The 62867-nt window shown below is 35.4% G+C and overlaps 4 protein-coding genes and 1 long non-coding RNA gene across 8 annotated transcripts in view; 4 read left to right on the top strand and 1 right to left on the bottom strand.

Moving 5' to 3' along the window:
• Positions 1-4151: 4151 nt before the first annotated feature.
• Positions 4152-9433, top strand: LOC125658612 (pyruvate dehydrogenase E1 component subunit alpha, somatic form, mitochondrial-like). Its single transcript, XM_048889920.2, has 5 exons — positions 4152-4196; positions 6795-6968; positions 7144-7270; positions 8598-8689; positions 9125-9433. The coding sequence occupies exons 1-5, from the start codon at positions 4152-4154 to the stop codon at positions 9431-9433; spliced, it is 747 nt and encodes a 248-aa protein (XP_048745877.2).
• Positions 9434-9616: 183 nt separating this feature from the next.
• On the top strand, positions 9617-12468 carry LOC130050590 (pyruvate dehydrogenase E1 component subunit alpha type I, mitochondrial-like). The gene is made up of 4 exons (XM_056150824.1): positions 9617-9689; positions 10239-10401; positions 11383-11491; positions 11604-12468. Exons 1-4 carry the CDS (start codon positions 9617-9619, stop codon positions 11721-11723), a joined length of 465 nt encoding a protein of 154 aa, XP_056006799.1. The 3' UTR covers positions 11724-12468.
• A 2878-nt stretch (positions 12469-15346) lies between these two features.
• LOC125660493 (uncharacterized) lies at positions 15347-23302 on the top strand. Of its 2 annotated transcripts, none has more exons than XR_007364372.2 (3): positions 15347-15407; positions 19163-19645; positions 23166-23302. It is a non-coding gene; the product is annotated as an uncharacterized LOC125660493 (long non-coding RNA). The 2 variants fall into 2 exon arrangements; XR_007364371.2 differs by having other exon boundaries at positions 15352-15407; positions 19125-19645.
• Positions 23303-28045: 4743 nt separating this feature from the next.
• On the top strand, positions 28046-48802 carry LOC125660492 (pyruvate dehydrogenase E1 component subunit alpha, somatic form, mitochondrial-like). Of its 3 annotated transcripts, none has more exons than XM_048892331.2 (10): positions 28046-28136; positions 33638-33727; positions 35001-35060; positions 35614-35787; positions 38769-38895; positions 44121-44212; positions 44899-45147; positions 45918-46054; positions 47604-47712; positions 47823-48802. In XM_048892331.2, exons 2-10 carry the CDS (start codon positions 33683-33685, stop codon positions 47940-47942), a joined length of 1113 nt encoding a protein of 370 aa, XP_048748288.2. In that variant the 5' UTR covers positions 28046-28136; positions 33638-33682; the 3' UTR covers positions 47943-48802. The 3 variants fall into 3 exon arrangements, with proteins under 3 accessions (XP_048748288.2, XP_048748285.2, XP_048748287.2); XM_048892328.2 differs by having other exon boundaries at positions 28115-28136; positions 33626-33727; XM_048892330.2 differs by lacking the exon at positions 28046-28136 and adding an exon at positions 32917-33128.
• Positions 48803-53564: 4762 nt separating this feature from the next.
• LOC130050293 (uncharacterized) overlaps positions 53565-62867 on the bottom strand; it is an 18167-nt gene continuing 8864 nt past the window's right edge. Inside the window, exons 2-4 of the mRNA XM_056149929.1 lie at positions 60246-62217; positions 60058-60073; positions 53565-54908 (exon numbers count right to left, since the gene is read on the bottom strand). Of these exons, the coding sequence (XP_056005904.1) occupies positions 60614-62206 (1593 nt within the window). The 5' untranslated portion in view covers positions 62207-62217 and the 3' untranslated portion in view covers positions 53565-54908; positions 60058-60073; positions 60246-60613. The remainder of the gene's footprint in view (positions 54909-60057; positions 60074-60245; positions 62218-62867) is intronic.

Genomic DNA, 62867 nt, shown 5'->3' with positions numbered 1-62867 from the left:
ATACCAGCTTTATCATCACTGTATGTACCAGCTTTATCATCACTCTATACGTACCAGCTTTATCATCACTCTATACATACCAGCTTTATCATCACTCTATATGTACCAGCTTTATCATCACTCTATACGTACCAGCTTTATCATCACTCTATATGTACCAGCTTTATCATCACTCTATACGTACCAGCTTTATCATCACTCTATATGTACCAGCTTTATCATTACTGTACATAACAGCTTTATCATCACTCTATACATACCAGCTTTATCATTACTGTACATAACAGCTTTATCATCACTCTATACATACCAACTTGATCAACACTTTATATGTACCAGCTTTATCATCACTCTATATGTACCAGCTTAATCATCACTCTATACGTACCAGCTTTATCATCACTCTATACGTACCAGCTTTATCATCACTCTATACATACCAGCTTTATCATCACTCTATACATACCAGCTTTATCATCACTCTATATTTATAACAGCTTTATCATCACTCTATATGTACCAGCTTTATCATCACTTTATATGTACCATCTTTATCAGCACTCTATATGTATAACAGCTTTATCATCACTCTATACATACCAGCTTTATCATCACTCTATACATACCAGCTTTATCATCACTCTATACATACCAGCTTTATCATCACTCTATATTTATAACAGCTTTATCATCACTCTATACGTACCAGCTTTATCATCACTCTATATGTACCAGCTTTATCATCACTCTATATGTACCAGCTTTATCATCACTCTATATGTACCAGCTTTATCATCACTCTATACATACCAGCTTTATCATCACTCTATACATACCAGCTTTATCATCACTTTATACGTACCAGCTTTATCATCACTCTATATGTACCAGCTTTATCAGCACTCTATATGTATAACAGCTTTATCATCACTCTATATGTATAACAGCTTTATCATCACTTTATATGTACCAGCTTTATCAGCACTCTATATGTATAACAGCTTTATCAGCACTCTATATGTATAACAGCTTTATCATCACTCTATATGTACCAGCTTTATCAGCACTCTATATGTATAACAGCTTTATCATCACTCTATATGTACCAGCTTTATCAGCACTCTATATGTATAACAGCTTTATCAGCACTCTATATGTATAACAGCTTTATCATCACTGTATGTACCAGCTTTATCATCACTTTATACATACCAGTTTTATCATCACTCTATATGTACCAGCTTTATCATCACTCTATACATACCAGCTTTATCATCACTTTATATGTACCAGCTTTATCATCACTCTATATGTACCAGCTTTATCATCACTCTATATGTACCAGTTTTATCATCACTCTATACATACCAGCTTTATCATCACTTTATACATACCAGTTTTATCATCACTCTATATGTATAACAGCTTTATCATCACTTTATACATACCAGCTTTATCATCACTCTATATGTACCAGCTTTATCATCACTCTATATGTATAACAGCTTTATCATCACTCTATATGTACCAGTTTTATCATCACTCTATACGTACCAGCTTTATCATCACTTTATACATACCAGTTTTATCATCACTCTATACGTACCAGCTTTATCATCACTTTATACATACCAGTTTTATCATCACTCTATACGTACCAGCTTTATCATCACTTTATACATACCAGCTTTATCATCACTCTATACGTACCACCTTTATCATCACTCTATACGTACCAGTTTTATCATCACTCTATACGTATCAGCTTTATCATCACTCTATACGAACCACCTTTATCAGGGCTTTATACGTACAAGGTTAGAGTTAGAACTTTATATGTACCAAAACACGATTGTTGTCCTCGTCACCTACAATTTCATCACCCCGTGATAATGTTTTTTCGCGTCATAAACTGCAGTTGGTAAATCTACAAGGGCCAGTAAAATTGCACTTGTTTGTTTCTTGATTCTTGCGGGTCTGTTTAACACAAACACATTGTTAAACAGGGCATATCATTTATTCATATAAAATACACGTATCTGCAGTTTCACCAACAAATTATTTTTTTATTTTCCAGACTGGATTATGGTATGACATAGCAATAAGTGGACTTACTTTTTACAAACACCTGAAGGTAAGTTGATGCACATGTCATTAGAAAGGGTACTGGAATCTCGGAAGCACCGGTGACACACTGAAAAACGCAAAACGTAATAACGACCAAAATGTAATGAGTTCAATTATCACATTTTGCGGGTTTTTTTTTTTTTTTTTTTTTTTTTTTTTTTGCGTCGAGTTCAACGTGGAATGAAATAACGCAAAATGTTAAAAATATACTAAGAGCTATTGAGTGCCAAATTAACAGAAACTCAATTAATGGAAGATGTCGTTAATATGTGGATGTATTTAACGTTTAATGAATCGAAGATATATGTACTTTAGATTTATTAATAAGAGCAACATTGAGCTACTTCTGTATTTTAATGAATTAACTACATTATTATTTTATTACTCGATTATAATACTTTGCGTTATTACTTTTGCGTCGAGATCATTGCTTGCAAAATGTAATAACCCAAAATTTAATAAACATGAAATTTATAGTTACGAAACTGTATCAATGGCTTTCTTGATATCTTATTTGGATTCAAAAGTCTGCATAGTATTCATTATCTTAAAAAAAAATTGCATGTACGTTTATTACATTTTGTGTCGTTATCACATTTTGTGTCGTTATTACATTTTGTGTCGTTATCACATTTGCGTTGCCACATTTGCGTTGCTACATTGCGATATATTTGATCTGTCTTTTTTCACATTTTCTTCTAAAATTCACTCGTTTGAATTTATATTTATAACCACACACCAGGGATCCGCCCCTCTATCTTACTCTACCCGTTCTTATCAATCAATTGGTATTAGCAACAGTACTTTCAATCGTAAAAGTTTTCACAAAATGACCATTGCGCCAATACTCCACACGTCCTAGTAAATTGAATGACCATTACGGATTTCCATCTCTGCTTTTTATTTCAGTTTAGGAATGAAACTATGATTTTTAATGAATGAAAACTATGTATTTGAATGTTTTAAGACACACAAAAGTAAGTTTTGTTGAAATTTAGCGTATTTATATCTGTGTAATTCATCATAAAGTCGTTTCTCTTCTAAGTCTCGTTATTTTCATCATCAACATCACCATCGTTCACTTGTTTCATGTGGATTTTTAGTCCCCTACCGACGAAGTCGAAGCAGACTTTATAGGTTTGCGCTCCGTCCGTCCTTCCGTCTGTCTGTCTGTCCGTCAGTCCTGCAAATCAATTTTCCGGACTTTTTTTGATGTGCTTGCAGATATTCATTTGATATTTGGTAGATTGCTTTGCCATAACAAGTTACAGATCAAGGTCAAATTTCGCCTCCGTCTGTTGATTTTTTATGAAGTTATGGTCCTTGTACTTAGAAAAATAGTATGAATTATTAGTTTACATCCAAGTTTCTTATTTCCGTAGATTTAAAGAGTACTACACTCATTAAAGCTTCTAGCATAGTAATACAACAATGTAGCTAAATTATTCATGATCACCTACATTTCATAGTTTATAATTATTTATGATCACCTAGATTTCATAGTTCATTTACTTGGTTAAAGACTAAATCTAATGATAAATTTGTCTTTTTTCCTGGTCTTGTCTCTACTTGAACAGTAGTTGATTTTTTAACTATTCCTATCCTGGTTCCCCAATTTTCCCTTTTACCATAACCTACATAATGAACTTTGAATATTGTTGCGGTCCAGGAATTTTTGCAACCGGTAGGGGACTATTTTTGCCATGCAATACTCTCAGAATGCTTCTTTTTCTTAATTTTGGATTGTTGTAGCATGGATCTTCAAAATTTCTCTCTCTCTCTCTCTCTCTCTCTCTCTCTGTGATATCTATTTTTAACATAAGTCACTTCTGTTATCAAAGAAGCAAGTTTTGTACATCTATTGTTACTCATCAAAGTATATATATATCCCCTACAGTTTGAGACTTTGAGAGATACGACTTCTTCTAAAAATATAAGAATGAATCTTATTTTTGATATTTTTTCATAATTACATGTAGCATTTTCAATGCTCACCACCCCAGACAGAACACCCAGTCGCTGAAATGAGTGCGATACACAGGAACAAATGTTGGAAGTTATTTAAGAGGGTGAGTTGTCGCTTCGGTGTTTCTCTATAAGAATTCTAAAGTATATTATGGAAAGGACGGATTTTAAAATTTGATTCTGTTTACTATTAATTTAATTCTAGCTGCTTCAGATGCCTTTGTCAATGCATTTAAAAATATTTATGTATGATCAATTCTGAACCTTTTTCCACTTAAAAGTTTCTTTAATTTCATCAATGTGTGTGAATTTGATTTAAATAAAAAAAAAAGAATAACTGTATTCTGAATTCAAATGAAATAAAGAATGATAGGAGGTCATGTTGAAATTATTATGAAGTGTGAATGTAGTATCTTCTGTGTTTAACGGTGAAAATGCCAAGACTTTGTAAATATATTCACGTTGTACATGTGGATTAAAGAAAAGGAAATGGATAAAAAAAAATTAAAAATCTTTATTTTCTTTTTTATTTTACATTAACTAGAGAGCCTTCTTTTTTATTGTTGTAATGTACAGATGCCTATATAAATGTCTACCTAATATCAGGGTGGAGGGGGACTAAAAGTCTAAATAACAAACTAAAAGAAAATTAAATTTAACATCATGGGAAACGAAATTACTGAACAAAGAACAAAATTGTCAAATAATGTAAGACTCATTATTACAACTGTATTTTAAAAGAACTTGGCATTAAATTCCACTTTTGGTAATCGTACTTATACTCCAACTCCCCTTTCAAAAGATTGAATACTTCAAAACCATGCTTCAGTTTTGGACACATTTAATATCCCAGTCAATGGGTCAGACGAGTATGAGTTACTGTACCTATACTGGATTCCTTAACTTCATGAAAACCCTTACAAAGATATATTGCTGGGTCCAGTAAGTGTTATACCAAGCCTCTACCTTTGCTCCTCACGAAAATATGAACAGCTGTGAAGGAGAAACTTCAAACGTACTGCGCGACTACATATGACAGAGGTGGTGTGAATCAAATGTGGATTATAAAGAATTCCAAAGAGCTTTGAGTAAACTTAAAATCGCAAAACTTTTCTCAAATCAACAAAATAAACGTATGGCTTTTCAACACTTTACATGATCATTCCTCACGATGAATTAAGGACTAGACTTTTTGACATTATAGACAGTTGCTTCTTCAACAAAAATGGAAAACGGAAATATCTAGTGATCAATCATCCAAGAATTTATTTTGTTAGCACCAATCTGATACCACGCAGAAGTACTGTGCTCTGAAGTTGAAATAAAAAATATGCTGTAGTTCCCCATTGACAATATATTCGTGGTCTTTTGTGATCAGGTCTTCCAACAGTATTTTGGAAAAACCATGGGCACACATTGTGCTCCTTTTGTTAGCTGATCTGTTTTTATATTCATATGAAGCAGAATTTATTCAAAAACGTCTACGTGAGAAGAAAAAATATCTTGCTGTGGCCTTCAATGCGACATTTAGATATATCGATGACGTTTTAACTATTAACAATGCCAATTTTCATTCATATATCGATTCAATATCTCCCTGGGAACTCGAAATAAAACAATTCACTACAGTCGTCCACCTCTGCTTCATACTTTGATATTTTATTGAAAATAGATATTAACTGCAAACTAACAACTATTCTTAATGATAAACGGGATGATTTCAGCTTCTCCATCGCCAACTTTCCATATTCATGTAACAATATTCCATAATCTCCTGCATATGGTGGTTATATCTCTCAACAGATTCGATACACAAGAGCTTGTTCTGCGTGTGATCAGTTTTCAAATCGAGGCAGACTACTGACAAATAAATTGATGGTGCAGGGGTTTCAACAGTCTCATTTAAATTCAGCATTTCGCTAATTCTATGGTCGTTATAACAATCTAGTTTGCCAATTCAACCTATCTTTGGGTTAAATGCGTCTGATTTATTTCATACCAATTGTTAGGGCCGATTTGGTACACTAATTTTGACTACAGATAAGTCCGTTTACCTGATCAAGATATAGGGCTCACGGCGGGTGTGACCGGTCAACAGGGGATGCTTACTCCTCCAAGGCACCTGATCCCACCTCTGGTATGTCTGGGGCCCGTGTTTGTCCGACTCTCTATTTTGTATTGCTTTTAGGAGTTATGCGATTCAATCTGTCATACCCACACACCATGCTTTCTCATTCTATCCGATAAAAATTTGTTTTCACAAACAATTCGGATAACAATTAACGTTTTTGTAGACATTACCACAACGTCCGTCTTATAGAAATTATGTGAAAGAGGCTGCTTTTGATATAGAGGTAAGTCACCTATTCAATACTTTAAAAAATAATTGCTGGTATTGTAGAAATATTTCTTAAGTATAAATCTGTCATATTGCAATTTTTCTCTCAACACCCACCCAAATAATTAAAAAATTATAAAATGACAAACAATAATAATATGAAAACTTGTATTATGATATTTTGCCTGATTGCTTTTTAAATTTTAAAGTGATTGTTGTAACGTGTTCTATTTTTTAGAGGGGGTCATATTTTCTTTGATTGTTCAGTTCATATTTCGCTTTATGTTCCGTTTTAAAAATGTATTCTTTAAAAGAATTTTAGATGGGTAGTGAACTTTTCTTCAATATTTTCCAATTTTATTAGCGTTGTCTTCTCCATAAGCTGGAGTGTGGCCCGCCCACTAACACTCTCCTGACGAGGACAGATGCCCTCAACTATTACAAGGTCATGTTTGGAATGAGAGAAATAGGATACGAAGCACAGTCGTTATATGAAGACCGACACATACGGGGAATGCTGCATTTGTGTGAAGGAATGGTAAAACGGTGTCAATATACACGTATAATCTTACTATCAAATCAATTTCTATTGGCGGATCCATAAAATATTCAAGTGGGGGGGGGGGGGTAGTTGCTACTTAAGTTTAAATACAATTTCTGCCCAAACAGAGGGGATGTAGAATGAAGTACACACACACTATATCCTTAAACAGGAAGCTGTACGTGTAGGTGTAGAGGCAGCGATAACTCCGCAGGACATATTGGTTGGTACATACCGTATACACGGCTGGGCGTACGCCCGGGGGATATCCGTGGAGAAGATTCTCGGTGAATTTGCAGGTATGAACCAACATCATAAAGACAATTCTCTAGTTGACAGTGCCCTTTTTAAAATCATTTTTCTGGCTAGCTAGTCTTTAAACCGGGTGCTCCATCAGACATCATCCCTCCGTTTCATTTGAAATGTCAACCACCTTCATCCCTTCGTTCATACCTGGTGCTTCATTTGAAATACCATACAAGTTCATCTCTCCATTTATATTAGGTATTTCATTTGAAATGTGAAACACCTTCCGTTGTCGGTTCATATAATACGGACGATAGCACAGACAACACAGGCCTGGGTAGCGTTTTCGTCGTATCCATTTTTGCCCTTTTGAGCATCGAATCAATGTCATTATGATCCACTGTTAAGTAACTATGTCCAAGACATAAGCGTAATTAAGATCAATTTACAATTACCTAACATTATCCCCATAAACAGAATCTTATGAAATGCTATACAGACCTATAACACTCCGTGTTTTCAGTTCTTAAAATAGATTTGATGAAATGAAGTCTTGACTTATTTCCTTCTCTCCCTGTGGAGAATAGGGATGTGAATAATTCCCCTCTATTCTGACCTTTGTTTTGACTCCCTACTTGCCTCGGTCTAAGTCTTGAATCCAATTTCATTTCTTTTTTCTTTGCTGTTCTCTATGTTTCTGTAGGTGTGCCTCTCTTGCGCTTTATTTCAGGAGTCCATGCACATGCTACTATAGCGTACTTGGTCTTGTCCATTCACAAAGCATGCGCTATCCATTTCCACCTCCTTCTCCTTACAATGCTCCTAATGGGTTCCATTCCTGCTCTTTCCTTCACTATTTCGTTTTGTACCTTTTGAGACCAGTATGTCCGCAGGATTCGGATCTTCTTAGGTTTTTGTAGGAAGGTATCCAGGATTTGATCGTCATCCTTTGTCAGTTTCCATGTTTTGCTGCTGTAGAGTAGAACTTAGACCACACTCGAATTGAACAAAAATTGATAAAATGGAGCAAAATATAGTCATCATTACCTTTATCACCATACAGAAAGCCTAACCTATAAATTAATTATGTAACATATTAATGTCTACGCAGGGAAAGCTCCTTTGAACATTTTGAATACGATACTGTATCCAGAAAAAAATTCGTAACGTGCTGTTTTCGTCCAAAGACAATGAACAATGTTTTCATCCATATTTATATTCGCCCAAAACTTCCTACTCTGATGAACGAATGTATATTCACCCAGTTATGCATTCACCCTTTTTGGGTTAGTTGCGAAATGGTCGTAAATAAAACGGGGGTGAAATTTGCCCTGTATACAGTATGCACCGTCACTAACGTCTTCTTTGAATGTTTGTTAGGGAGATCTTCTGGTTGCTGTAAGGGAAAAGGTGGAGCAATGCATATGTACTCCGAGAACATGTACGGTGGAAATGGACTGATTGGAGCTTCGGTAAATATTCCTCACTCATTAATTCTTACATGAAAAGTGAAGATAACGAACAGTGTTCAAACTCTTTACTCCTATAAGAAACACAAAATAAAGAATTTGGCAAACACGGACCCCTGGGCATACCAGAGGTAGGATCAGGTACCTTAGGAAGAGTAAGCATCTCCTGTCGACCGGTCACACCTGCCGTGACCCTATATCTTGATCAGGTATATACAAAGCACTAAAATGACTAATATTAACAAAGAATAACAAAACAACAGAAAAATACACCTAGCACTTAAACTACACTAAGTTTACAAAATCTCCTTTTTTCGGAGTAAAATTTAAAAATTACGGATATGTAGAAAGTGTTTAGAGTGTTTAGAGTTATATATAACGTAGGAGAATGTGTCAAGTCTCAGTGTTTTAGTCTTACTCAAGTATATTCTTGCACAGGTTCCCCTTGGAACTGGAGTGGGGTTCGCCATGAAATATAACGAGAAGTCCAATGTATCTCTGTCTGTGTTTGGGGAGGGTGCAGCCAACCAAGGCCAGCATTTCGAGGCTTTCAATATGGCGAAGCTTTGGAACCTTCCTTGCATCTATTTATGTGAAAATAATTTTTACAGTGTCTCGACCACACCGGAAATGGCCGCAGCCTGCACAGACTACTATACCAGAGGAGACTACCTCCCAGGATTACAAGTAAATTGTAACACCCCACCCAGTCTGAATATTGTAACATACCGAATAATCTGGTGGTAACAAACCACCAAGGATATATTATGTAGATTCCATATAAGCAAGATCTATTATATTTCATATATGTAAATTTTATACAGTTTGTCAGTCGCCTTAACTCAGTGGTAGAGTGTTTACTTCGTAACCTGGAGGTCGTGAGTTTTAGCCCCGCTCGTGCCATGATTGCGTCAGACCTACGGCGTAAACATGGGTAGTGATTGCTCCTCCGCTAAACTCTCAGCATTTAGAAGTGAGAATCACGGGTCATTCGGATATGACCGTAAAAACGGAGGTCCCGTGTGGTGGCAGGTGGTGGCAAATGCGATGTCATAAGATTTTGCAAAATTGGAACACCAAAATTTTGAAATCTTTTCCGATAGTTATTGTACAGAATCTTGTTAGACATAAAATATTTCAAAAGTATAAGTTATATATGAATAATCAATGATATGTTTCAAGATATTGCATCCATGGACGATGACTGTTTTCATTGATTTCCATGATGCGATATATTTCCTTAATTTTTCATAGACATTTTATATATTGTTGTAAAGAAACAGCTTCATGAAATTGTCATGAATACTATTATATCGTTAAAGCCCGTTTTTGTGAAATTTTGATCATACTGTTAAAGGAAAAATTGCAAAAGAATTTCTGACGTTGATATATGATTCTGGTTATGTATGTCTCGCATCTTAAAAGGTACGATGACGTATATATTTTATTGGATAATTCATTAGTTTTATTGTACTTAATACACTTTATACACTTTTATCAAATAATGGCATTAAGAGAATGGAATTAAGTTGTGATTCTATTATATATGAAGACCTACTCATCGATTTCATTGTTAAGGTGGATGGGATGGATGTTCTAGCAGTGCGAGAAGCCCTAAGGTTTGCCAGAGACCACGCTCTGAATAGCGGCCCAATCCTCATTGAGGCTATTTCATATCGATATAGTGGCCATCGCGTTGGCGAAGAAGCTATGAGGTAGGGTAGCTTCATTTGTATATTTGATTTCCATTTTGTATCTACGAAATAAAGTACAGAAACAGACTTGATGAAATTATAATGAGTTTAAGTAGTAAAAGAACTATTATTTCTTAAAGTATATATGCCAATATATGAAGTTTTGTTTCCGCCCCGTGTTTTCTTTTTTTCGGCCCGTGCTTTTTTCACCCCGTGTTTTTTCGAACTTCTGTAATTACAAACGAGTTCGCCCCGTTCTTAGTTCGCCCAGACACAGTTGTTGTCACACAGGAGTAAGGAAGAAAACGGTTCTGTCCAGTCACTGACAACATGAGCGAAAGGAGCGAAAATAAAACTTGGGCGAATATTTCTCTGTGTGCTGTGTTCATTCCGTGGAGAGAATGCACACTGAAGACCGAGTGATAAAAATTACAAGACAGGACATATTCCCCATAACAATTCACCAAAATCTTTTATCAGATTTAAAGCTTTGATATATTTGTTTTTGTTATCAGTCGAACACGTAGATATTTGTAGCTGGATAGTTATACATGAAAAAATGAAGATAACGGAGAGTGAAAATCTCATAATTTCTATAAAGATTACAAAATTAAGAGTAAGGCAAACACGGACTCCTGGACGACATACCAGAGGTGAGAGCAGGTGTCTAGGAGGAGTAAATATCTCCTGTTCGCCGGTTACACCCGTCGTGAGACCTATATCTCGATAAGGTAAAGGGAATAACCTTTAGTCAAACTTAGTATGCAAAGAACGGTCATTGGTATGAAATACGTCAGCCACCATTCATGTCGTGATATTGTCATGAATAAAACGTAATGTTATCGGTATATGGGCCCGGTTGGTTAGGTTTAACGCATGATTAGCTAGCACAGAGGTTAAAGTCTTTTGTCCAGAAGCAAATTAATATAATGTTTAGCTAACACTGTAGTTATGATATGTAGAACAAACAATTTAAACTAGTTAGAAATGTTTGTATTTTAGTGACAGTGCGAAAGAAGACTTGGGTGTAATCAGACTAACAAAAGACCCTATAGATACCTTTAAGAAGAAGATTCTTGACAAACGTTTAACTGACATAGATGAATTGAAGGTAAAGTTACTCACGTTAACTAGTTTAATGTACATTATCGAGTTATACCGATTGATGAACCAGAGTTTGGGAAAAAATTTTAATTAAAAAAATACTTCTTTCTACAAAACAGCGTATAGACGAAGCAGTTAGAGTACAGGTGAAAACCGTGGCGGAGAAAGTGAAAATGGACCAAGAACTTCCTCTACATTCGATTGACGAGGACGTCTACCAAACCATTCAAGTGATCTGACCAAATGTCATTCACAAATCTATACAGCGAGACCTGTTTAAGCCGACATGCTCTAGGAGAAAAATGTATCTGATTAAACAGAATGTCGGATTGTAAAATGTAACCAGAACATGAAACAAAGACTTGTGAAGAGACAACACAGCTCGCCGGGAAGCATGATTCTACTTAACATATCTTGGTTCAAAATGATAAAGGTTTTAAAAAGTAAGATTTTAAGGTCAATGTCATTATATAAAACGTTTTAGTACCCTATTTGTAAGGCCTGGTCTTATCCCCTTACCTCAAAATATATAATCAATGTTAACGTACTTCCACCCTCATTTTACGTCATAAGACTTCGCAAAGTCAATGATTTATTAAGATTTATGCATGACAGGAACATAAATTTTGTTGGAATGTTTTTCAATAGTTATTGTAAAAATTCTTGTTAACCATAATATATTTCAAAAATCGAAGTTATATATGAATAATCAATTATATGTTTCAAAATATTGAATACAAGGACAATAACTCTGTTTTCATTAAACCCTTTATTAAGTCCATTGTGCGATAGATTTCCTTTATTTTTCACTAGCGTTTTTGTATATTTTGTTCAAAGAAAAAGTTTCATGAAAATGGTTATGGGTTCATGTACTATTATATCATTTTAACCAGTTAGTGTTAAATTTTGGGAATGCTTTTTAGGAAAAATTGCAATTTTCAGACGTTGATAACGTGCCAATTGATAAAAACATCAATACTGCAACATTATTTTATTCTTTTTTTTATTTGTTATCAAGATGTATTATTTGAAAAATCAACAATAAAATATAAAATTGAACCTATATTTCTAGAAGGGTGGAATTACCTTCAAGTCTAAGATAAGTAGGTCAGAGTCCAAGGTCATTAGGTCCATAGCCTCTTCATGAGACATCTATATGTAAAATATCAAATCCCTATTGATATTGGTCGAAAAGAAATAGCCAAGATTACAGTTTTTGAAAACTAGGTCAAATCCAAATCAAAGGTCACTAGGTCAAAGGTCTTCGTACCAAATAAAAATCCCGGTCATGTGTCATCTATATATGAAATATAAAAAACCTACTGGTAGAGCCAGTTTTGGCTTTTTTCCTTTACGGAAGTATATATATTGTAAAACGTTGTAATAGTATACACATTTTGATTTGTATTAAAAAGAATTTCATATATATTCAATAATCTTCGTATTTATATGCAAGAATCTTGATTTATATTCAATGAAAGGGTGAAGATAAGGAACAATGATCAATCTCATATCATCTATACAGAGAATACAAAATTAAGAGTAGATAAAACATGGTCCCTGGATATGACAAAGGTGGGACCAGGTGCCTAGGAGGAATAGCCATCCCCGGTCGACCGGTCAAACCGGCCATGAGTCTTATATCTTGGTCAGGTAAACGAAGTAATCTTAGTTAAAATCAGTGTGCAGAGAACGGCCTAATAATCGGTATGAAACATGTCAGACAGCATTTGCTTCAGATTTAGACACATTTAATACCCCATTGAATGGGATGGATGGATATGAGTTGCTGTACCTTTACTGGATTCCTAAACTTCACAATAACCCCTTCAAAGAAAGATATATTGCTGAATATAGTAAATGTTCTACCAAGCCCCTATCATTGCTCCTCACGAAGATATTAAAAGCTGTGAAGGAGAAACCTGAAATGTACAGTGCCACAACACATGCCAGATGTAATGTAAATCCAACGCGAAGTACGGTTTAACAATCGGTATGAAACACGTCAGACAGCATTTGACCTAATGATGAGAAGCGACAATTACGAGCAGTGATCAATCTCATAACTCCTCATAAGCAATACAAAATAGAGAGTTGGGCAAAAACGGACCCCTGGATATACCAGAGTTGGTATCAGGTGTCTAAGAGGAGTAAGCACCCCCTGTCGACCGGTCACACCCACCGTGAGCCCTATATCTTGATCAGGTAAACGGAGTTATCCGTAGTCAAAATCAGTGTGCCAAGAACGGCAGAACAATCGTCATGAAATACGTCAGACAGTCTTTGACCCAATGATAGGATGTATTGGCAAACTAGATCGTTATAACGACCAGCGAATTTGCGAAATGCTGATTTTAAACGAGACTGTTGAAACCCATGCACCATCGATTTGTTTGTCAGTAGCCTCACTCGATTTAAAAACAGACCATACGCAGAACAAGCTCTTGCATATCGAATCAGTTGAGAGATATAAACACCATGTGCAGGTGATAATGGAATATTGCTACATAAATATAGGAAATTGACGATGAAGAAACTGAAATCATCCCGTTTGTCATAAAGTTGAGTTGTTACTTTGGCGTTAATATCTACTTTTTAATAGAATATCAAAGTATATAGCAGAAGTGGACAACTCTGTGGTGTCTTTTATTTCGAGCTCACAGAGATATATCGAATTGACATATGAATGAAAATTATTATTGTTAAAAGAAACGTCATCGATATATCTAAATTTCGGATTGAATGCGACAGCAAGAGTTTGTCTTCTCACGTAGCAGTTTTTGAATAAACTCTGCTTCACAAGAATATAAAAACACGTCAGCTAACAAAGGAGCACAATTTGTGCAGATAGGAAATCCACCAGACTCTAAGTGTTTGTCCGTAAACTACGACTAGTGACAATACTAATAAATGAATCAATATATTGATATAAAGTGATCAATGTAGCACAGGGTTTAAAGCTTTGTAAGAACAATTGGAGCTCATGAAGGAATCCTCTGGTATATCCAGGGTTCCGTGTTTGTCCAACTCTCTATATTGTAATGCTTATAGGAGTCATGAGATTTATCACTGTTTGTGGTCTTCACCTTTCATTCAAATGTCCCTTAATGAAACATGACGGTCTTTACTTTGAGTAGTATTTTCTATTTCCATACCAGAGCTGCTTATTTGAAAATTGTACGAATGACAAATCTTTCATATCGAAGGATAATTGGAGGTTCACCAACCATTCTGTTAGAGCCTGTGCCCCGTGTAGACTCCAAAGAGAAATCTTTTTTATACTCAGTACCAGAATATGGAAGAACATATTATTATATCGAATTACAAGTATCCTCGGGAAGAAAGTGTCTAACAGCAAAAATACATACTCGATCGTTAATAGAAATAGTGTAATATCTAAATGTCGAGTTGAAGGCCACAGGAAGAACTTTGTTTCTTTCCATGCAGAAGCTTTAGGATCTCTGTCTCATAGAAATATATACACCGGTGGGTTAATGAAAGAGCAAAATTTGTACCCCCAGTAGACTTGATCAGGTAGAGATAGACAAGCACTATAGTGTTTTTTATTATCTACCACGACAGTTAACGGATTAAGTTTCTTTTAAGATGCTGCTATCAAAAACGTGCGTGAATCGGCACATCATTTTTCCTTCATCATATCGATAATGGATAATATGATAAAGGAAAATGCTATAGTGTGTAAAGCTAATTTGTAATTCTAAGTATTAAATTACAGAATGTACACATTTAGATGAGTTGGACCAATTAACATTTATCATACAAGTTCATTGGCTTTCTTATTTCATTGGTCTTTAAATGGTATATTTTCATGAAGCATAAATTGACATCATTTTACTTCTGTCGCTCAGAAGAGTAAGGTGTATAAAAGCATTGTACCCAGTTTCCACCATCTGAATTCTACGGTACGTAACTTTTATAGATTTTTGTTTATGGGTTTTCTTCATGCTTATAGGATCCTTTTTGACGGAACATGACTAAACCGAAATTAAATATTTCTTTCAAAATAAAACGGTGTATCGTGTTCAATGTTTTCTTTTTTCTGTTTTCGTCCACATTTGTAGCCATTCGTCATTTTGATTGGCAATAGTGGACATTTTGGCTACGTGTTTGTATGTTAAAACATCAAGCGTATGGTACCAAGTAATTTTGCACATGGTAAGGTCTTTTGATGGAGATGGGGAACGTGTAAAAAAAAATATTGTTTGAAAAGCAAATCTTGCATTAAGTCTGAATTTGGTATCGTGATTTGGTTGTGAACAGATGTTTTACATAAAAGTAATTGAAATACATAATCGTTTAGATCTTTTGTCAAAAATCAGCTATCTAAGATAAACTAGTACGAAAAGGTGAACATAACGATCACTGATCAACCGCATATGTTATGAGATATATATCATCTCTAATGCACCAATGATTTTAAATGATATCAAGATTAATGTCGTGCATAATATCAGCAGTTTTATTTTCCTTTTAGTAGCAAATATAAAGAGGGTTACAGGTCACAGCTCAGACTTTCAATCGCAGCAGGAAAGCGTAAACTCCGAGAGGAAATGCATATATTTGTTCTGTAGAGGCACTATTTGTCATTATACATAAACAACATCATCCTCCTGACCATCAATAATCTTGATGATACGTAACTTAAAATATGTAAATTGAAATAATGAAATAAAATAATCAAAACGAAATAAGGATAATTCCTCTACAATACCGCGATAGATTTCCCCCGTCGGTAAACAGTGGATCTGCGGTGCCAGTTGTCTCTCTTCGCTACTGTTGGGACTATCAAATAAATCTGGCAAATCGCTCTTTTTTGTCACTATTTTGTCTTAACACTCAAGATTATAATTTTAAAAATCAACATTTTTCGTTGTATCAACGATAAAACGCATTAAATTTTTAATTCGCATTGAAACTGCGTTAAAGTGCGTGATTGTAGGGCAAAGGTATATGAGTAAAAGTGCGTGATTGTGGGGAAGGGGGTTAATGGGTGTTCGATCTTAGGATGAATGTTAGATTCTCTTTTGTTTTAAAATACTCCTTAGTTGCTTTCATACTTGAATATTTACATTCTCTGAATCTTTTTCTCTTATATTTCTTTTGAAATTGACATTATTTTCATCATAGACAATGAATACATACTTGTTGCAAATTAGTTCGGTCCATTTTTAATACCACCTGTTCACGTAGCAGTTGTTACCCAATATTGAGCATCATCAAGGTCAAAGCTTACATTGACTATTCCATTTAAAGGGACTTATTCGCGATTTTACTCAAAATTTTGTTTTTCACCTTTAATGATCAAAATCCACTGTCTAATGTATTTGAAATATTTCACATGAAAATTAAGGTTATACATTATCACAGAAGCTCATATTAGAGACAGTTGTTATTTGTTTTGTAAACAAAGATCACGGTATGCTATTGTTTACGAAATTTTCAAAAGAAATGGATATCGATCTAAGTTTATTATATCTTTTACATTTCAAGCATTTTTGGGGTAAAATGTATCATCTAAAAGTTACAATTTGTGACTATGCAAAATTAAGATGCATTATATTACAAAATCAATATTTCACTTGCTTGTTTGTTTACATAAAAAGACTCGAGTCTTTATTTACATAACATAGATTTAAAGCTAAAATATTGCTTTCATTCTTGCATTCAGAAGGTCAAAAATTTGGCTGTCAACATTAAATGAGTTATATTTTTAATGTTTAACATCAAAAATGAAAAATATTTTTTTATCAAAAATCGTGAACCAGTCCCTTTAAAGTAACGAAATGGTTACCGGTATGACATTTCAGTACTTAAATCTAATCTGCATATTCTTTAAAATACATAAAAATGTAAATATAAACAATAAAATATCTGTCTTTGTTATTTTATCGGGTGATGAAGGTAGCAATCATTGCTGGAAAAAAAATTGAATCTTTGCGATAGATAGTTATGTAAATGCTATTACACCCACACTTTCTAAACAAAGGGTATATTGTTGTTACCTGGGTCTCTCTGTTACGCTTACGTCTTCCTCCAATTCCTTTTTTATTTTAAACATTAGCCAATCAATCTTTATGGAAAAGGAGAGGTTGTGTCCTGTAGATGTGCTATGAGGTTTTGAAATTTTCGATTTTATCCTGGGGGCCAAATGGGGGTAATGAAAAATAAAAGGAAGCTCTTTCTATTAAAAAAAACCCCTGTTTCCAAAAACTCTTCATACATTCTAGGCAATAGCCAAATCATCTTGTATAAAATGATTTAATGTCCATTAAGTTTTTGATTTTTTCAGTTTTACTTTGAGGAACAAATGGGGTGAAAAAGACGAACAAAAACTTGATGCTCAGTACATTGTGTCATATGCAAAAAGAATATACATGCTTTAAGGGTTGGAATTTCAACCGTTTTAAGATATTTGATCAATCAAAAGACGATGGCGGTTGGGATGACCCAAGGACATTTGTCCATCCAAATATTCAATGCATTTTGAAATAATAATAATAATAATAATAATAATAAGACCTTTATTTAACCAGGATTACATATTTAGCGATAACGCTAGTTTTCAATATGGTCCTGCATATAACATACATACAGACAGATATTAGTAAAATAAACACAGATTAAAAGAACTAGAATACATATAAACTTAAGAAATAATTATGAATGTAAGATAAATAGAATACAAAATGAAGCTTAAAAAGTATGGTGATAATCTCTAAGATAATTTCTCTTAAAACACGCAACACTCGTTGAGTTTCTTATGTTTTGATTCAAGGCATTCCACACTGTGCTCCCTGAAATGCTGAAAGATCTTCTATAACATTCTGTTTTTGCCCTGGGTATATACAAAATATTTGAATAAGAATTTCTAGTTTGCCTCTGACTGACTTCTGATACATATTTAAAAACATTTAATGTGCAGCAGGACTATATTGTTTAAGGGTTAGGACTTCAGTAGTTTTAAATATATTTCAACAAGTATGAAATAGGATTTAGGATGACCCTAGGGTATTTACCCAATAGAATACTCATGAATCTTGATATATGCAGCAAGAATATATATGGTATAGAGTATGTTTTATCGTATGTTTTATCGTAAGTATCGTTGCTTCTTTGCTAGTTACACAAGTGAGATAGATAGTATGTTTTAAAGGAAACACTTGCGTGCGGGTTTTACTGTCTTAGGACATTATCTAGTTTTAATTGTTTCTTTCAAAAACAAGTGTATGAAAATACAGTGATATTGTTACAAGAATTGAACTCAGTAACCTTCATCCCTAATTAGTAATACCAACAAATTGTCCTATCTAATTACTACATATTGTCAAATTGCGTTCAGCGTTTCAGCTGATTCAGCTTAGGAAAAGAGTTTCATCGAATATGAAAAGCATATGAAAAAATCATAGGAAAATTCTATTGTTCGGGTCATGTGAGCACAAGTTTCAAAACAAGTGGTGCAGTGATTCTGAAAAAGACTTTCCAATATATTAAATGTGCATATTCATTTACTCGTCTATATGTCTCAGGACGTTCAACATCCATACAAGTATAGTTATGAATAATCAAAATGATTATTGGGTTTTTTTGTTCCTATTTTCTTCATTTCATGCTCGTTGTAGGTTGTGAATCATGCGTCTGTCTCTGATGATCGTTGTAGGCTGTGAATCATGCGTCTGTCTCTGATGATCGTTACCATGACACTGGTCCTGATGATCGATGCTAGAACGACTCCATCACCAGAGGATTATGAATATCAAGATAGCGGATATGATAAGAAGGATAACTGCTACCATATTGGCTATCCAAAAAAATACACAATGTCTGTTGGTTACGGACTACAGTCCACAAAAATCAGGAGAGTATCAAATATGAATTTTTTTAATGTAAAAAAGTAAATTTCTCGCTAACTCTTTCTTTACACCTCACATACTCTCTCACACAATCCCACACATACATGGTATTAGTAGATTCAGTGCTAGAAATGTTGGTAACATAAGTATTGTTTAGTTGCTTAACATTACAAGTAGTCTTCCGTAAATTTTATATATTTTAAAATTGATTACAGAAGTCAAATTCACAACGCACTAAAAGATTACCCAGCGGTTAACGAATCCCTGAAGAACAGTGAATGCCAAAAAGCGTGAGCACTTACAAAACCTGTCTTATCAGTCTGATACTTATGATGTTACAGATTGTCTCCATTTCAATTGAAATTTGATATTTTCATATCAGATATTTTCGTATAAGATAATCTATAAGTAAATCTCTTGTGAATATAATGGGGTTTTTTGTTGCTTTTTGGTTAGCTCTCCAGCTTTTGTCCGTTGTCTGTTCGTCGTCTGTTCTGACTTCTTCGCAAGACGTATGAGACAGGGGATGCCTAATCCTCCTAGACACTTGATCCCACCTCTGGTGTGTCAAGGGGTCTATGTTTGTCCAACTATCTATTTTGTATTGCTTACAGGAGTTATGAGATTGATCACTGTTCATTATCTTCACCTTTCACGAGACGAATTTCAAGCAAAACTGACATAAAGCATAGCCGTGTAAACGCGACAAACTTTTTTTTTTTACAGTTAATCATCGTACCCCCTTATGTGTAGATTATGTTTGTAAGATATAGTATAAATATTTTCAGTGTTTCAAATTTGTTTTCTAAAAACAGTTGATGAGAAAAGAATTATAACTTGCATTGAATTTATGGTATATAATGAAAGATCAAAGCAAGTCATGATCTAAATCAGCTAGGATGAGATTTCCATGGAGTTTTCAAAATTGAAGAGTAGAGTATGTACAGAACTTCTTTCGAAATCTTGTCATTGAGATCCAGAAAGGTACAGTTTGTCAAATCAATAAACACGCAATTTTAAAGGTGTAGATTCAAATTTGTTACGTTTCTTCACAACACCGACCTTGGGACCAGAAAATGGGCTAAATAGGGTTCCAAAGTTTCACACAGGCATAATTAGAGGATTTCTATCAAAATTCTATATCAAAACGGTATCATTTACAAATGCAACCTGTAACTGGGTCGACTGATGTCTGATGTGTTTCATACCAACAGTTATTTACATACTAAATTTGACTACGCATTACTCCATTAATCTGATAAAGTTACAAGGCTCACGGCGATAGTTACTGATCAACAGGAGATGCTTACTCCTCCTAGGCACCCTGATTCCATCTCTGATGTGTCTAGGAATCCGTGTTTGTTCTATTGTTAAGTTTGTATTCTCTATAGGAATTATGAGATTGTGCATTGTTCATTAAATGTATCTTCATTTTATGCCAAACACTACGAGGGAACCACTGCAATATCAAGGTTATTTAGTGTAAATTCAAGTGGGTTAACTCCATGGTCCAATAATAGAATAATTTCAATTTTACATTTCACTATTTATATAGGAATTCGTAATGATTTACGCAGCAAAGTATCTCCTGAATAATTAAAGCTGTGATAATAATCTCTGTAGTATAGACTTGTTTACATAAGGTCATTAAGTGTGGACAAAAGTGAAATAACAAAAGGGATTCAAAATGTGATCTATGAAAGGTGAAGATAACAAACAGTGATCAATCTCGTAAATACTATAAGCGAAACAAAATAGAGAGCTGGGCAAACACGGACTTCTGGATATACCAGAGGTGAAATCAGGTGCCCAGGAGGAGTGATCGTTCCCTGTCGACCGGTCATACTCTCCGGTAGCCCTATATGGAAGATATTTTACGAATCACTAAAAAACAAAAAGGCTACAAGGCACCACACAGTCGTCCACTTGAGCTTCATACTTAGATATTTTATCGAAAGTAGATATTAACGGCAAACCAACAACTCAACTGTATGACAAACGGGGTGATTTCAGCATCTCCATCGTAAACTTCCCATATTCATGTAGTAATATCCCATCATCACCTGCATATGGTGTTTATATCTCTCAACTGATTCGATACGCAAGAGCTTGTTCTGCTTATGGTAAGATTTTAAATAGAAGCAGGCTACTGACAAACAAGTTGACGTTGCAGGAGTTCCAACAGTCTCGTTTAAAGTTAATATTTCGCAAATTCTATGCTCGTTATAATGATCTATTTTGCCAATACAACCTATCATTGGGTCAAATGCTGACGTATTTCCTACTGATTGTTATGCCGTTCTTGGCACACTGATTTTGACTACGGATAACCTGATCGAGATATAGGGCTCACGGCGGGTGTAACCGGTCGACAGGGGATGCTTACTCCTCCTAGGCACATGATCCCACCTCTGTCATATACAAGGGTCCGTGTTTCCCAACTATCTATTTTGTATTGCTTATAGGAGTTATGAGATTGATCACTTTTCGTTATCCTCACCTTTCATACATGATTTCGAATTCATGTACACGCGTCCTGGTGAAATGTGAATTAATATCTGTAGATTCCACGACCTGTGGGGCCAGGGGAAGGTCCTATACTAGGTATTCAATACCATGTATTTGAATATTAGGGACCATTCCTTAAACACCTTCCTCTCAAGCACTAGAAATGTATCATGGAACAGTGCGAATGTACTGTATATTTCAGATTTGTGAACGTTAAAACATGGTCTATGGTCACACTTGGAATTCGGTTTACGTTAGAAATTACAACTACTCAATTGTTTAAGATTCACATTTGTCTAATCAGGATGTACTTCCTGTGTTCCAATAAGATGTATACGAAATGTCATTTTTATCAGTAAACCATGTGTTTCCATACAGTGCACATGATTTAAAAATAGGAATATCACTATGAATAAAATCTGTTGAACGTTGCTTGATAATATTGAAATATGAAACGGAATGAAGCACATGTTTAGGAATGCAATCGAGACATCAAAAGATGATGAATATCATATTTTTAAGGAATAAATTCGGTGAATCTGTTGCTTGTTCATGATGAAAGATGAAGACAACGAACAGTAATCAATCTCATAACTCCTATAAGCAATACAAAATAAAGTTGGGCAAACACGGACCCCTGGATATACCAGAGGTGGGATTGGGTACCTAGGAGGAGTAAGCATCCCCTGTCGACCGGTCACACCCGCCGTGAGCCTTATATCTCGATCAGGTAAACGGAGTTATTCGAAGTCAAAATCAGTGGGCAATAAATTTAAGAAACATATACCAGGTCTTAAATCTACTTTATCTGATTCCAAATTTATATAAATTAGTAGCGAGATATATTTGGAGGATATGACATGTTCCGAAATGAAATTAAATGGATTTGAATTCTGCTGGGTATGAGATAGAATGACTACAAAAACGAGCAAACGTCATCGAACCTGATAGTTCACAGTTCTTACTGGGCTCTGATAAATGTTTGAAAGTATATCTTGACACAGGTGTAATGTGAAAATATATCAGAAATATTTCGTGTGAAAATGTTGAGGCAGGAATATAAAACACGAAATACGGAAATCAATAACTGAATAATTAGCAGAAATGTATTCTTCTTTCTGTTCAGTTTTTGTAGAATTTTTTTTTTTTTTTTTTTTTTTTTTTTTTGCCTTGTGCACATTTTCTTACCTAATTTTGGTACCCACTCAATCTCTACTATCCATGATAATTTTTTTGTTCAACGATTTTTCATATATGTCACATGAAAGATAAAAAATGCTAGATACTTTTTATATGAAACAGATATCACTATTCCTATGGACAAGAAGAAACATGTCCGACCGACCGTAAACTGGTTACTAAGGTATACATTGGAAAGGAATGGTGCAACGTGGCTAAGCCTAATTACCAATGTGTTACAGCTGCATCTTGCCAAACACCAAGGTATACTACTCTGTCTGTTTGTCTGTTCATATACATCTCTATCTCTTTATGTGGATTTTGTTTAAGCGGAAAATCATATATATTTGAAATGGTCATCAATATTGAAACATAAAATGAATATGAAACTACATACGGTACAATGGTTTGACGCTATGATTTCCATTGTAGGGAACCTTGTGCTGGCTACCAGATTTATCCAATGACTAGTTCCTGCATGTATGCCGGATTCCGATACTTTCGTGTCTGGGTCTACTGTGGAGATTGTGATTTCAAGTTGATAAAACTGAAATTACCCCAGTCTTGTTCATGCATGAAATTCCAAATGTGCGAGGAAGATGGAAATGGAGATAGAAATGGAAATAGAAAAGAAAAGGGAGATGGAAATAGCGATGATAATGCAGATGGAAATGGAGGTGAAATAGGGGATGGAATTGGAGATGTAAATGACAACTCAAATACAGATGGAAATGCAGATGGAAATGGAAATGAAATCGGAAATGGAACTGGGGATGTAAATTGACAAAATGTTCAATAAATTTCTGGCATTCAGAGCAATGTGTGTTTTTATTATTTCCTTATACACTACCGATGACATATCACACACATACACACACACACACACAATCACACACACACACACACAATCTCACACACACACACACACAATCTCACACACACAATCACACACACACACACAGAGAGAGAGAGAGAGAGAGAGAGAGAGAGAGAGAGAGAGAGAGAGACAACACAGACACACATACACACACACAGAAAAATCATACGATTTCTGCAAGAACACGATTGAAATACAAAATCAACAACTAAATATCGTACTAAAATCAGTAATCTGAAATGTGAGTGTGAGAGAAGTCTAAGAAAAACATTCTGTATTAGTTTTCTAGCTAATATATATTTTTTTCAAGGTCAAAAAAATTAAATCCGCAATCCTGAAATTCTAATATCAAAGCCTGGAGAGCTATATGAATCCGTACTTATGAATATTTAGAATAATGTTTCATCATGGTTTAGAAGTCTAAAGATGATATACTAGTTTTCAAGATCAATACATTTTCCCTTGCCCCCCCCCCCCTTTTCACCTTCGTTGTCGGCACTGTTTACGATATTTGAATCCACAATGGTACGACTTTGTTACACCATCATTACTAGACACGTTTACAACGAAACCATTTTTCTCAATTCAGTACATCAGTGTGTCTTTCTTGTCAATTCAGTGCATCAGTGTGTCTTTCTTGTTGACAATGTAGATTATTCATATTTGTTGGGGTTTTTTTTATAATGTGTAGTATATAATATTTTTATGTAATATAGCGTCGATAATTTGAGGTTTAAATAACCAACAGTGTCGTGACTTTTTCTGGGTTTTCTTTTTTTAGTTTTTTTTACAATTTTTTTTATTTTGGCCTTGTATCCTTTTTAGATCCGACACTTTGAGAAAGTAGGGTTTTAAAATATGCACAGAAGACAAGACATACGTTAAGACAAAACCTAAATATAATCAAAACCATAACTTGGAAGTGACTATTTCAATATTGTATGAAACGATCAGTGATACTGTCTAATTTACCAGACCTCCATGGCGTACCTTTCTTGAAGTACAACACCCAGCAGGCAGCACTAAACAGGCGGACTTCTTCCTATTTGAATGAAAATGCTATAACTGGGAAATTCCAGACAATAATCTTGAAGCAGATTAGTATCAAGGGTAAAATGTTGTTTTTACGAGAAAAATCTCTAAAGTTCGAGGTCATTTTATCGAAATCGTTTTAAAATTCTAAGGCAATGTTCTCAGAATTACGAGAAAATATCTTGTTTTTACAAGAAAAAGAACTCGTAATTACGTTAAAAGATCTCGAAACTAAGAGATATTTCTTTATTACCAGAAAAGATCTTATAATTATGGTATTTCAGATCTGATAATTATAGATATTACTTTGCTATTTAAACAAGTAAAATAAAAAGAAACAATAAATTCTTCATCTGTAAGTATTGTAGAAACATCCAGATTTATGATGTACAAAGAAAAAATTTAAGTTATGGTGTGTGATTTTAAAAAAAAATTTATTTTTTTTACTTTTGATATTTTATATAATTTACATTTCTAAACAATGTGAATTTTTTTTTAGTGTAATCAAATTTATTGAGATCTATGTCACAAATAAGTGTACAAACCCATATACATACATATACATACATTAAAGCAAGAGAGAGATAGAAAAAGAGGAGTGGGGAGAGAGAAAGACTGTTGGAGATAGACAGAGAGGGGTGGTGAAAGAGAGAGAAAGTAATATGATATCATTTGATACAAGTATGGTAAAATCAATCATATCTAGGTTGTGTTGATATAAAAGAGCAAGATCAAAATATAAAGTAAAATATAGATAATGACAGGTGTATTTGCCAATCAGAGTCTGTGTGATTAATGATATTCGTATTGTGAATGTTAGGGATAGACGTCGACACCGTGAGCTTTTGTTGAAAAGTCTGTTGCTCGTTTCTATGGATACTAGAATTCTCTTTGTTCTTTGCAAGCACGTAGCAAAGTTATTTCAAAGTTGAGGTTGTGGGGCCAGCTGACGAAGAAATATACTTTACACAATTTTGTCTAAATTTCTTGACAAGCTGATATAAAGAGAAAGAAAAAAACTATTTCTATTTTTACCAAACTTCACAAACCTAAATCTGGGAGTGGGGTGGTAGGAGACAAACAACATAATTTTTATCAATCTTCAAAATAATAAATCATGAGGGGTGTGGGCGAGCGTTACTACAAAATAAATTTAGAGGGGACAATCGCGCAATATCTCTTACTTTGTACATGTACATGAAAATAAGTAATTCAGCATGTACAAATATCGGATAAGGAACATTGTCAAAAAAGGGGGCAGCGTGCCGACTACACTTGTAGTTGACCTACAAGAGTTGGCTTAACCATTGTCTATCGATGTCGTCATCAGTCCCGGACTCAGTACACAACTTACAGGAACCTAGCTTTATCAGCACTTATACCTACCAGCTTTATCAACACTTATACCTACCAGCTTTATCATCACTCTGTACATACCAGCTTTATCAACACTTATACCTACCAGCTTTATCAACACTTATACCTACCAGCTTTATCAACACTTATACCTACCAGCTTTATCATCACTCTGTACATACCAGCTTTATCATCACTCTGTACACACCAGCTTTATCATCACTTTATATGTACCAGCTTTATCATCACTCTATATGTACCAGCTTTATCATCACTCTATACGTACCAGCTTTATCATCACTCTATATGTACCAGCTTTATCATCACTCTATACGTACCAGCTTTATCATCACTCTATACGTACCAGCTTTATCATCAGTCTATACGTACCAGCTTTATCATCACTCTATACATACCAGCTTTATCATCACTCTATACATACCAGCTTTATCATCACTCTATACATACCAGCTTTATCATCACTCTATACATACCAGCTTTATCATCACTCTATACATACCAGCTTTATCATCACTCTATACGTACTAACTTTATCATCACTCTATACATACCAGCTTTATCATCACTCTATACATACCAGCTTTATCATCACTTTATATGTACCAGCTTTATCATCACTCTATACGTACCAGCTTTATCATCACTCTATACATACCAGCTTTATCATCACTCTATACATACCAGCTTTATCATCACTTTATATGTACCAGCTTTATCATCACTCTATACGTACCAGCTTTATCATCACTCTATATGTACCAGCTTTATCATCACTCTATACGTACCAGCTTTATCATCACTCTATACATACCAACTTGATCATCACTCTATACATACCAGCTTTATCATCACTCTATACATACCAGCTTTATCATCACTCTATACGTACCGTCTTTATCATCACTCTATACATACCAGCTTTATCATCACTCTATATGTACCAGCTTTATCATCACTCTATACGTACCAGCTTTATCATCACTTTATATGTACCATCTTTATCATCACTTTATATGTACCAGCTTTATCATCACTGTACGTACCAACTTTATCAGCACTCTATAGTACCAGCTTTATCAGCACTCTATAATACCAGCTTTATCATCACTCTATACATACCAGCTTTATCATCACTCTATACGTACCAGCTTTATCATCACTTTATATGTACCATCTTTATCATCACTTTATATGTACCAGCTTTATCATCACTGTACGTACCAACTTTATCAGCACTCTATAGTACCAGCTTTATCAGCACTCTATAATACCAGCTTTATCATCACTCTATACATACCAGCTTTATCATCACTCTATACGTACCATATTTATCAGCACTATACGTACCAGATTTATCATCACTCTATATGTACCAGCTTTATCATTACTGTACATAACAGCTTTATCATCACTCTATAGTACCAGCTTTATCAGCACTCTATACATACCAGCTTTATCAGCACTCTATAATACCAGCTTTATCAGCACTCTATACATACCAGCTTTATCAGCACTCAATACCAAAACACAATTGTTTTCCTCGTCACCTACAATTTCATCACCCCGTGATAATGTTTTCTCGCGTCATAAACTGCAGTTGGTAAATCTACAAGGGCCAGTAAAATTGCACTTGTTTGTTTCTTAATTCTTGCTCGTCTATTGAACACAAACACATTGTTAAACAGGGCATATGATTTATTCACATAAAATACCTGCAGTTTCACCACGTGTCTTTTTTTTTAATTTTCCAGACTGGATTATGGTGTGACATAGCAATAAGTGGACTTACTTTTTACATACACCTGAAGGTAAGTTGATGCACATGTCATTAGAAAGGGTACTGGAATCTCGGAACCGCCGGTGACATACTGAAAAAAGCAAAACGTAATAACGACCAAAATGTAATGAGTTCAATTATCATGTTTTGGTTATTTCATTATGCGTCGAGTTTGACGCAGAATGAAATAATGGAAACTGTTATAAACATTAAGATCTATTGAGCGCCAAATTAGCATGTCTTAAACGTTTAATGGGTCAAAGATATATGTACTATCAATTCATTAATAAGAGCAATATTGAGTTTCTTTTCTCTTTTAATAAATTAACGACACCATTCTCTTATTACTCGATTATAACACTTTGCGTTATTACATTTTGCGCCGATATCATTTTGCTTGCAAAATGTTATAACACAGAAGGTAATAAACCTGAAAGTTATGATTATGAAATGTGCATGGGTAGCTTTCTTGATATTTTATTTGGGTTTAAAACTCTGCATAGTATTCATAATGTTAAAAAGATAGATAAAAGTGAATTACGTATTGTGTCGTTATTTCATTTTCGCTTGCTACAGTGTGGTATGCGGTACAGGAAGTACATGAAGCTGTTTCTATACATTTCCTTCTAAAATTCACTCGCCTGTGAATTTATATTTAGAACCACACACCAGATCTCTATCCCTCCGTCTTACTTTGTCCGTTCTTATCCATCAATTCGAATAAGTAACAGTGCATTCGTAAAAGTTTTGACAAAATCAGAAGCATTTTCTTTTTTCTTCTTTATTTATTCGTTTTGCTGTTGTTGTTCCCAAAGAGCACACATCGTTGTATTTATGGGAAATGTTGAATATCAATTGTCTGTAGTCGCTTTTCGCATAAGTAATGATAATGTAGTCACCCACTTTAATCCTCCTTATTTTAATCCTCATCGCATTTATTCCTCATCATAATTAATCTTCGTCACATTTAATCCTCATCACGATTAATCTCTTTATCTTTAATCCTCATCGCATTTAATCTTCATCATCTTTGATAATCGTCACATCTAATACTCATCACCTTTAACTCTCTTTATCTTTAATCCTAATAATTACTAATTCTCATCATTTTTAATCCTCGTCACCTTTGGTCCTTATTATCTTTGATCTACAAAGTTGACTAAAATTGTCCATTATGTACTAGTTCTTTCCACTGTCATATCCCTTTGTATCAGTGACAGTTAGGAATAAAACAGATGACAATGTTCATCCTTGCCTTACACCATATCTTACACTCGAAGATGGAGTTTCCTAGGATGGCAATACATTAAAACTTTATGCAGAATTTCTTAATCTTATTGATATTATCTTATGAAAAGGCGAAGATAAAGAATAGTGATCAATCTCATAACTCCTATAAGGAATACAAAATCAAAAGTTGGGCAAACACGGACCCTGGATATACCACATGTGGGATCAGGTGCTTAGGAGAAGTAAGCATGCCCTGTCGACGGGTCACACCCGCCGTGAGCCCTATATCTCGATCATGTAAACAGGGTCATCCTTAGTCAAAATCAGTGTGCCAAGAACGGCCTAACAATCGGTATAAAACACATCAGACAGCATTTGACCCTATGACAGGTTGTATTGGCAAACTAGATCGTTATAACGAGCATATAATTTGAGAAATGCTAACTTTAAACGAGACTGTTGAAACTCCTGTAAGATCAACTTCCTTGCCATTAGTCTGCCTCGATTAAAAAACTGATCATACGCAGAAAAAGTTATTGCTTATCGAATCAGTTTAGAGACATAAGCACCATATTCAGGTGATAATGAAATATTTCTACATAAATATGGGAATTTGAGAATGGAGAAGCTGAAGTCATCCCATTTGTTATATAGTTGAGTTGTTAATTTGCCGTTAACATCTATGTTCGATACAATATCGAAATATGAAGCAAATATGGGAGACTATGTGGTGTCTTTTATTTCGAGGTCACTAAAATATATATCGGATCGACATATGAATGAAAATGACTATAGTTGATAGATAAAACGTCGTCGATACTAGTACATATATATCTAAATGTCGAGTTGAAGGCCACAGCAAGATATTTTTTCTTCTTCTGCGGTATTCCGTAGATTTTCAAGCATTTTTCACAAAATATCACTGCGAATGCTATCAAATATGGTGGCTGATTTGTGCCAGTTACAATTTGTCGTCTTTTCGTTATTTCGAGGCGAAAAAAGCGACAAAATGACAATGGGCGAGTTTTCGCCCAAAAATAACGAAAAGACGACAAAACGAAAATTGGAAAAGATCACAAAACACAGGCAAAAAGATGAAAAAGAAAACACGCTAATTAGTTACCTATTTTGTCGTCTTTTCACTCGGTGTTTCGTGTTTTAAAAATACAGGTTTCCCCATTATTTTTGCTGTCTGAATTTGCACGAATTTAATATCAAATTCGCTATCTGTTGTGGATAATTATTAATTATCAATTGCATTTAGAAAGAAGAAAACATGTAGATTTTAAATTATGATGCTCATATATTTGTATGCTACTGAAGAAATATTTTTGTGTAAATGTTATACCAGGTACGTTAAAACAGGAGCTTGGAGTTGGCAGGGGACCTAGTCTATCTCCGTTTTACAATTTACTTTTCCCTTTATTTTTACATACAAAGCTTCTATTTTCTACATGCAAAGTTCGATTGATTTGCTTTCCCCTTTTTCAAAGTAGTAGTGAAAGGCGATTGATGTTTGAAGTGCTGAATTGAATACGTGGGATGAACTAACCTTTGTCTCCCCCTCCTACGATTTATATGATATTGAGAGTTGGGCAGATGTACCCTAATACTTGTGAAGAATGTTAATGCAAGTGTGCAGTGAATTCCGGCTATCCCCCCCCCCCCCCATGATGAATGAATTGTCATACTTAGATTTTCCTACAAATTGATAGACATTTTGGTACTTAAGTCCAAACCCAAACTAATATATAGAGGTCAGAGCCTTCGCCCCGCATGCGGGAGGCCGGGGTTCGAATCCCGGCCGCGACAGACCTAAGTCATTAAAACAGGTAGTGACAGTTCCATCGCCAAACGCTCGGCAACAGGTGTGAATGTCACGGGTCCTCGGAGATGACCTTAAAAACGGATGACCCGTGTCGCAGTAGGTGTGGCACGCTAAAGAACCCTCACTGCAAAGTCATATGAGTGAAAAATTCTCGAGCGAGACGTTAAGCAAGATACAATCAATCAATCAATATATATGTATATTATTTGTAATGATAAATTCAAATATAAGCACTGATGTCACTCTTGTTTTCAATAATAGTTGAAATTCATAAATGTTTTTAAGCTAACACTTAAACCTGTACTCAATTTTCTTTCCTTCTGTGCAATGAGTGTACCAATCTCTACCCAGAGTTATCGTTCCTTAGACTAACACCTCTGTCAACGTCTCAAGGGTTTTACAAGATTTTTGTAAAATGGCACGTGTGCTCAAAGAAAGTATGGTTTTGACTTCAGCTACAAAAATATACGTAAATAAATAAATACTGAGCAGATGTCAAGTCTTTTTGTGACACAAGAAGCATTGATTTGGGTTGAAACGTGGATATTGGTACCAGGCCTATACATAGGTACATGAAGAATATATAGTAATGGAAAACAATCTACAAATAGTTGCTTGTCCTACATTTTTCTGATATTTTATGAAATAGTTCTTAGTTTTATTAGCCGTAAAAAAGTGGATTTACATGTGGAATAGCATTGCTTATTTTGAGACGTTAACAGAAGTGTAAGTGAGAGCAAGGAACGACAACTCTGGGTAGGGATTGTGAATGTACATCGAAATCTCTTGTGACAGTAAACATTTGTGAATCCCGAAAAGTTTGAAACTACACTATAATCCCTTATATATATTTTTTTGTGTAATCAACTGTCTATTTTGGCTTGCGTATGTATTAACCGTATTTTCACCCAGATGATATTCCTGTTTGAATATAATCATCTATAATTTAAATCTTAAAATTTGCATGCAATTCATCCAAATAGATGTACTGTGTATATATACATGCTTAATCAGAAACTGCAAAAACCCTGAGCAGTCAAGCATTCAATGCGGGAAAAATATTCAACTTTCAAGACATCCTGACAAACTTCCACCAGAGTTCGTTTGCTCACTATTCGTAGGTGACGTAATGAGGCCTCGACGGGGAGTTTGGACATCCTGATTGGCATGGGTTCAGTGCGTCGCAATCTGAATACTGGAATCACAACGTACCATAAGTGTCGATTGAGATAAAAATGGAGTTTATTATTTTGTAGATTTATCAGAATAAACAGGCATCTAACATTTTTGTAAGTGACATAAACAGCCGTCCGCACATGATGCTCTTTCTAGGTAAACATGCCAGGTGCAAAATTTATTTATATACACCCCTGTGTTTTGCAAAAAATGAATATGTTGTGTATATATACGATGGTCTTTGTGTATTTCATTCTATCAGTATGTAATTTCCGCGTTTGATAAGGTTGCTAATTGTCATTTTGTCATCTTTTGATGAAGACAAAACGCCATGCGAGAAGACGACAAAATAGTTAGATAATTTGTGGGTTTTCTTTGCCCTCTTTTCTCCTGTATTTTGTTGTCTTTTCAGCTTTTCGCTCTGTCATCTTTTCGTTTTTTTTGTTATCGTTTTGTCGTCTTTTCGTTTTGTCATTTTTTCGCCTCGAAATAACGAAACGAAATGGCACAAATCAACCACCATGATATAGATACTATTATCATATCCTGTTCATAATTTGAACGGCAGTGACAGTGCTCTCGGGTTCAGTGGTCGTCCGTTTACCGGACGGAGTGTTACACAATTCAGTCTCGCGCTTTACCTACATAACCCACATATCCTATTTAATTGAATGACTATTACAGAATTATTCGAATGGATTTCCTCTCTGAGTTTTACTTCTGTTTGTGAAATGAAACTGTATGAAAGTTAAGCTATGCAATTTAAAAAATGTTTTAAGACGCACAAAAGTAAGTTTTGTTCAAATTTAGTGTAGCTATATCTCTACACGTATCATCAATCATAAGATCGTTTCTCTTCTAAGTGTCGTTATTTTCATCATCAACACCACATCGTTCACTTATTTCCTGTGGATTTTTTCTTAATTTTGGATTGTTGTACTACGGATCTTCAGAATGTTTATCTATCTATCTATTTATCTGTGTACCTATCTACCTATCTATCTATCTATATCTATCTATTTACTTATCTATCTATCTATTTATCTATTTGTGTATCTATTCATCTATCTGTCTATCTATCTATCTATCTATCTATCTATCTATTATCTATATATCTGTGATATTTGCTTTTTAACATCAGTGCTTTCTTTTATCAAGGATGCAAGTTTCGTACATCTATTGTTTCTCATCAAAGTATCTATATCTCCTACAGTTTGAGATTTTGAGAGATGCAACTTCTTCGTTTAAAGATATATGAATAATAATGTTTTAAATATTTTTTTCAGAATTACATGTAGCCTTTTCAATGATTACCACGCCAGACAGAATCAGCAGACGTTAAAATGAGTGCTATACACATGAGCAGATGTTGGAACTTATTTAAGAGGGTAAGTTTTCGCCTGTGTGATTCTTTTTAGAATTTTAAAGTATATTATTCTTATCTTCCATTATAACGAATTTTAAATCTTATAAAAAATAATTTGATTCTTTTTCTTTAGGATTTAACACTAGCTGCTCTGATTTTGCCTCGTTATAGAAAACGTCATTAAAATAAACATATCGTCGACTGACCAGTTTCGGTGACCTTAGTGATAAACCGCGATTTTCTCATTAATCACTTATTATTGAATAAATAAATAAATAATACTCCTACCATTAAAGTAATTAAATTCCTTTACTTTCATCCAAAACTTCCAACTCCATTGGTACGTTAATTGAATATATTTTCGTAACGAAAACCATGTCACTTTGTGGTCCTAAAACGGTGACGTCACCTATTTCGGTGACCATTGTTGATATAAGTTTGCCAAAAGTTTGTAACTGTTAAAACGTATATACAGGAGGAATGTGCAACTAAACGTCAATGAATAAGATAACATAGTGTAGAATTCTAGACGTTTGGTATACTTTATATTAATTTGAAGGTTTACTTGAAAAAGTAATAAGTAAATGGGCTTATTTTTGGGGTGCTCATGTTGATTGTTTGCATACTCTCCTTCTAGTGGTTCATTTTCGAGGGGGGGGGGGGGGGGAATTGAAGACGTACTCTATATATGTTTACAAACACTACGGCGAAATTGATGACGCAATCTACAACCGGAAACACGTAAACGAAAGGTCACCGATTCTGGTCAGTCACTGAAGTAGGGCAGTCGGCGATACATGTATATGATCAATTCTGAACCTTTCTGCACCTAGAATTTTATTTTATTTCATCAACGTGTGTGAATTGCATTCAAATATTGAATAATAGGAGGAGTTCTGTTTCAGATCCACCCTGTCATACCCGGTCACCCAGCCCTGTCTCAAATTCAGTCTGTCATACACGCCCACCCAGCCCTGTCTCAGATTCATCCTGTCATACCCGCCCAGCCCGGTCTCAGATTCAGTCTGTCATACCCGCCCAGCCCTGTTTCAGATTCACATTGTCATAACCGCCCACCCGCCCAACCCTGTCTCAGATTCAGCCTGTCATATCCGCCCACCCAGCCGTGTCTTAGATTCACATTGTCATACCCGCCCAGCCCTGTCTCAGATTCACATTATCATACCCGCCCAGACCTGTCTCAGATTCACCTCTGATGTTGATTATCATTTCTCATTCAATCCGATAAAAATGATTTTGACAAACAATTCGGATAACAATTAACGTTTTTGTAGACATTACCACAACGTCCGTCTTATAGAAATTATGTGAACGAGGCTATTTTTGATATAGAGGTAAGTAACCTATTCAATACTGTATAGCAGGAAATTAACTCGCGGAGATAATTTTCGCTATGAATAGTGAATAAATCTTTCATATTGATAAGAAATCCGGTTCACGATATCCGCGAATTAAACCGATCGCGATTTGTTGCTAAATTAAAAAAATCGCGATTTTTTTTTCTGACCGCGATATTAACCTTCTATACAATATTTTAAAAAAAAATAATTCCTCGTATTGTAGACATATTTTTAATATAAATCTGTCATATTGCAATTTTTGTCTTTACACCTATCCATTGAATTAAAAAAATTAAAAAATACAATGTGACAAAACGATAATAGCATGAAAAATTATGCTTTTTATTTTGTATAATGATATTTTGCTTGATTATGTCTTAATTCTAAAAATGTGATTTTAAAAAAAATGTTTTGGAAGAGGGGCCAGGGTCTCATATTTTGTTGATTGTCCACTTCATATTTCACTTTATATTTACACATGTAATTTTATAATGATTGGCCGTAGATGGGTAGTGAACGTTTTTTTTATATTTTCCAATTTTGTTAGCGGTGTCCTCTCCATAAGCTGGAGTGTGGCCCGCCCAGTAGCACTCTCCTGACGAGGACAGATGCCCTCAACTATTACAAGGTCATGCTTGGGATGAGAGAAATAGGATACGAGGCACAATCGTTATATGACGGCCGACACATACGGGGATTGCTGCATCTGTGTGAAGGAATGGTAAAACGGTGTCAATATGCACGTGCTATCTTATCGTAAAATCAATTTCCATTGGCGGATCCATAAAATTTTGTTACCTAAGTTTCTGCCCAAACATAAAGAAACAAAATACAACATTTTTTAGATCAGAATCAAGTCCGAAAAGTAATATCATTCCCTTTCGTTTTTTTCAAATGAGAAATCAGACAGTCTTTGTAGTTTTTAGGGCTTTCCACCTTTCTGTGGAAAGTCCTATTGTTATTGTTCTGTTTATTATTATTATTATTTTCCTGCCGTCAAAAAAAATTTTCGTCTTAAGACTTATCGAAAAACTTTAGAGTCCATCCTAGAACACTTCTTGAGAAACGAATACATTTCACCCTGCGTCATGGAACTTTGACCCCTTACAGAGTTATCGGACCTGTTAGCAGAAATCATTGTTATCGCTACTCCTTTTTAACCGTAAAGGATAGGAGGATGAAACCTTTGCTGAAGCATAGAGGTCAATGAGTAGAAGCGAAGAATTTCAAATGAAGGGATTCGGTGTCCCCTAAAGGGAGTTAATGCCCCCTCATGTTTTGCGATTTGTCCCCTACAAATTGACGACTCCTAAAGTCTTCGTCGTAGAGAGACGGAACCCACTGGGACGGGTTGGGTGACCTTGACCTTGAAAAAGTAGGTCAAGGTCAAAGGTCAAGGTCATCCAGAATGGCCAGAAAATGGCACTTTTTATACGCTCTTTCCCGCTTCAGATAGCATCGAAATATCACATGGGTCAGCATGGAATTCTGGACCGGTCTCGGAATCCTGAATTACAACTCTGAACTTTGACCGCTCTGCGAAAGGCGGCGACTTAACGTCGAAAACCCCGTTATCGCTACTCCCACTAGACCGCAAGTCGTGGAGAGGCGAGACCTTCGCCGACGAATTCCAGATGAAACACTCTCGCACAGAGAAGTTGACCGGGGGAAACCGAGAACCCCGAAGCACGGTTCTCGCCCCCGAAAGTCTCCGACGTCGTCGTTCGAGCCCACAACTTCTTCACGGATGTAGATAGGGATGCGGGACCACTTAAACGAAGCCCCGTGACCTCTCTGACCTTCAAAATCAGGTCAAGGTCAAAGGTCAAGGTCACACTTTCTCCCCCATGGGTTTTTGAGGTTTGACCTTGAAAGTGGGTCAAGGTCAAAGGTCAAGGTCACGCATCCAGGGGCCAGTCTCCACGAGTAAGGCCAACCCACCCATCACGCCTGTCGTCCCCAAGGAAGAAACCCCCCACCCTTCAAGTGATCTGTCTGTCATCAGCTGTTTATAATACACTATTTTGACCGGTTTCATGCCCAACAACAGGATTTTTGAGGTTTGACCTTGAAAGTGGGTCAAGGTCAAAGGTCAAGGTCACGCATCCAGGGGCCAGTCTCCACGAGTAAGGCCAACCCACCCATCACGCCTGTCGTCCCCAAGGAAGAAATCCCCCACCCTTCAAGTGATCTGATTGTGATCAGCTGTTTCAATACACTATTTTGACCGGTCTCATGCCATGCAACAATTACAGGATTCTAGCTAATCTGACCTACACCTACACATCTGACCTACACCCACTTCTTCCATTTCTTGACTGTCTTGTCAATCAAACATGAATTCCATTTACATTCATGAAAAGACATAGGCCAGATTCAATTGTCTGCCTGCATCAACATAAAGACTAAGTTGTTTTTTTTTTTATAATGATGATGCAACTTTACTCGACAGTTGAACTCATTGACATTCCATCCCGACTGTCATTGTAAACAAATAAACACTTACCTGCAGGATCAGATGGGATGCAGTACTCCTATTCTCCGTTCAGATATCCTACATGCACTCAGACACTTTCTAATGGTCACCGGCCGCCATTTTGGTTGTTTGTTGTCAAAGCCTATCAATCCGTATATGCATGCCTCCTTGGGTGAAATGACTGAAAGACATTGTCTCCGTGAATTAGAACACATAGGATGAGCCATTACAAACTGTATATTTAATTCCACAATCCACAACACACACGGTAAAATCCAGTGCATCTTCACAACATCTGACAACATGAGGCTTGTAGACTCCCAGCATGCACCAGCAGTTACTACAATCTAGGAAAATGGCACATCCGGTTTCTTTGCACCTCCAAATATCACATCTAACAGGTCTAAAGTCACCCCAAACACCTGCACAAGTCCTATTACACTTTTACCTGATATGTGCTGGCTACCCAACACCCACACCCCTTTTCTCCCTCAAATTTGACGGGTACTTAATGCGAAACCAAGCATTGAACACACCTCAACACTCAAATTTAGGCGGCAAATTTGAATTTCTTTTCTAGCCAAATCCATTTTTTTTTTTTTTTTTGGTGAGGGTGGGGTGGGGTAGGGGGGGGGGGGGGCTTTTAGCATTTCAACACTACTGAAAAACCGCTAGAAGGTGGGAAGCCCTCTAATTGTTCGCGAACAATTAGGATCACTAGTTTGTTATTGTGATTGTTGTTCATATATTCAGGTAGTTTCTTTCTGTATCACAAGTTCAATGAAATTGTGCTAGTTGGTGAACACTAATAGAGGTATTGATATTTTCTACATAAGCTTTATTTACGTGTACATTTTCATAGTCCTGATCAGTACTATCGTTAATAGTATCATTTCATTACTAGTAGATGCCCTCTAACATATCTTAGTTCACCCGGGTCATCTTTCCAAGTGTTCTGATCAGTGTTCGTTGTCTGTTATTTTTGTCGTTAACTTTCAGTCCAAACTTCGTTTACAAATTCACTCAAAAGGAATTGTTAAAATAGAAGACCATGCTTTATCCAAGGGGAGATAACTTAAAAACAGTGAAAACCACGGGGGTGGGTTAAAGTTTTACATGGGAAAATCAAATCTTGAAGTGAGCGATGTGATCTACCAGTCTCTTTGATTACCGCTTTTTGATAATGTGAAGGATGTAGAATGAAGTACACGATATATCTTTAACAGGAAGCTGTACGTGTAGGTGTAGAGGCAGCGATAACTCCGCAGGACATATTGGTTGGTACACACCGTATACACGGCTGGGCGTACGCCCGTGGGATATCCGCGGAGAAGATTCTCGGTGAATTTCTAGGTATGAACCAACATCATAAACGCATTTCTACAGTTGGTAATACCTTTATAAAATCTTAAAGCTGACATGAATTAATAAATATAGTATAATTCTATATGTCCGCCATATTTCTTTGCTAATCCGCCATATTAGTTGGATATTCTATTGTTATATGTATCAGGGTTCGCATGGTATATAAGGGGACGAGTTTTGCTACGCTTCATTTCACATCAGTGTCTTCGATTTACCTGTGCGGGAAGCTTCGACAGGTAACACGTACATCTCCGATACTAATTTATAGGACATCAAGAAGAAATGAAATCACGTTTTGAAACACCATGCAGTGCTCAAAATTACAATAAACATATCGTACAGTAGTAAATCATTCTAAAAGCTTTGGATAAATAAATATAGAATGCCTTTTCTTTACGTGAATGTGCGTACATTTGCAATAAATATGTCAAAACTATACAAAAACGCGGAGAAATAATTCATCTATTATCTAGATCTATTGATGAAACGGAATAAGCAAAGGGTATAAAATCTATACCATTCACACTTACTTCAAGCAAAATGCAAATACATAAATGCTACTGTACGTATAAAGAAGACATGGTCATGTACGCTCGTCATGAAAAAGCATCGAATGCGGATGACTATTTACCTGGGTCTACTCGTAATATCTGTAAAGGACCGAGGATGTACAAATGTACGTGTACACTTGTCGAAAATACTCAAAGTAGTAGTAAAACTCCCTTTATTAGCATAATCCATGAAACAAAACGATACACTCCATTTGTATTCCAACAGTAAACAACATTGTCCATTGTACAGACTGCGACACACTTAGCCCGTGCCGATCAGCTATCTTCAATCAGGGGAAGTATCAGAGTAGAATAGTTACCCTGTATTGTGCATGAATCCTTATACTGTATGATTTACTTATCAGAGTATTGCAGATTTATAAATCAGGATATCATTTAGGCACATAAATCCTTTGTGCAAAGATAATTTGCATATACAACACTGCATGAGTGTATGGAGAGAGAGAGAGAGAGAGAGAGAGAGAGAGAGAGATTCAAACGATGATCTTGTAATAATCGCGCTCTTATTAAGACAAATGATATCGTTAATTCAATATAAGAGAACAGTAACTCAATATTGCTCTCATTAATTGATAATACAGATTTATTTGATTCATTTAAAGCACGCAATAATTAAAAATTAAACATATCTTTAAATAATGTTATTTTCAATTACTTCATTTTATGCTAATTCGGCGCTCAATAGATCTTATATATCTATGCCATTTTGCTTTATTACATTCTGCGTTGAACTCGACGCAAATTGTAGTAATGCAAAATGTAATAATTGAGAGTTTATCATATGCGTAGTTATCAAGCACATAGAATTGTTTTTTTATTTAAACATATTTTATTGAGAAGCTCAACAGGATTGGGCAACAGGCATAGCCTATGTAGGCCCTCCCCCAAATACAAAGGTCAAGTACAAAGTACTTAGAATCAAGGGGAGGGGACAAGAGTGTCTGTCCCCCACTTTTGATAACAATATCCATTTTTTGTCTAATGTTTTCCGCCACACTCAACAATTTTTCAGTTATCTGGTGGCACCCAGTTTTTGTTAGTGGAAGAGAGAAACCAGATACAATGTACCTGGGAAGAGACCACCGACCTTCCGAAAGTAAACTGGGAAACTTTCTCACCAATCGGCGCGAGCGGGTTTCGGCGCCGACAGAAGTGAGAGGCCGTTATTTTGTAATGCAAGTAAAAAATATATTGGGTGACAACCCCCCCCCCCCCCCAAACTTGACCCCAGCTTGAAAGTTCTGATATAATAGTAGAAGACACACACCACCACCAATTAAGAAAATGAAGATATTATGAGGCACTCATAGTAGAGGACTCTAATCACCCCATCCCACCCCCAACGATGGAAGAAAATGAAGTGTAGGGGGAAATTATTGAGGCAGTCAAAGTAAAAGACTCTTTTAACCCTTCACCCCCACTTTAGGACTTTGAACATCGGATAAAACATCTTGGTTTGTTTGGGTTTTTTGTTTTATTTTATTGCTGTTTTCGTTCATCTTTTTTAATTATTATTTTGAATGGCAAGAAATTTTGAAGAATCCAATTTTCCATTTTTTTCATCCTGTTGTACCCCCCCCCCCCCCCCTCCCCCCCATGAAAAATGACGATACATGTCTGGTTATTACATGTACATTTTACTTTTCAACACATACATGCATACTAATTGTATGGTGTAGAATTGCACCCTTTACCAAGTTTTCCTTCATTTACAGTGTAAGGAATGGTAAACCAAAATCACAAAACATAATGCATAAAGGCCAAGATAGTTTTAAGCGTAGGAACTTCATTCACGAATACATAAATACATGTATTCAGAAAAATCGCATGCATGCATTGCAGGACTATAGCATGTGTGTTTTAACGTTTCTGTAACATACCATAATGATTATTTTCATTTCGTAGATCTGGCGCAATGGATATATTCTGAAAATAGACATACCGCTGTACGTCGAAATTTCATATCCAAATGTATTCGATAAGATGTTAGTATTCATAAATCAGTAAAATTCGTGTTGAGGTTTTATTTGATATGATGCAGTGTCAATCTACTGTAATGCATTAGTAGGATATGCAAAAGGCAAGAGTATAAACATTTTCTAGTATCGATATCTATATGATCACGAAAAAACATCATATAATTTGTATCCGGATTCATATGCCGATTTAGATATCAATAAAAACAAAGCTGCATAGTTTGGGGGAGGGGGTTCTAATGAGTCTGATGAAATTAAAAGAAGGAACCCCACATTTGCATTCAAACTAGATGTACTTCAAAATTAATTCATTTCTGCTCTGACTGAAAGCATGATTCTAAATTCGGGAACGAATCTTGCATACAAAATAATTAATAGGGGAACACATAAATTCGAGCTCCTTTGGAATTTAATGAAATGCAAATATGCTCCTTTCTTTCAACACGAATTGATATGTTGTTTCAGGCACGTATACAGGGGGTTGGGGTGGGCAGGGAGGCTGGGCTGGTCTGCTCTCCCCACTTTTTTGACAATTTACTTTTTCCCGTTATTCTAACATACAAAGTCAGTATTTTCTACATGCAGTTTAAACTGGTATATATATATTTTTTGAATTTGTAATGAATTCAATTATAAGCATCAACTCCTGTAAGTTTTTAATATATTGTCAATAACAAATTTTTAAATAGCTGGAATTTTTGAATGCTTGTAAGCTTACCATTATATCAGTGATCAATTTTCTTTCCTTCTGTGAAATGATATTGTACATCGATGTAGGACAGTCTCTCTCTCTTCTCTCTCTCTCTCTCTCTCTCTCTCCTGTTCAATCAATGATTATGGACATACAGAGACCGTAAATAATTATGTGGTTCCCAATGAAACAATAAAACTATATTTTCGTTTATACATTTCCTTTTATATGTGTCTTTGTGTAATCAACTGTTTATTATGGATTACAAATGTAATACCCGCATTTTTAAACAGATGCATATTTTCGATCATTATTCCCTTATTTGTATATCCAAATTTGTATATGATCATCGATAAATTTTGAATTGAGCACGCAATATATCCAACCAGATGCTCAATGTATATGATTAGATTCCCGGTTTCTATCAACTGCAAAACTTCGACCAGACAAGCATTCAATGCAGGAAAAATTTTCGACTCTGACATCTCCCCTGATTGAAGACACCCTATTTGGCACGGGTGAAGTGTGTCGCAGTCTGTATAATAGAATGACAACGTGTTGTAAAGTTCTAACGAGATGCAAATGGAGTTTATCATTTTGTTTCGTGGATTTATCAGAATAAAGAGAATCTAATATTTTCGGTAAGTGCATATCTCCGATACCTGTTGAATAGACGTCCGTATTTGATACGGTGTTTTTTGTGGCGAATATGCCATGTGCATTAGATATTATGCATATGGCATGGACCTGTATTTTGCAAGAATTGATATAAATAATATATTTTATGCTCTTTGCTTATTCCATTCTATCAGTATGTAATTGGCAAATGATTTCTTCGCATTTATTTCATAAGAAACTGCAAATACTTGCTTGCACTTGCAAGTATGCAAGAAAAACTTTTTTGTGCATTTTTTTTCTAAATTATCTAATCTTTCGGAATGTTGCATTGGTATACAATAAATATTTTGTAACTTTGAGCAAAGCATAATGTTTTAAAATGTGATTTTATTTGTTTCGCATTTCCCTATATATTACTATCGGAGATGTGCACTGGTCGAGTCCACCTAGAAAAATCACTCAGGTGTGACAATCACATTTGGGGTATATACGGGTAGAGTAAATTAGGCTACCTGAGAGAAATATGGCGGATAAGATGAAAAAGGTGTACGTATTTATTAATTCATGTCAGCTTTAAGTCGATAGTGCCTTTTAAACTTTTCTTTGGCTTGCTACCAGGTGCTTCATTTGAAATTCCATACATTTTCATATCTCCGTTTATATTAGATGTTTCATTTGGAATGTGAAACACCTTCCGTTGTCGGTTCATATCATACGGACGATAGCACAGACAAGACAGGCCTGGGTAGCGTTTTCGTCGTATCCATTTTTGCTCTTTTGAGCATCGAATCAACCTCATTCCACGAGCCACTGTGAAGTAACGGTTTATATCAAAGCATTACCTAATTAGAATTAATTTTCAATTACCCAAAATCATCCTCTTGTGAAACGCTATACAGACCGTTAATGTTTATAACACTCCATTGTGAAACGCTATACAGCCCGTTGATGTTTATAACACTCCATTGTTCAGTTCTTGAAATAGATGTGATAAAATGGAGTAAAATATAATGATTATTACCTTTATCACCAGACATAAAGCCTACTCTATACATATATTATGCAAAATATCAACGTGTATGTTGGCTTAGCTCCCTTGAACCTTTTGACAGAATACGATACTGCATACAGAAAAAATTCGTAACGTGTCGTTTTCGTCAAACACAATGGAGAATGTTTTTATACAGATTTATATTCGTCCCAAACTTCCTGCTCTGATGAACGAATGTATATTCACCCAGTTATGCATTCACCCTTTTTGGGTTAGTTGTGAAATGATCGTAAATAAAACGGGGGTGAAATTTGCCCTGTATACAGTATGCACCGTCACTAACGTCTTCTCTGAATGTTTGTTAGGGAGATCTTCTGGTTGCTGTAAGGGAAAAGGTGGAGCAATGCATATGTACTCCGAGAACGTGTACGGTGGAAATGGACTGATTGGAGCTTCGGTGAATATTCCTCACTCATTAATAAAGTTCAAAACGTTATGATAAACAAAACAAGACTGTGCTAATGTGAAATTTAGTCATAAATGAGCTTGATGTTTGTGTACAGAGTCGGATCTGCAACATAGATACAAGGTCAGATACAAAATAATTATACAAGGCACTAAAATGACCAACGACACGAACAACCAGATTGTCAAATATTCGGAACTACGGAACTACCTTTACCTTCTTCGGACAAACGAAAACGTTTAGATGATATGGCAGAAAATTAAAAACTTACAAAAATGCATACGAATACACCCAGCACTAAAACTACACTAAATTTACAAATGTACACATATTGGGAATACTTACTCCTCCTTGGAACCTGATCCCACCTCTGGTGTGTCCAGGGGTCCGTGTTTGCCCTGCTCTCTATGTTGTATTGCTTATACGAGTTATGAGATTGATCACTATTCGTTATCTTCACCTTTCATACTACACAGATTTGCTTTTAGGTTTGCCTATCAATGTTAAGTGTAGAGCGAATTAGTACATGTCCTATTCGTCCAAAAGGTTAAAACCACACCCATGTATTACATATAGTATATTCATATTTTTCATTTTTTATCAATGAATTAATACCTGTAGCGACTTACTAAAATTGCCATGACTTAAATGATATTAATGAATATATTCTTGCACAGGTACCCCTTGGTACTGGAGTGGGGTTTGCCATGAAATATAACGAGAAGCCCAATGTATCTCTATCTGTGTATGGAGAGGGTGCAGCCAACCAAGGCCAGCATTTCGAGGCTTTCAATATGGCGAAGCTTTGGAACCTTCCTTGCATCTATTTATGTGAAAATAGTTTTTACAGTGTCTCCACCACACCGGAAATGGTTGCAGCCTGCACAGAATACTACACCAGAGGAGACTACCTCCCAGGACTGCAAGTAAATTGTCACAACACCTCCTCCCCCTTTATTTGCCCAGTCTTAATACCCTACCATGAAGAATAATTTTATCGTAACAAATGACCAAGGATAACCTACATCGCCTCCTTACAAGGAAGATCTATTATATCTCATATACAGTTTTAAAGTAAATTTCACCCTTTTGTGACGTCATAAGATTTTGCAAAATTATCCGGTTTTATGCATGATAGAAACATAAATTTTGATGGAATCTTTTCCGATATTCATTACAAGTACGAAACCTTGTTAGACATGGAATATTTCAAAGGTCTAAGTATCTATGAATAGTCAATGATATGATTCAAAATTTTGAATCCATGGACAATAGCTCTGTTTTCATTGATTTCTTTATCAACTCCATTATGCGATAGAGTTCCTTTATTTTTCACAGGCATTTTGTACATTTTGTAAAGAAACAGTTTCATGAAATCGTTATGACTACTGGTATATCTTTACAATCTGATTTTGTGAAATGTTGATAATGCTGATTAAGGGAAATTACCATTTTCTGACGTTGATATATGATTTTGTTTATGTATGTCTTGCATCTTAAAACGAACGATGACGTATGTATTTTATTGGATAATTTATTAGCTTTCGCCTTAATGAATACACTTTATCTAGTGTTTACTATAATAAACAGAAATTAATACATTTTCTAGTTTATCAAATAATCATGTGAGTATGGAGTTACCTTAGGCTGTGATTTTATGACATATGAAGGTATTCTGTTCATTTGTATTTTTGAGGTGGATGGGATGGATTTTCTAGCAGTGCGAGAAGCCCTAAGGTTTGCCAGAGAGCACGCTCTGAATAGCGGCCCAATCCTCATTGAGGCTATTTCATATCGATATAGTGGTCACAGTGTTGGAAACAAAGCTATTAGGTATGATAGCTTCATTTGTGTATTTAATTTCCATTTTGTATTTATGAAAGTACAGATGCATAGAATTAATGAAAGTATACTATGTATTAGCAGTGAACTATCATTTAGTATAAATGTGTGAATATGCAGTCTTATTTTCGCGCCGTGTTTTGTTTTTGTCGTCCCGTGTTATTTTTCGCACGTCTATACTTATACCAATTCCGATCCGTTCTTAATTCGTCCAGACACATTGTTATTCATTAGTTTTTAAATCGAGTCTGGCTACTGACAAACAACTTGATGTTACAGGGGTTTCAACATTCTCCTTTAAAGTCAGCATTTCACAAATTCTATGGTCGTTATAACAATCTAATTTGACAATATAACCTATGATTAGAACAAATGCTGTCTGGCGTGTTTCATACATATTGTTAGGCCGTCCTTGGCACACCCATTGTGACTACGAATAGCTCCATTTACCTGATCAAGATATAGGGCTCACGTTGGGTGTAACCGGTCGACAGGGGATGCTTACTGGTGTGTCCAGGGGTCCATATCTGCCAAACTCTTTATTGATCCCTGTTCGTTATCTTCACGTTTCATGTAAGAATAAGATATTGTAAACGTATTATATTTGGCGTGTACGATATTTGGCGGAAATCGTTTTTTCAACAAGTTAGCGTAGATTTGATTTAGCGTATTCCTGAATTACTTTAAACATCTAGATTTACGGATGGCATTTAGCGATGTACTTGATTTAGCGGAAGCTGCGTTCCGCCAAAGGCGCTAAATAGAATACACAGCCAAATGTAATACATTTACAGTAATTGATAACGTGAGCCAAAAGAGCGAAAGTAAAACTGAGGCGAATATTTCCATGGATATAGTATTCATTCCGTAGAGAATGTACACTGACGACCGATTGATATATCTATTGTGTTTGTTTTTGTTGTAAGTTGAACAGGTAGGTATTTGTAACTGGATAGTTATACATGAAAAAGTGACGTTAACGAAGAGTGATAATCTCATAAATCCTATAAAGATTACAAAATTAAGAGTAAGGCAAACACGGACTCCTGGATATGCTAGAAATGGGATCAGGTGCCTAGGAGGAGTAAGCATCCCCTGGTGACCGGTTAATCTCATAATCCGATATAGAATACAAAATTAAGAGTTGGGGAAGCACGGGCCCACGAGATGGGACCAAGTACCTAGGAGGAGTAAGCATGTCCTGTTTACCAGTTACACCCACCGTGAATCCTGTATCTCGATCAGGTAAACGGAGTAATCCTCAGTCAAAATTAATATGTAAAGAACGGTCATTGCTATGAAACACAACACCATTCATCTCGTGATATTGTCATGAATAAAACATTACGATATCGCCATGGACCCGGTTGTTGTAATGGTGTTAACTTTAACACAGTGGTTATGTTTAACGCATGATTAGCTAACACAAAGGTTTAAGTTTGTTGTTCTAAAGCAAATTAATATAATGTTTAACTAACACTGTGTGAATCATTTGCAAAAGAAGCAAATTATACTACCCAGAAATATGTTTGTATTTTAGTGACAGTGCGAAAGAAGACTTGGATGTAATCAGACAAAGAAATGATCCTATAGAAACCTTTAAGAAGAAGATTCTTGCCAAAAATTTGACTGACATAGATGAATTAAAGGTAAAGTTACTCATGTTAGCTAATTTGATTTACATTATCTTTTAATACCAATCGATGGACTAGATGTTCGTGATTTTTTAAAATAAAAATATCTCCTTTCCACAAAACAGAGTATAGAGGACGCAGTTAGAGAGGAAGTGAGGGCTGTGACAGAGAAAGTGAAAATGGACCAAGAACTTCCTCTACTTTCGATTTATGAGGACGTCTACCAAAACGTTCAAGTGATCTGACAAAGTTTCATTCATAAGTCTATTCAGTGAGACTTATCTAAGCTCTAAGAGTAAAATGTTTCTGTCCGATTAAACAGGATATCAGATTGTAAAGATTTCTCAGAAGACAACACAGCTCGCCGGAAAACATCACTCCACTTAGCCGATCCCCTTTAATTCAAAAGGTTAACGTTTTTATGTCCCTTTGATAACTGGTAAAATTCTAAAATGAAGGTCACTAGATCAAAAGTTTTCGAAGCCTATGAAAAGCCTATTGTGAAGTATCTATTGAAAGGCCTATCCTCCTTATTTCAAAAGATATGACCAATGTTAAAGTCAAAGATAAGTAGGTCAACTTCCAAGGTTACTAGGTCAAATGTCTTTGTACCATATGAACAGCCTCGTCATGAAACATCTATATGTAGAATATCAAATCCCTATCCACTTTGGTCAAAAAGAGAAAGCCAAGGATACAGTTTTTGAAAAGTAGGTCAGAGTCAAAAGTAAAGGTCACTAGGTCAAAAGTATTGGTACCAAATGAAAGGCCGGCCACGAGGCATCTATATATGATATATCAAAGCCTTATACCCCTTGGTTGTAACGGTAAAGCCAACGCCGGGTCATGGCAGCTCTCCTGACATTCGTCCCGGCGAGCTAAAAAGAGAACTGGAAATGAAACGGAGTATACGGCATTTTTCAACACAGGTCTAACATAAAAAAAATAATTTCCATCCAGACACTTAGGTTTTGTATTCTGGAGTTTTTCTTTCTTGCGTTTTTTCGTTTATGGGTGGATAGAAATGAAGCATATGTATTCAATGTGTAAAACGTTGCAATATTATACAATCTTGATGTGTATTCAAAAATCTTCATTTATATTCGATAATCTTGTTATTTATATGTGAAAATCTTCATTTATGTTCGATGAAAGGGCGAATATAACGAACAATGAAATCTTGCAGCACTTTGTAAATGGCAAACCTTCAGAAAAATGCCGCGACCCAATTCCAGCAAGCAGATATAAGGTTTTAACTCCTTGCAGGAAACCACAGGGTAAGAATAATCTAACTATGTCTCGGGACAGACTCTCAGAACAGTTAGAATGCCTCCCATATACACGTAATATAGCAGAAAATTGCAGAATCGCTAATAAACACAGACATTTAAAGCTAAATTTGAATACAACTAACCTCATTGATATTTGGTAAGTCCTAAAGAATCGTAAATTAATACTGTAAACTGAACACTTTGAAATGTCATTTTTCTCGATTCAAATTGACTGTCATTTCATCGGAAACTCTCATCGGAACACTCTGCTGTTTTCGAAAACGAATGTTCAAAGAAGAATCACCCATTACCATGTATGGAAAACAGTGAATTTTACTTTCGCAAAGACGTTGAAGACAAAACAATATAGGATGAGCAGTGGACACAGTATGTAGAATTAAAAGACGAACAGGCAGAAATTATCATTTCACACCTCTTATTTGGTTATGTGCAATTACGCAATGACGAGTTTCGGTAAAATGGAAGCTGTACACAACGAAATTGTGTGGTCCTTCGGATGAGACCACAAAAACTGAGACACTGTGTCACCGCAAAGGTCCCTACCTGCTGAAAGTCCGTAAGGGCCGACCATAGGCCTAAATTGTGCAGTCTTTCACCAGCAATGGTAACGTTTCCATAAGGGTGAGAGATTCTCGAGAGGGACGTTAAACAATATAACATCAATCAATGAAAGGTGAAGATAACGAACAGTGATCAATCTCATAACTCCTATAAGCAATACAAAATAGAGAGTTAGGCAAACACGGACACCTGGACACACCAGAGGTGAGCCCTATATCCTGATCAGGTAAACGCAGTTACCCGTAGTTAGAATCAGTGTGCAAAGAACGGCCTAACAATCGGTATGAAACACGTCAGAAAGCATTTGACCCAATGATAGGTTGTATTGACGAACTAGATCGTTATAACGACTATAGAGTTTGCGAAATGCTGACTTCAATGAAACCCCTGTACCATCAAATTGTTTGTCAGTAGCTTGCCTCGATTCAAAAACTGAATAAACGCAGAACAAGCTCTTGCGTATCGAATCAGTTGAGAGATATAAACATCATATACAGGTGATAATGGAATATTGCTACATAAATATTGGAAGTTAACGATGGAGAAGCTGAAATCACCCCGTTGGTCATACAGTTAAGTTGTCAGTTTGCCGTTAGTGTATACTTTCAATAAGATATCTAAATATGAAGCAAAAGTGGACGACTCTGTAGTGTATTTTATTTCGAGCTCACAGGGATATATCGAATCGATATATGAATGAAAGTCATTATTGTTAATAGACAAAACGTCGTCGATACATCGAAATGTCGAATTGAGGGACACAGTAAGACATTTTGTCTTCTCACGTAGAAGTTTTTGAATAAATTCTGCTTCATATGAATATAGAAACAAGTCAGCTAACAAAGGAACACAATTCGTGCCCATGGGAATTCCAACAGACGGTTGGAAGACCTGATAACCAAAGACCACGAAGATATTGTCAATGAGGAACTCTAGCATATTTTTTATCTCAACTTCAGAGTACTTGTGCGTGTAATCAGAGTGGTGTTGAACAAAATAATTTTTTGGATGACTGATCACTAGATATGAATATTTCCTTTTTCCATTCTTGTTGAAGAAGCAACTGTCTATGATGTCAAAAAGTCTAGTCTTTGATTTATCGTGAGGAATGGTCGTGTAAAGTGTTGAAAAGGCATGGGTTTTGATGTTATTGATTTGGGAAAAGTTTTGCGATTTCAAGTGTACTAAAAGTTCTTTAGAATTCTTTAGAATCCACATTTGATTTACACCACTTCTGGCATATGTAGTCGCACAGTAAGTTTGAAGTTTCTCCTTCACAGCTGTTAATATTTTCGTCAGGAGCAAAGATAAGGGCTTGGTAGAGCACTTACTGGATCCAGCAATGTTTCTTTGTTTGTAAGGGTTTTTATGTAGTTTAGGAATGCAGTATAGGTACGGTAACACATATTCATTCGACCCATTGACTGGGATATTAAATGTGTCTAAAACTGAAGCATGGTTTTGAAGAATTTCATCTTTTGAAAGGGCAGTTGGAGTATAAGTACGATTTCCAAAAGTGGAATTGATGCGTTTAAATACAGTTGTAATAATGAGCATTACAAACAAAGACAATGTTGTTAAAAGTTTTGTCAGCTGGAATAAAAACATATTCCTTGTGTAACCTATCTAATTCTTTTATCGTTTCTGGTTTACTAAACACAGAAGGATAGATGGTGCGTACTTTTGCTTTAATATGTCTAATGTGGGATTATAATATTCTTCTTATGCTTTTAACCCATTCTGACAATGCATCAAGTTTTTTTTTTCATATTAAGCCCATTGTCTGACATAATCTTCGACAGAATTCATAATAGAGATGAAGTTGTGTCGCTAATTAAAAGCCCGAGGTTCTTTGTATTTAGGACCTTTTAGAATAAGTGATTTGAGGTCCTCATTTTCAACTATATCAACATCACCAGTAATGACATGTCCAGCTGAACTATAGTTGAAAGAAGACGAAGAACAAGGAGACGTTGGTGGATTACGTATAAGATGGTCTATATCTAAGCACTGCAAAGTTTGTTTATAATTGAAAAGTTTAGATGCAATAGCAGAAGTATAGTTGTAGGAAATCTAATCTTATTACATCGAATAAGTAAGTATCCATTTATCATTATTAGTCTCCTACCGGTTTGTAAAGCCGAAGGGGACTATAACTTTCTTCTCCATCTGCTCGTCCATCCGTCCCTCAGTCTGTCCAATATTAGTTTTCCATACTTTTTTTCCCATTATGCTTAGAGAAATTCATTTGAAACTTCCAGTGTAGTTTCAGAGTGGCAAACTTCATATCAGTTCAAATTTCGTAACGTTTGATGAACAGGTATCAATTTAATAATTTTAATCAATATTCTTACGTTTTTATATTAATCGGGATCGGGGTCGTGTTTCGATAGAAAGGCTGAAAAAGTAGGATGTATGAATAGCCTAAGTCACGCAAACAGTTTGAATCCCCACTCACTCGCACTGCATTGACAAACGTGCAGGTGACCTATACTAGATATCTAAATAGAGGCAGTCGACAAAACTCGGTCGCTGATTGTATAAATAGTCATTTCATTAATTTAACATTTCAAGGTCATTAATCGCAAAAGGAACATATCAATGAAAAGATGTAGCAAATATATTAATCACACGAGTATTTTTTCTGTAGTCGGTGAGCGAAGTCAGATCAGTCGACAGTTCTCCATTTACCGCATTCCTGCAATTGAAATCTCGTTTGGGTCTATTCGAAATTGACCTTTCAACAATTGATAGTAAGTAGTATTACGAAGTCCTTTATAAATAATTAAAATGCAAATATGAATGTTACATCGGTGTCTTGTTTTATGTTCCATTTGCACGATTATTTCACCCAAATATTTATTTGGCACACACGCTGACTCAGATTTGATATGAACTGCATCGAAACTAGGCAAATGGTACGTCGCCGGATGACGTAGATCCGTGTTTTCATCACTATCGTTATCAAACCCGGAGATGACATATAGGATATATGGTATATGTTTATGAACTGAATTTAATGATTATATATTTTTGAATAAGACGATTTCGTCCCCGATAAAAACTACATGAGTCAATTGCATGAACAATTCTCTCAACAAAGGGCGCGTTACGCAAGCTTCAATTACACCTCTGTCAACTTTTATAATCACGTGACAATATAATCACATGATATAAACAGTCATTCTCGTCCCCCTTCCCTATAAAAGTTCTTGCAACATATGATATGCCAGGCTCTTTTCATAGCCCATTAGCATTTTTTAAAGTATAATATTACCATTTAGCTGTTTGTATTTTTTTTTTTACAAGTTTTATCGTATTTTTTACAGCCTTTCTTACTTTTTATTCCATTTTTACATTAAATCTCCATCACATGAATATCCTACATTCATACGCATAATACGAAGTAGTTTCAAATTTAGGATCAGAAAAGAGCGACTTTAAACAATTCACAGTAACCATCATTTCAATTGCACCAAAAGCATTTCATAATATGACTAAATATTTAGTCCAAAACATAAATGTTGGATATTAGAAACTTAAACAAGATTTCTGTAAATTGAGCGTTGACGGAAATGTAGTGTGTGTAGCGCACGGAACTCTGGGTAGAGATTGTCGATACTGATAAACACGGTGACTTGTTACTAATGTTTTACGCCACAGTTCAAGGTCAAACAACATCAAATGTATGCTATCTCGAATATTACATCAGTAAATTAATCAGACCGTCTGTAGGGTGGTCAGAGAAAATGTTTGTAACTGTCCAGAATTCTTGTTAAGCAGAAAAGGGGGAGGTCTTCAAACTTTAACATCCTAAATCATGCGGAGGGGGCACTTTCGCCCTTTGCTGCATGAGTTCAATACTTAATTAAAAGTTTACATTCGTACCATTTAATACTACTATAAAAGAAAGTTGTAAGGGTAAGTCATTAAACCTTACTTTGAAAAATCACTTCGCATATGAAAACAACGCAAAATGAATGTTATTAAAGATTTGTCCTGATTTTTTCCCCACAAATGCTATGAATTTTTCTACAGATGTATGATAGTAACATTTTGTTGTATATAAATCGAAATGAAAAGGAATGCAGCAGAACACCACTAGAACACCCTGAAGCTGCCCAGGGTTGTTTAGTATCCAACGTAACACGTGCCACAACGTAACACGTGCCGCTCGCATAACACAATGTAATCAAATACAGGTAAGTTAGAATTTACTAACTTCATGATCTTTATAATGTATGTGATAAACTGATAATCCATAGGCGTCTGATAAAAATAACTCCTAGATCCTCTCCTTTATATATTTTTTGTATTGTTGCTGAGACTCTTGTAGCGAAAATATAAAACCAAAGGAGCAGATTTTGGTCAGATTTACATAATGGTGCACACAAAGCACACAAAACGATATTCATGTGCTAGATTGTATTCAAAACAATTTTCTATTTCATGACCCTGTCTTGGTGGTATATTGGAGATGTACTGTGGAATAATTAAATTTCGTGGGCACTGAACTTTCGTGGGTATCTCCATCCCACAAAATTCAAACCACAACGAAATACAAAAATTATGTGATGTTTCATTGTACAGAAATCATATCTACAAAATAAATTACAGCCCCCAAAAAATTGAAAATATAAAGTCTTGGCAATCAGAGGAAAGTGTACCCCACGCATTTTAATAATTCCACAGCATTCATGATAAATTACCTCATTCAGTAGTTATTGAGGCATCTAGTTTGAAATATTGAACATAAAACAGAGATAGTTACTGGATCAAGGTATTCATAGTAGATGAGGGGGGATGTAAATACGTTCTACATAAAAATAGCATAGGATAACTTCTTTTTATCACCCCCCCCCTGATAAAAAAAATGTTATCCTTGGACCTGGTACCAGTGAGCATGATCATGTTTTAGGAAAAAAATTGCCATTTTTCTTTATGACGAAATCCTGTCTTTTTTAACAAGCATCAATTATTGACAGGTCTCGAACAGAATATGGACACTTGATTTCAATTATACCTGTATCTTAGCTTTTACACGTAATGCCATCAGGTGCTGCACCTAAAAACGGCAAATCAGAAATTACAATGAAAGTTACATCATGAAGGTGGTTTCCTGTCTTTTTTATGTACATTTGTTTCGCAACAATTTCGTTAGGTTTTTCGTAGGATGTAGAAGATGACACACTGTCCTAGTGTTGACTTTTCCTCTCTCTGTGTTATGTCAATGTCACTCCACTCTTGTTTTAGATGTTGGATATCTGGAAGGTCATGTATGATTAGGGCCTCGGGAAATGTACTGTCTCCACAACTACTTCCTGCACGAGACTCTGTAATTGGTTGTACCAGTGGCGTCTAAATGGAATGAATATAAAATTTTGTAAATGTCCTTAATTGATCACTTTCTATCTAGAACAAATGATATAGGTTCTAGATAGGTGACGGCCTATTCTAAGAACTGCAAACTTGTCTTATATTGTTTATTAGGCGATCGGAATTAAGTATATTAATTATACTCTCATCTTTTCATTCATGAAAGGTGACGATAACGAACAGTGATCAATCTCATAACCCCCACATGTAATATGAGTCAGCCCTCATGAACAAAAAGTGTTACAATTTATACATATTTATCCGGTGTCTCTCGGCTCAATCTGTTGGTCATTGTTGGCGAAAACAGAGAATTAATGGTAGAGTGAGAAAAACTGTGACAGGTTAAGTTTGTTATTCAACAACAAAAGTTGCAGGGAAGGATCTGAGTGATATAGATTATCAGTAAAACACTGGACCAAACTGATGCTGTCTACACATTTCTAGTACCAACAGCTGAAGATTCTACCAAGATTAAACATTGTCTTAAAAGGTCGAGTCCTATTGCTCCGATGAAACTGAAACAAAACTTCGATTTTAAACATATCTGGCTTTTATTTGATATATCCTCACAAGGTTCTAGTGCAATTTTCTGTCACTAAATATACATGTATTATACATTTGTAGACTTGCTAACTAAGCTATTTGGTCACATCATGACACTATACTAGTAATCGAACATATGCCGGAAAATTGCGAAAAGGATTTTCCAAATACTGTTGATATAATTGACTATATAGAACTAAAGATACATAAACCTAGTTCACTTAAAGCTTCATAGACAAAGTTAGTGCTACTCTGGTTACTTTAAAAGGACTGGTCAGTGATGGTTGACGGGGTTCTGTGGTAGTTTCCTCAATGCTTTTGTTTGGTTCTATATTGAGCCACTAATGCTTCATACTTAGAAATTTTATTGCACATATATCTATATCAACGGCAAACTAACAACTCAACTTTATAATTAACGGGATGATTACAGCTTCTCCATCGTCAACTACCAATATTTATGCAGCAATATTCCATTATCACCTGCATATGATATTTATATTTCTCAACTGATTCGATATGCAACAGCTTGTTCTGTCTATGATCAGTTCTTAAATTCGAGGCAGGCTACTGACAAACAAGTTGATGGTGTATGAGTTTCAAGAGCCTCGTTTAAGGTAGCTATTGATAGCTAGCCCCAAAAAAACCGCTCATTGAATTTTTTTCAATTTTATTTATTATAACATTTTGACTTTATCCTAAAACATATAAAAAAAAATCAACAAAAGTAATCAGGTTAATTTTCGAGCAAAGCGAGATTGAAATCCCCTCTTTTGCAGCCCCAAAAGGCAAAAAATGCCAAAATTGAGCAAATTAACACAAAAGCCAATAAAAATTTTATTGACACCAGAAATATTGTTTGTCATATATAGTTATGTAAATTAAACACAAACAGATAAAAAAAAAATCAACATGGATTAGAAATTCAAAATGCATCTAAGGAAAACATTGGCATGATTCGACTTGGCAATTGGCCAAATTTACCCTAAATATGGCGTTTCTCAAATACTATCAGGCATACATTTTCTGACAACAACAAATTCTGCTCATAAAATTTCTGATTTTATTTCATTTTTACAATAAGTCAAGTAGTATCTAAAATATTGAATAGAAAAAAATATACCAAATGAGGTTTAATCTGAAACTATGTCAGATTTTGTAACCCTACCCCCTCCCTTCTAGAAATGAATTTTAAGAGATACATTCAGCAGAGATAAACTATTGACCTTAAATGATTAAGCATTCCCAAATTACCATATTGAGCATTCAAACTCACAATACTAGAAGTTTCTATGAGCCATTTAAGAATGATATATAGTGTGTGCTATTGCAGTTGACCTTTTCGCACTCACAATGATTGCCTAAATATTTAGTTATTTTTCATACAATTTCTTGTAATAACTGGACCAAAGCTATTACCTATACATATTTTTTGATAGAAATTTATATCACTATACAGTATAATACACCAAATATGTTTAAATAACCATTTCATATTTCAATAAATAATTAATATCAATGGAAAGAGACCCATGGACTGCCCATGGATCACTACATGTAAGTCCATCTGAGTCATCTTACCCTCACAGATAGGTGTGTCTTTCATAAGTTTAAGATTTCTAATTGTAGTTTCACATGGAACCAAAAACTCACTATTGGATAACTGAGAATGCATGTTCATGTATATTGCATTAACTAACTGAAGTTTTCCCCAGGTGAAGGTCTATGTTCACTGTATGTATAAGGGGGGGTGAATTAGTTCCATTATGAAACTTTTCTAAAAAAAATTGATATACATTAATGTATCTATGATGTATGTTTCAACTAAATTTTGAATTACAAGGAAAATTCAAACACATTTGTTGAAGTTATAAAATTGATATTCTATCATGTGCACATTTTTTACTAATATATCTAAGAAAGAATAATCAACATTGAAATTTCCTTTACATCTATGCAATATTATTGTCTTTCAAAAGGCATGTACTTGTAATATACGAGTACATGTACTTGTTTTCCCTTAAATTCACAATTTAGTTTAAAGTATGTTGTATAACATCCACTGCTCTGAGCTCATATAAGTGAATTAATGTTTTTCATCCAGTCCCAAATTTTGCAGTAGTTCTTTAATCTTCGGAACTTGATGAAACATTTTTAAATTTGTGGAGTTGTGGGGGTCCAGGGGATATGTCATCATCACTGTAAATGGAGTACCTGTTCAAAATATAGATAAATATATTTAAATATAGCAAAAAAGATGAATATCTGATATACTCAGAATTGTCTTTACAAATGTTTATCCAAAAAAATATATATTACCTCTCTTGCTGTTATACTTGTTGACTCGAAATCCACTTCAACCTGCACTGGTCCTATCTAACCTCCCTCGGTCTTCAGGCTGATGCCTAGAAAAAAGATCATCATAATTGATATTTGCACAGTTAGGTCTATATCATACCATTGAGTAATTAGATTGCGTCAGACAATGTGAATTTTAAAACTGTGTCTCAACACATATTCAGTTAAAATTTAAATACTGATGTTTCAAAATTATAAATTGCAATGAGATGACATGTATATATGTTTTCATAAACTGCCATAGACTTATCATATCTGTTTTATTTACAAAATGTGGGTCAAGAGAAGGGCATACGTGTAGTATACATATCTTACTTATACATACAGTGCATACATTTGCCTATGAGAGGGCATATGCAGACTTGTGATTAATTTACATTATTTAAAAAGGTTTTGACAACCTACATGTTTGTGTGAAACACGAAACTTCAGGTTTGATATATTTCTTAGGTCACTGAAATTTCAAAGTAATAGTATATGTATACTATAGTCTAGGGAATTATAATTCAACACATGCCCCCCCCCTTCCACTTTTTATCCGGTTCCCTCATACCCCTAGATAGTAGGTCTATACAGATATTTGTTTTTCATTACTTGTATACATGTAGTTCAAGGTATGTTATTTTCGTAACGGTTATTTTCATAACGATATTATTATTTTCTTAATAAAAGAGTTGTGAGAGCCCATGTTTATAAATGTGGTATACATTTACATGACATCCGTTCGTTTACAATCACATGCATAGGTGGGAGTTATATTTTATGCACATATGGAATACATATATACATACAAAATAATACATCTACTGTATGTCGTGTGTTTAAACTTACAGATGTTATTATAAATCGCGTTGTGAAATAGCAGAGGAAATGTGAGTTGAACTTTTGAATACATATTTATGGCATTTTTTTCACTCACCAAACGAAACTATGATTTCGTTGTCCAAGTTGAATGCATCCACCAACTTCCTCTTCTTGCAAGAAACTTTGTTTAGCCTCTCAATGACTGTATAAACAGTATTTAATCTCTCAGCATGCAGCACTCGGACATTACGATGTATCAACCAACACCTTTGTTTATGTAGCGCATCTATGTACATGGATTGGTGGTTGGTTTAACATTTCGATTAGCAAAAAGTTTCACACAGATGAAACATTTGATCTACCATTATTACAGACATTGACGTATACTTATGTGGTATGTGCATATTTTCTGTAGGCGAGTCAGTCACAGCAACAAAACACTTTCGGAACGTCTTTTTGTTTTTCGACTATTCTATGACGGAGTAAGGAATTGCGGAAAATGAATTCACGTGAAAATACACAATTTTTACTGATCACGTGGTTGTTATCCGTCGCTACCTTAAAGTCAGCATTTCACAAATTCCAAAGTCATTATAACAATCTAGTTTGCCAATACAACCTACCATTGGTTCAATGCTGTCTGACTTGTTTCATACCGATTGTTAGGCCGTTCTTAACACACTGACTACGGATAACTCGCTTACCTGATCACGATATAGGGTTCACGGCGGGTGTGACCGGTCGACAGGGGATGCTTACTCCTCTTAAGTACCCGATCTCACCTCTGGTGTTTCTAGAGGTCTGTATTTGCCCAACTCTCTACTTTGTATTGGTTATAGGAGTTATGAGATTGGTTACTGTTCGTTATCTTCACTTTTTATTAAACAGTTCAAAATATACTCAGGCAAAATAAGTTTCACATTATCTAGCATTATTGTCCAAATATGGTTAGCTTTTTGTTTGTTGACAAACTTCATGCCAATATTCAAGATAAAGAAAAATTTAATGATATCGATGCCCTCAAATAATTCATGGTTTGAACCCCTTCAAACCTTAAGAAAAAATGAAAGGTACAACTGGAATGGGGTTAAGGTGGAAAGGAACAATTCTATATATATCCCATATGTCCTTAAAAACAAGCATATATAACAGGAAGAAGCCAGGTATGATAATGAATCTAAATATTATATATACCTAAAACGTTCTAGATGATTCAATTCATTGAACATGTATGATTTAAAGGACAAATTACGGTGCATAATTGAGCTCTAGTAAAATAACATCATGTTCATATGTATGCTGTCGGCATTCGCGTACTCAGTATTGCTAGAGATGATATGCAGATTCAGATGAAGTGGACTTGCCATGATTGGTACAAAGTAATTATTATTATTTGATATTATAAATATTACGTAAAAACACAAACCTGATCTTGGATAAACCTGTTTGAAAGGGGTTAAAGAATTAAATGCAAAAAACAAAAATATTCAATTTCCCCAAAATAAACAGTTTAACCTCAATAAAGCTGCAATAACTTATAAAAACACAAACAAAAACTCAACAAAAACAGAAACTTTTGTAACAGTTAGACCTACTCCAAAAAAGTGTACATACCTAACCTTGCAGCTGCAGTGAGCATCGTCAATCTTCTGAAGTGGAACTTTCATATTTAAGTTGACTTTGTGTGGCTCTTCAATTTTACGGTGGCTTCGGAACACATGCACTTGAATCTGAATATTTTCATCGCCAACTGAATATAAATTCAAGGATACAACATACGAGTCTTTAACAAAACTGGTAGCCCTTTGTTTTTAAGGCAAGGAAGATGTATAGTTAAAGTACGAATCAGAAAAATCATCTGGTATACAATCCGATCGCCATATTGTTTACATCTAATCTCGGGTATAATACATCTTAGTTACCGTTGTCACGGTGGGTAGGGTTTATTTGAGAATCAGCAATCCGCCAATTACATGTCAAAGTTATATTGTTTCACGATTTATTTTGGCAGACCTCAAGTGAACAACCTCCCGAGAAAAATCGTGAGATATTGCAGCTTCTTCATTGGGTATGGATTCGTCAGATGGCATGTAGGCTTCATTTCCAATTTCTTCCTCTTTGATGGAACTTTGCACTGAGATAGGTACTTCAGAGTTTGACCGAAAGGTCAACGTTAAAATATGATTGCTGACTTTTGACGATGATGGAAGATGATAAGATGGAGGAAGATGGATTGGTTCTGTGACAATGATGTCTGTGAAATCATTGTTGTTCTCCGTTTCAACAAATAAAGGTGCTACGTTAGGCAAAAGTAGAACCTGCTCTGCAGCTAAAATATTTTTTAATTCACTGAAGTTGCCTTTGCGAGCGATCTCTTTTGCCTGAGAAATATATTCCAAGGCTGTATTGTTGTCACCTTTTAAATTCTGCAATCGGGATTTGGCAATGGAAAAATACATCTGCAGACGACACTCAGCATCCGGCGAGTCATACTTGCTAAGTAATCTCTCGGCCTCTTGTAGTATGTAGAAAGGGCAATTAAACTTTTCAATAAAACGACAACGCATCCCCAAACCTAAGATACAACAAAGCAAACGGAAGATAAACCTCTGCGTCCAAAACCTTCTCACGTCATCCGGCTCATTTTCTAAAATTTGCAATGCACTTTGCATGTGTTCATAAATACGATTTAGCATAATTTGAGGAAAGTTTTCAAACGATGTCCTGAGAAAGAGAACACTTTTATAGTGTAGGTCAACGATTTCTAAACAACTGGAAACTCTCTGTGAGCAAATCAGACCTTCTCTTAAGAGCCCTTCACCTTCTCTTTTGTTTACAAACGACAAAGCTACAGCTCTCCTGCCATACAGCATACAGCGAGACAAGTCTGGGCATGACGTAAAAGAGATGATGGACTCCATATCCCGGAAGAGTTCGTGGTTGGGGTCAATTTGGTTAGTCTTGTTTGACAAAGCGTCAATAGTGAGCGCTAAGGTTACAACATATTTATCACAAAATTCTTGAAGAATAGCCTCTTCCGAGGAATAAACAGTAGTGTATATTTTTTGTCTAACTTTTATTGATAGTCTCATGAAATAACCCACGGGATCACGGAAGATCATGTCTTGAAGATTTTTCTTCAGAGATTCGAAGTAAATTTGAATTTTCTTCCTGTTCAGTGTATCTAATCTTTGCACTAGAGGTGGTTTTCTTTTCAACATTTCCAGGATATTTTGATTGATGGTGTAAAGTGTATAAGCCAGGTTCTGGTAACCAGAGTGGTACATTACAAACAAAACGTACGGTAAACCTGAAGTGCATCTTCGAGACAGGTGTGTTATGAGCAAGGTAAACATTTCGTCCATATCTCCACTTTGTCGATGAATTTGATCTAGACGAATATACAGCTCTTCGGAAATCAAACATCTGGTTTTGAAAATCTTCAGAAGCTGTCGAAGTTGTTCTGTGGTAACAGTATGCAGGAATTCTTTGAGTGAATTAACTTCTATCTGAGTGAAATACAGACTAGACGATGTTGCAGACAGTGGAAAATTTTCTCCAGTACAGGCCTCCATTATCTTTTTTACTGTAAAAAATATCTAAAAATGAATGGACGAAAACGTTTGCACTACCCCGATTTCTAGGGGTAAAACGATGTCGCGATGCAGACGAATCGCGATGTAGTTCGATTTATTCAGTGTCTGTTTCGGTTCGATACAGTTCTAAAATCATAGCACACATTGTTTTTAATAACATGGTTTCTGATTGGCCAATGGAATTGAAAATTGCCCAATCAACGTGCGAGTATATTTTGTTGTATCAAAATGGATGTAGTCGAGTTGAAAAATGCACCCCCAACGTATAAATTCTGGGTATGGCGACATCTGGGCTTTAGGATAAGTGGTAAGAATCAGTTTGATTCCCTATTGTGGCCCCACCCTACCTTTGGGGTCATGATTTGAATAGAGTGGAATCCATTACCTGAGTACATCTAGCCCAGCTGTTCATGAGAAGCGGAGTAAGAATTTTTTACTATGTATTCCAACTCCAATTGTTATCCTTTGGACATACTTGACGGTTGTGACCGGTCGACAGGGAATGCTGACTGCTTCTAGGCACCTGATCCCATCTCTAGTATATCCGGGGGGCCGTGTGTGCCAAACTCTCTATTTTGTATTGATTATAAGGGTTATGAGATTGATCACAGTTCGTTATCATCGCCTTTCACTTGAATCT

This window comes from Ostrea edulis, chromosome 9 (genome assembly GCF_947568905.1).
Source record: "Ostrea edulis chromosome 9, xbOstEdul1.1, whole genome shotgun sequence".
In the NCBI taxonomy this organism is placed as follows: Eukaryota; Metazoa; Mollusca; class Bivalvia; order Ostreida; family Ostreidae; genus Ostrea; species Ostrea edulis.
Note: the sequence above shows the minus strand (reverse complement) of the source record. Positions and strands in the feature narration are given on the sequence as shown.

What these genes read in the sequence shown, in the direction of transcription:
- LOC125658612 (XM_048889920.2), top strand. Translation starts at nt 4,152, where the DNA reads ATGAGTGCGATACACAGGAACAAATGTTGGAAGTTATTTAAGAGG. An exon ending in TGCATTTGTGTGAAGGAATG is followed by an intron (nt 6,969 to 7,143) that starts GTAAAACGGTGT and finishes ATCCTTAAACAG; the next exon opens with GAAGCTGTACGTGTAGGTGT. An exon ending in ATGGACTGATTGGAGCTTCG is followed by an intron (nt 8,690 to 9,124) that starts GTAAATATTCCT and finishes ATTCTTGCACAG; the next exon opens with GTTCCCCTTGGAACTGGAGT.
- LOC130050590 (XM_056150824.1), top strand. Translation starts at nt 9,617, where the DNA reads ATGGGTAGTGATTGCTCCTCCGCTAAACTCTCAGCATTTAGAAGTGAG. An exon ending in CGGGTCATTCGGATATGACC is followed by an intron (nt 9,690 to 10,238) that starts GTAAAAACGGAG and finishes TTATATATGAAG; the next exon opens with ACCTACTCATCGATTTCATT. An exon ending in GTTGGCGAAGAAGCTATGAG is followed by an intron (nt 10,402 to 11,382) that starts GTAGGGTAGCTT and finishes TTTGTATTTTAG; the next exon opens with TGACAGTGCGAAAGAAGACT.
- LOC125660492 (XM_048892331.2), top strand. Translation starts at nt 33,683, where the DNA reads ATGAGTGCTATACACATGAGCAGATGTTGGAACTTATTTAAGAGG. An exon ending in AGGCTATTTTTGATATAGAG is followed by an intron (nt 35,061 to 35,613) that starts GTAAGTAACCTA and finishes CAATTTTGTTAG; the next exon opens with CGGTGTCCTCTCCATAAGCT. An exon ending in ATGGACTGATTGGAGCTTCG is followed by an intron (nt 44,213 to 44,898) that starts GTGAATATTCCT and finishes ATTCTTGCACAG; the next exon opens with GTACCCCTTGGTACTGGAGT.